Source organism: Gymnodraco acuticeps, unplaced genomic scaffold (assembly GCF_902827175.1).
Source record: "Gymnodraco acuticeps unplaced genomic scaffold, fGymAcu1.1, whole genome shotgun sequence".
Lineage (NCBI taxonomy): Eukaryota > Metazoa > Chordata > Actinopteri > Perciformes > Bathydraconidae > Gymnodraco > Gymnodraco acuticeps.
The window spans coordinates 202,646-273,498 of record NW_022992276.1 but is presented as its reverse complement, the minus strand read 5'-3'; the positions used below and the strand labels follow the sequence as shown (position 1 = coordinate 273,498).

Sequence of the window (70,853 nt, the reverse complement as noted above, 5' to 3'; positions counted from 1 at the left end):
AACTACTTTTGTTGACACTTATATCCGAGAAATAATTGAGATTTTATTAGGACTTTTAAGACAATGTTATTTGACTCATATGTAATGATAATAAAGTAACATAGGACATTAGCAATGTTATGTGAATGCAATATTAAATATCCTATACATAATTGCTCCGTAATGAAAATATATTGCCTTTTTTACAAGATTGTCAACGGCCTTACCTCACCTCCTCTTAGACAGTTTATTAACATACGCACAACTGTAATTATAGGGTAACAAGAAGTGCAGCGAGAGGAGATTGCATTATTCCACTCAGAAAAAGTTCTTTCAGTCAGTCTTCATTTTCTGTTAACACTAGAACCGCCAGAGGTCGCAGTATACCTAAAACCGCCAACGGGTAAAATGTACCCGCTATTGATTTTCAAGGTACAATGTTCTTTTATTTATCATACAGAACAGTGAGTTTTGATCGCACAGGGATGAAACTTATACCAATATAATCTGCGGACTCTCAGCTTTTCATATGATATAGTTTGTGCAGATAACATGAAGTATAAAATATCGCTAAGAGTGCTGATTTAAACGCTTGGTGTTAGACTTGTGTTTTGTTTAGGTACACATCTCTATCTCTCTATCTCTCTATCTATCTATCTATCTATCTATCTATCTATAACTATCTATAGATATATCTGTAATGTTCTGTTCTATGGACATATGAGGTAAATATTACCCGCTGGCGGATATAGGTATAAATGGCATTTCTTTTGGCGATTTATTCAATCTGACTTCATATTGACAAATGCTAACAACAGAGGGTGCTACATAACTCACTTTCAGGAAAAGTCACAGACTGGGAGACTTTAATATGTTATTGAAAAAAAGTTACATACAATCAAAAAACAGCTGCGGGTAAAATGTACCCGTTGGCGGTTCTAGTGTTAAAGCTGCTCAGCAATAGAACTCAATCCCATCTCCAATCAGAGACCAGACCACATTCACTTTATTTAAATCAAAACTCAAAATATGGTTAGTGAGGAATCAGCTCTGCCAACACTGACCCAATCTTCTGTGTTTTAACATGTTCTTTTGTTTTGTTTTATTTGTATTCTTTTAATGTTCTGTATTTTAAATTGTTTCATTTAAGTATCCCAGTAATGTCTGTTGCATGTTTTAAATGTATTGTATTTACTTGTTTAAAATGAAATGTGTTTTAGGTTGACTTTTAAAATCTGTCCAGGGACTACAGATGAAAAATAGCCTCTTGGCACATTTACAGAAATGTTCATTAATGTGCACTGTCCCTGTTAAACAAATGAATAAATATTATCATTTTAAATTGAGTTTTCTTTCAAATGTCGTCGTGTCCTAAATTATTGTTTTTTAAAATGTCTTTATAAGATTTATAAAGTATGGTTGCCGCCAGTAGTGTTGCTTACAAGGCTAATGATCCAGTAGCATAACAACATGGGCTCTCTGAGTCCTCACTATCGAGTTTCGTGGTAGTTGCCGGTTAGTTTGGAGGTAAGCGCCGCGCTCCACTCCGTTACCAATCTGAGAGTTGTCAGTAACAAGAAGGAGGAGCGAGAACAAGGTGAATATAGGTTGATATCTTTCCCGTTGTGCATCAAACTAGCAATCAGGAAGTTCGACCTGAACCCAATAGAGGAAGTGGGAGGGGGTCATCAAGTTTTATCAATGACACCTTACCTTCACATTTAGATGAACATTCCTATAACAAACAAGCACCAGGAAATATCCAGATCTCATCCATATCATACCATTCATCAATAAGGTAATTATTGTGACAGTTCTAGTGATCCAGAAAAACAAATAGTTCTCAAATTCCGACACCTATTTCTTTTATACTTTATACGTTTGGACGTATTATTATATTTAATTGCAATGCTTTAAGAGTTTCCAACAAATTCCAGAGTAGAAAGTCCAACTTGCAGTGTGTTTTCCTTAGCAAATTGTTTCGAAATACTCAGTAAACACCAAAAAAGAACGCACTGGAGAAACACTGGTGGTCGAAAGTCAAGAGATCATATTTTTGTACAAGAGTACCTTGCTGGAAGTCAGTCCGGAGCAAGTCTTGAAAACACTACAAACCCAGAGTATATCGAGCAAACATGAAAATATCTGCATTCCTCAGAGTCTCACTCGCTGCTACGGCTGGAGGCCGAGCCAATCAGCTCTGGAGTTGGAGAGCAAGACAATCCCCCTGTTATTCTACCTGTAAGATTGCATTAGACTCTTATAATCAATAACAACAGTTGACCTAATTGTAGCATGAAAGAGAAACACACCAATCCTACTAGTGACCGTTTTAGAGTCGCAGTAAAGTGACAGTTTAATTGTATAACTAACCATTTGTTATTGTTTTCTGTATCACCAGCATCTATCAGATATGGTGTTTTACTGAGAAAAACACAAGGAGGCTTTTGCTAGTTTGTTCTCTTGGTTGCAGTTTTGCAGAGTTGCACAACCGGCTCTGTACCCTCGCCTCTAACTACAGTCAGCCTGTTTGCCAGTCATATGACCAAAAGTGTGAGACAGAACAGGGAGGGAGAGTGAGGGAGGGAGGGAGAGTGATGCAGCAACAGGAAGCTCTTGATGCCAATATACTGTACAGTGAGCGAAGAAAAAAGAAGAGACATGACAGGAGTGAAATGACCTAAGAGTTAAAAGCAACATGAATACGGTAGAGCTCAGTCTCCATAAAGGGCCATTGTGCCTGGATATATCAGCCTGTCCAACTCTCCGGATCAGGCTTTAAGGGGGTTAACAGAATTACTGCGAAAACACTGTGCACAGGGCCTGGCTAACATATGAAGCATTGCTTAAGCTTGCATGAACACAGTGGTCGGTTCGAGCAGTTTATTTATTTATATGAACTATCAATGTGTGTGTGACCTAATGTCTTGACTGTTCGCACCACAGGTGATACTGATTGGTTGTGTTATATTATTTCATCAAATGGCTGGTTGGAAGTGAGAAGAAGACCATGCAGATAATAAGTGCTTCACTTATAGAAATGCCTCTTTGATTCATTTGTTAAATGATATCAGAATGTGGTTAAATAATCACTTTAAGCACATTATAAATAAGAAGAAATGGGAATTATAACAGAACTAAATATGTGTTGTTGTTGTTGGCATCAAGGCTGATTGTTATTCATAAATCACAGGCCTGGCTTAGTGCAGAATTTGAATACGAAAAAAAAGCCAGGCAGTTAACCATTTACAGACAGTCTCTGTTGGCAGATGGAGAACCACAGAGCACAGAAGTTTGGGAACACGTCAGCATGTGCAGTCAGCTTGGACCTAAATGTCCAACATGCAGGACTTTGTATAGGAGTGAAGACACTCTTACTTAACCTTTGAAAATATGTTTTCCAAAAAAGTGCTGAGCAGTTTCGTAACAGAAGTGATACGAGCTCTTCTGCCTTGTCATCTTTCAAATGGGGTCAAAGGTTTCTGATGACATGACACGTCGCTTTTACTCTGAAAAAAGCGCTTTTTTGATCAAACATATTTAAGGGATATTGAATGATATAGCAGTTGGTGTTTTGGGAATTAAATTATAAAAAGCCTCCTCTGAAGAACTCTGATGGTAAGAAACTTCAGTTAAGGGATGAGCACTAAAAACTGCAACGTAAAATAACCTGACCTAACCTGAAATAACCAGATGTATTGATATATTGACAATTGCAACGCAACACAAATCTATTGTTCAATGATTTATAAATAATTGTTCTATATATTTTTTTTTAAATACTGATAGGGTCAATTGAAAGCCCAAAGATATAAAGTTTACTCCAGGAGCAGCAATAATCAGTGAATTTCTAGCTATAGTTTAACTGACTTGTTTTTGAAATTATGATTATTTGTAGTCATATGATTTTCATCCTCTTAAATGTAGGCTATACTCATTTGAATCTGTTTGTGTTTCGGATTGGTGGTCGGACAAACCATTATGTCGCAATATGGCTCTATTGGAATTTATATTTACTTTTTGTATTTGTTAAAAGACCAAACAATAAATGTATCAAGGAAATATTCATAACATTTATGGATTTTAAAATACTAGTGCCAGCCGTAATTGCATCCTTCTAGGGCTGCAACTAACAATTATTTTTGTATAAATGTGTTAATTAATAAGTTTGTCTATAAAAAGCCAGAAGCTTGCTGGTTTCCTGAAAACAAATCTTCAATTGTTGCTTGTTTTGTTTCCAAAACATCCCAAAATTACATTTCCAGGGACATAAAGGAGGGAAAAGTAGATTGCCAAATGCGATTAGCTGAAACCAGGGAAAGCTTTAAACGACTAATCGATAATTTCATTGATGTCAGTATCCATTTTCTGTAATCGACTTATAGATCAAATGACTAGTTGTTTCAGCATTTTAGAGCGTTGTTTTCAATGAGGATTTTTCAGAAGCGTTAGACTCTCATTATATGAATGACAGACAAACCATGAACACAACACAACGAGCAGAAGTTTCAATTCCTCTTTACGAGTCTGCGCACTGCCGAGGAAACAAACCGAATGGTCGACAACAAAAGTATAAACTACCGGATATATTAGCGTGGGATATCGTGTACATAAACACTGCTGTTATCCACAGAAGTAGCACAACAACGCCACGAGTGCTGCGGAAAAACCCTACACACACGAAAACGATGTTAGCATTTTACAGTGATTTTCCCACAAAGGGCGCGTCCACACAGCACATGTAACCGACTTTAAAAACAGATTAACTCACCTAAAAAAGCACCAGTTTAGCAGCTGTTAAACTCCATATAATGAGAACAACACGGGAGTCACTTCGGGGAGTTTTCCGCGCGACAGCAGGAGGTTTTCCCGGGTGCTGGTTGAAGCTTCACGCGCTGTCAGGAAACCAGCAGATGTGCATCTCTTCACATTAAAAGTGTGAATGTGCGGAGCTGTGCGTGTCGCTGCTGTTCTGCGTCGCTGTGGGCTGACTTCCAGAGACTGCGGTGGAGATGGTGGTGCTGCTGGTGGGGAGGAATTTGTGCATCAACATGACTCTGCAACTCTGGAGTTACACTGCTGACACTGTGAGGGAGGGGAGGAGTACGCATGTACAGAAAACTACAGGGCAACAAGTCAGGGGCAGCATTCCTCAAACTGAAACTGAACCTCGGCCAGAGCAGGGCTGCTGCTGGTGATGAAGGAAATATTGTATAAGTGTTTGATCACACAACAGCAGGATAATTACAGGAAACACCCGCTTATTCATCCACTCAACACACCCACACACTCCAGAGGAAATCCACACCAGTTCCTGAGAAGTGTCATTGATGATTCATGGAGAAATAAAACAAAGTCTGCATATGCCCAGTGCATGTCTGCCCTGAGGAATATTGTTGGTTAAAATGAGTTTGTTATTTGATTGTATTCTTAACAAATAATTAAAAAAACTATTTTACATTCTGTTATTAGCTCACCTTATTCTATTTTACATGCACATATATATTCTGCATTGCTTGCACATTGGTCTTTCAACTTTCTCTTGCACTATTTTATTTCTATTCTGTATCTTCTTGCAATATTTGTAATGTTTTTGTATTTGTTTTATGTCTTACATATATTTTATGTTGCATTATTGATGGAGCCTGGGACTTTCATTGCCATAATTACACTGTAGCCTTTGAAAAGTGGACTATTAAAGCATATTAAAATAAATGATTTACATCATTTATATTTGATTAACATTAAGGTAAATAGTTGAACTGTACTGTATAATTAACATTACTGTCAATATTTAAGTTATAATAAAGGGGTAGGGTCATATAAACATGTGTTTCTGTGTATCTGTCTTCCAACTTCCTTTTGGACTTGTAATATTCATTTATTTAGCTTATAAGAATTCATTGTATATGTTTACAATTCATTTAATTTGTTAATCTATTGGTTAGCCAATTGGGACAGATAAAGGCAGACAAAAAAACAACCTCCCTGCTGATGAAGACCAATGCGATGGAGTTGAAGCAGTGAACAACTGGTGGGGCTTAAATCATTTCGTCAAACAAATATTTACAAGATCAATGGTCTTCCATTATCACTTTCAGATGGAAATCATGTATCAGCACATTTTAAGATTTTTAAGGATTATTTGTCCTTTTTATGGGCTGAGGAAAATACCCTAACTTAAAATGAATGATAAAGACCAGTTGATTGTTGTGGAAAAAATGAATCGCCTCAAAGCTAAAAACAAACAAAATGTATCTGTTTCTTAGTCAGTGAAAAGTTGCTGTCATGGAGACACATGGTTTCCACAGGATTAGACTTAATGATAAATTGTTCATCTCCATGGTCTATTGCCAAATCTAAATCAATAATCCCCTTTGTGTTGACTTTACTGATTAAATTAATGAGCGTGTTACACAGCCTGACATTCAACCTGCACAGAGAACTCCCTTTAGAAAAAACCTGAATTTTGAAAGATTAGTCTAAAGAAAACATAAAGCTCAGGGGCTTATTTCCATTGTGCTACACTATGTGATCATTTTGTACCAATACAAATAAACTCCTCAATGTGTTTGCCTCTCCCCCTTCAGCTGGTTTCTTCATGGGACCACAAACATACAGTGCCATACATTAAAGAGCTCCTCCCGACCACATCAAACACATCTATACTTTAGACGCTGCCTTAATATCCTGTCCATGGACAGGAGAGGTGACAAGCCACACCCTTGGCAGATGGCTGAACATGTTTGACTAAGTTTTAAAACAAACACAGCTTCAGCTCTGAACATACTGTGAATGAATGACTTGCAACAGCAACCGATAAACTCCCCTCCTCCTCAATATTTCGTGAAACAATAACAAGCAGTTATTCAAAACTCAGGCAATTGTGATCAACTGCTCTCTTGATAAGAGGAAGTTACATCCTTTAATTCCCACAAACAAATACAGACATTATTTTAGTGATAATGGGCCATGAATCCTATAGTCAGTGGACATTTTTAAACGACAGCGAAAGTCAGATTTAGTTTTTAATTAGCGAAATCCCCTTTTAATCTTTATTATTCGTATTATTTAGTCCTTTTTATATTACTTTATTTATTTATCTGATAGGTTTTATAGATTTCTATTGATATTATTTATTTTATAGTTTTATCCCCTTTTAATTTGTCATTTAATCTTCATTTTTCTTCTTTTTTTCTTACTGTTTTATTTATTTTATAGGTTTTAATATTTTATTGAATTTATTCCTTTTGTGTTATGTCTTTCTTTATTTTACTGAGGGTTATCCCGTGAGATATCATTACTTATTTTATTGTTCTTTTTTATTATCATACCTTTTACCTCCTTGTGTTCCTTAAAGTGTTATATTATGCTTCTATGTGTGCAAAAAGGATTTAACGTTTGACCTGAAGTGAACTTCAGTTTTCTGTTTTAATATGTGATGTGTGCCATGTTGTTGAAGGACTTTAAGCTGCAGCTGGTGTGTGACAAGTGCTATATAAATAAAGATGTATTGTTATTATATGTGATTTTCTCTCTGACATATATAGTGTGCTTAATTCATCTGGGACATGAATGCTTTCAAACTTGATTTAGATACTCCTCTGAACGTTCCCTAAATAGACCTTTATCTATCTCCCTGTGGCAGCTGCACTAAAGATGGGTGTTTTTTTCATTTTGCAAAGCAGCACATATCTGAAGGGGTCAACTAAGGTAAACGTAAGAAGGCAACCCTCTTTTCACACCACACCCACTAACACCAATACAAACTAAATTACTTGCAGATATGATGCAGGACGGGATGTATCATATTGAAAGTGACGCAGTAACACTCCAAGGTGCTTCTCTACAATCTCCTGCATATTTTAATGGCTGCAGGAAGATGCAATTTATATTGATGATTCAATTCACTCAGATATACGTGTCTACTGTTTAAGTGTCCCTAATCTTTTGGAATCAGATGTCTAAGGCATTTCACACAAGCCACAAACCCAATACACAAAGCTACTGTAGGCTGAATTCCTGGTGCAATAAATCTCTCAAATTACAAACAATAGACACCAGTCTCATTCACAGTAAGATGCTTTTGTTGCAGGCACACATCGGTGACTCAAATGTGATGAGTCATTCTGTAACAGAATAGTTGAAGGTGTGGTTAGCACACGTGCGGGAATAAGCCTGCACGTGTTTGCTGCTGTAAATGTTTCATATTTATTTCCTGTTGCATTGTGACTGCTTGCTTTAACTCAGGGTCGGCTCCAGAACAAATCGAATGGGGGGGCAAGCATTTACCAAGGGGGGGCACACACTGCCGTCAACAACCAACACACAAACACCAACGCAACTTCAATTTAAAAAAACATGCTGTAAAGTGTCTTTCACACACATTGCAGGGGTGTAGTGCTATTTTATAGCGCACCTATGAATTGTGCATACATGCACGGTTGTGGCACAACCACCAAAACAGAAACATATAAGGACATAGGCCACCATATAAAAGTGTGCAAATATATTTAGTATCCTATCCATGTGAACATGTTTTAGGTGGGGGTGGACCTAACCTCCTCTAGGAGGGTCTGGGGGCATGCTCCCCGGGAAGATTATTTTTCAAATCCATCCATCCATCCATCTTCTCCCGCTTATCCGTGGTCGGGTCGCGGGGGTAGCAGTTCCAGCAGAGCCCCAAACTTTCTTTTCCCTGGCGACATCAACCAGCTCTGACTGGGGGATCCCAAGGCGCTCCCAGGCCAGCGAAGAGATATAATCCCTCCACCTGGTCCTAGGTCTACCCCTTGGTCTCTTCCCAGCTGGACATGCCTGGAACACCTCCCTAGGGAGGCGCCCAGGTGGCATCCTAACTAGGTGCCCGAACCACCTCAACTGGCTCCTTTCGACACGAAGGAGGAGCGGCTCAACTCCGAGTCCCTCCCGGATGACTGAACTTCTCACCTTATCCCTAAGGGAGACACCAGCCACCCTGCGGAGAAAACCCATCTCGGCCGCTTGTATCCGCGATCTCGTTCTTTCGGTCATGACCCATCCTTCATGACTATAGGTGAGGGTAGGAACGAAAATGGCCCGGTAGACAGAGAGCTTTGCCTTCTGGCTCAGCTCCCTTTTCGTCACAACGGTGCGGTAAAGCGACTGCAGTACCGCTCCTGCTGCTCCGATTCTCCGGCCCATCTCACGCTCCATTGTTCCCTCACTCGAGAACAAGACCCCGAGATACTTGAACTCCTTCACTTGGGGGTAAGGACTCATTCCCTACTTGGAGTGGACAGTCCATCGGTTTCCTGCTGAAAACCATGGCCTCAGATTTGGAGGTGCTGATCCTCATCCCAGCCGCTTCACACTCGGTTGCGAACCGATCCAGTGAGTGCTGAATATTTTTAAAATATTGAAGTTAAATGCATCAATCTGGTGCACTTTGAGAGCAAAATGAAGAGATCTATGGATAGCCTACATCTCTCAGCATCCATATGAAACAGAACTGTACACAAATGTACTTTTTCTTTATGGATATTTTACTAATCACTCCCCTTTTAAACGGTATTCGTGTGTTACTGTCCTATAGTATTTCATACCCGTTTTTCATTTATTCTCTTATTCTTTAATAACTATAATGATCATATAAAGGTATTCCTCGCAAATACTTGTTTACATAAATGGTGACCAAACCGTTTGAGACCCACTGAGATAACCTACACTAAAGTTAACTAACACTGAGAGAGTCCTTAACTCACTGAGCTGAGGTTATACGATCCTCTCAGTCTGACAGGAGAGGACTCTCCTCCACCTTGGTGTAGAAACAGCTCTTTATATCCGTTAGCATAGCTAGCTAACCAGATGCTAACAACAACATTCCACGTTACCACTCGCGCACTCACAAAATGCGCTCGTGCCACACACACACAGAGCCGAGCTTGAATGAAACACAGAGACCCAGAAGTAGGCTACTTGTACTGTAGGCCTACTATATCATATTATTTTCGATGGCTTACTGTATAATCAGTGTAACAGATGAACAGATCGCCACTGGGCTTTCATCTAAACATACAGCCACGTAATGATAACAAAACAAAGGTCGGGGGTCATTGGTCAAGCAACACACCAATCAGAGAGCAGCAGTGAGCACACCTCAGGCTGTGTTTTATATTTGTATTATTTATTTCTGATGTATTTCACACAAAAAACCTTTAGTGGAAACGTTTTCACTGATATGATTTTTTTTTTTAAACCGGCAAAGTGGCAAGGCTTGCCCACCCTGCTTTGGGGGGGCACAGTGACTCATTTGGGAGGGCATGGCCCGCGAATGACCCCCCATGACGCCGACCCTGCTTTAACTAGATGAAACCACACCTATAACATATTTTCTCTGAACATTATATTTTGTTGTTCACTTAATAATATTAAATGAAAGAAATGCAAAGAGGATTAGTTACAAACTAGAGAATGCAATTCCTGAATAAATTGAAGCAGAAGCTGAACTGCTATGCTGAAATGTAATGTGTAAGAAGAAAGTGAAGAATTTAGATTGAAATGATACATGAACACTGGGGGCTTGAATGTGCGATAAGAGAAGAAAATAAAGTAAAAAGGCTTGGAAAAGCAGCAGAATATTTGAACTGCAAACTTTTCAACTAACTTGATGGTGAGTGATCTGTCGCCATGGCAACGGCATTTGATGAAATCCCATAATACGCTTAGATGTGTTAATGGCTGCATCGTTACCAAGCCTGTGAAGTTTTGGGCGTTTGGAGCATTTTCACTGAAGTTATGAGAAAACCGTGTTTCATGGCGAGCATTGTGTTGCTATGGCAATGGGATTTGAAGAAATCTCAAAACTGTCAGGTATGTCTTCACGGCTAGAATGTTAGCACACAAGTGAAGTTTGAGCACTTTTTGACAATTGTCATAGGAGTTATAGAGAGGCGAAGTCCCTCCCCTTCCGAAAGCCTCCATGGGACCCCGGAAGCGGAAAATTATACATTGAAGTCAATGGAGAGAGAAAGGTTATCTTTTGATCCCGTTTGAATTGTGCCACGAATGACACATATGATGTTTGTCAATTTAAAAGAACATTTTGCAAGTCAAAAAAATAAAAATGTGTCGTAAAACTGTGAAGTTACACATTTTTTCGTGTGAAACCGCTCAGTGAACTACAGGTCTCTCGTCTCGCACAATACGCGTCACCAACATAAAGATGGCCGTCACGTTAGCACATTTCACCACATTCTTTCAGAATGAGAATAAAAGTATTTTACGAGGTGAAAATCACTACAAGTCTGGGCACGTTGAGAGCTGTACCTATATGAAAGGGGAGTTAGTTGGTTCTGTAAGAGCCAGCATGCGGGACCGGCTTTACAAGGTTTCGGTGAGTAATATGAGTGCAATGTGTAACGTTAATGTCAGCTAGCTAACATTAGCTAACAAGGTACACTAACGTGTTTTGTTTTAGCAACTAGTTTTCTCCTTAAGAACTTCGTGGTCTCTGTGTATGCTGTGGATAACATTAGTGTTCACAAGAACAAGGTACACTCCCGTGTTTTGTTTTAGTTGCTCTTCAGATTGAAGCGGCCAGTTTTATATCGACTATACTGTATGTGTGATCTCCTTTTTCTCGTTGTGTCATTTGAGTTTATTTGCTGTGTGTCGATTCAAGGATTTTGGTTATCTAGTCACAGCTGTGTGTGACTCCCTCTGGTACACCGGTATGTGTTTTCCTAATGTAGAGAGCATTGATTAATTAATAAACTACACACTGAGTCTAGATCCTGACCAAATCCTTTTTTATTGTTGATCAAATGTTTTTCAAAAACGTATTCATACACATTTAGAAAAATACAATCACAACCAATACAACACAAATTACAAAAGATACAGAAAAAACAAACAATAACAACAGACAAGAGGACAAAACTATGGAAAAATAAACCCTCCCACCCCCAGATCCGGACCATCCTTGTATTATTGCTCATTCAATCTATTATAGCATGCTAACAAATGGTACTTACTTTATTTTTACAGATCTGCATGGGAGACGATGGCGCGATGCAGAGCGCTGTCTGTGATTGTGCACAGGAGATGTACAAATGCAGCCACGCTGCAGCATTGGCAATATTTGCCATGTGGCAGATCAGCTCCACAGATGTTGAGTGCCAGTGGAGGAAGCCTGGCACTTCCAAAGTAGTCCAGCCGGTGTCTCAACTTTACCATCAGCGAGAGGAGACATACAACCCACTGGCCAGAGACATCGCCAACTGTCAACTGGGGGGTTGTAAACGAGGCCGAAGGGGTGAAGGCTTTTGTGGAGGCCTATCAAGTGACAGTGTTCGAATCGAGTCTGGTCTCTTTGTGAGTGAGTCGGGTGTTCTGGGAGCATCACCCGATGGACTTGTGCAGCCATCTGCCCTGCTGGAGGTGAAGTGTCCACACAGCCAGAGGAACATGACCATCAAGGAGTCAGTCCAGTTACCATCCTTCTGTCTCCGTGAGGAGGGTGGGTCATATATTCTCAAGGAGAATCACCCATACTGGCACCAGGTCCAAGGGCAGCTGCACATCACAGACCGGAGTCTCTGCTACTTTGTTGTGTGGACCACGAAGGAGGCGATCATCATCCCCATCCCCAAAGACCCTGCATGGCATGGAAATCTCCTCCTCCTGGAACAATTCTACACCCAGCATATGCTCCCTGTGTTGGCCAGTAGAGAGGAGGACATTTCAATAAACATACTCTTAACACCCTCGGACTCTGCGTTGTGTTTCGTATGTGTGATGGGGTGTTATGCAGAGGGGAGGAAAACAGGACACAGCAGATTGGGATTGTGGTGGAGATGCTGAGCAGTTATTTAATTGTTGCATGTAATTATTATTATACTGCGTGCTTCTTAGTTATTCCATCTTTTGCTGTAACATGGATCTGTATGTAACTCTATATTTACTTGTTATCTACCACACTTCCTTCTACATCATACACCATCATTATACATGATGGTGTATATAGGATATATATATTTGTATACATATCTGTAAATTGTATAATTGTATTTAAACGTCTTTTTGATCTCTCAAACTGAGTAAGATTGACAATAAAGTTGACTTTGAAAAATATATATATTCTTTATGAAAATAGTTGACTGTTGTCAAATGAATCCAAATGAAACGTTGGACTGAACTACAACTACGCCTTTAAATCTCTACGGACTGTTTTTCAGTGGGATGGCAAGTTCCTATCTTTAAACATTTATTAGTTTTTTCTCAGAACAGATTTAATTTTCTGAAGTTAATTTAACTTTGCCGACCATGTAAGGTCATCATTAAAAGGTACAATCAATTTGTTTAGGGTTGACTAAAATAATGAAAAACATTCATTTGGATAATTTACTGACAGAATAAGAAACTCAATGATGCTCGACTCACCTGTTCCCTTTTTATAAAGTGAAACAGTTGAAACGATAGATTTTAGTAAACTTAAAAACAACCTTCTCCAAAAGCTATCAAGGAATATACCGAATACTTGTTTTAGAACTTTATTACATATTTTTATATAAATAGTTTGAATGATCCATAATTGACAGAAGCTTGTGTTTACACTGACCTGTTACTCATATATTCATGTCTTTGTAACTTCAGTAAACCACTACCTCACTAATTTCTTTCATTCATCACGGTTCAGTAAACTAAGTGATACATGAACCAGTTTAATCATTATAATAACGTAGGATTGCAACTCTTTGAAAATGTATGTGGCTCTTAAAAGAGCTGTTGTGTTTGGGTGTGCTGGTCTCAGGTCAGTCTAAGCCCTCTCTCCGCGGATGCGGCGGGCCAGCTGGATGTCCTTGGGCATGATGGGGACCCTCTTTGCTTGGTTCATCTTACTGGGGGGCAGCTACATGGATGTCGGTGCAGTCCACAATCATTGCGCAGTTGAAGGCAGAATGAATTTATTATTGACTCCGAATGAAGCACAACTTCATGTCATACAATACAATGACTTTATTTGTAATTGTGTAAAAAAATATGAGCATTGATTAGCAAGCAGGACCTGCAGGAACAGAGAATGGTGATGGAGCTGGGAAGAGAGAAGAATAAAGAAAACAGATCAACTTTATTATCGGATATTAAAAATTCAATTTCAAAACAAGTTGCCGCTCCTACAGTTTTCTAGTATGTAAAGATGATTTCACATGACCTATGCAAAATATCACACTCAATACATGTGTGTCTCTGGGGGGTGCATTGTGCCTTTGATGTATATAAATAATATATCATAACCAAATACTATTACGTACAGTGGAAATCAGGTTGCCAGAGCAGGTCAGTGTGCATGTTCCTCAACGTCTCAGCAGTTACAGGTGAGGTAAAGAAAATAAAAGAGAAAAAGGTCAGTAACAACACTTTAAAGTAACAACACTTTGAATAATTATCTCTTCTAACAATTTTCTCTCAATAAGCACACAACGACTGTCTTTCCAACAAACAGATTGTCATCACAATGAAACACGTCCAGAAGAATGTCATGCAAAGCTCCATGCCTGCCTTCGACTCTCCCTGAACTGCTTCCTTAGCACCCGGTGGATGGCGCAGTAGGCTACTCTTCAAAAGTTTCACGAAATACTTACCATCATGTTTGGTTACTGTTTAACATTTTGGTTTACTTCATGTAATAAAATAATAACTTCATGGTAAGGCTACTAAAAATGACAAGGCTAAGTAATGTAATGCTAACTAACGTGCTCGCTACTCGTCGCTACTAGCTAGGTAGCTAACTTGACTGTTCCATGCACAACATGTATATTACCTATGATATTACCTGATATGTCTGATCCAGCGACTCCTGGTCCTTTCATCAGACGGGAATCGATAGAAGGAGCAAGTGGTATGATCACTTTTATGACTACAACCTGGTACAAAGCACACAGGCATCTTGTAAAAGTGAATTTATTTTTAGCGATCTATAATTTATTGGAGGGAATAAATCAGTTATGAGATCTTCTTCTTCTTCGCTTTAATTACGAGTCTTATTATAAATCACCGAGCATGCCTGTGACATCACTTACGCGACCCAGAATGGGATTTGGGATTTGTAGTCTTTGTAGTAGCGTATTTTTCATAGTCTTATATTTCAGCAGTTTTACGACAAAATGTGACTTTTTTGACATGGAAATGATTGTTTAAGATTGACAAACATCATATGTGTAGTTCGTGGCACAATTCAAACGGGATCAAAAGATACGTGTTCTCTCTCCATTGAATTCAATGTAAATTTTTCGCTTCCGGGGTCCCATGGTCCGGAAGTAGATGGGCGTGACTTCGCCTCTCCATAGCAATATCGTATTTTATTGCAAGGGATGCGTTGCCATGGCACCAGCTTTTGAGGAAAACTCACTATTGGCACATAGACATGTTGATGGCTAGACCGTTAACCATTATCTGAAGTCTGGTGGTGTTTTGACCATTTGCATAGGAGTTACGACAACATCGTGTTTTTTGAAGAGGGATGCGTTTCCATGGGAACAGCCTATGTTGAGATCTCAGATCGTAGAGCTGTTGAGGAATGGACCAGTGATATACAAGCGAAGTTTGGGGGACGATCGGACCGTTGGAGTTACAGCGACATCGTGTTTTAAGGCGAGGGATGCGTTTCCATGGAAACAGCCTATGTGAGGTGTCAGATTTGTCGTAGAGCTGTTGAGGCATGGACCGGCGATATACAAGTGAAGTTTTTGGGAGGATCGGACCGTGTCCATTGGAGTTACAGCGACATCGTGTTTTAAGGCGAGGGATGCGTTTCCATGGAAACAGCCTATGTGAGGTGTCAGATTTGTCGTAGAGCTGTTGAGGCATGGACCGGCGATATACAAGTGAAGTTTTTGGGAGGATCGGACCGTGTCCATTGGAGTTATAGCGACATCGTGTTTTTATGGCGAGGGATGCGTTGCCATAGTAACACCACATTACGTAACATCAGATTTGATGTAGAGCAGTTCAGGGCCACATTTGTTAACCGTCATGGGATGCTTGGTGGCGTTCTGAGCTTGTCAGTTGGAGTTATGACATCATCATGTCATATCTCCAACACACAGGTGTTTATGTTTGAGGTAACAACGTTATGAAACACCTGTGCTTGAGCCCAGAGATCAAAGGTTTCCATGGTGATGTGCAGTAATCAGTGAGAGGGGAGCCTTTTCATTGATCTGAATGAGAGATAAACCTCTTACATGTGAACGTTTTGTTGAAGAACCGTCCGTAACAGATATCGGTGAAATTTCAACGCGTGAAGCATCTCAAGGACCCTGAGCGCCTGAAGTGTGCTTTTTGTGTACTTAGTTTCGGGTCAATAATGTGGCCTTTTTGGCAGATTAACTAAAGGTGTGCGGCTGCTGCTGTGAGAAAAAATCACGCTGAATTTACAATTGGCCTTAATGGAGACATGTTGAACGTTTTTGTCACTTCATGCCCTCAAGAGGCATTTTGTTTAATTTTTTTTAGATGTTTTCCTACGTTTTTCATGAACAATTATGTCTCAGGAGTGTAGGGTTTGGGAATTATGGCAGGTTTAAAAAAAAATATGAAGGCGAATTTCAAGCTGTCCCCCACTCTAGCTGTGACGTCACGCACTCTAGCCTTAACGAGCTGAACAATACACACTAATGTTACAATCTGAAGAAGGCCTCTTTACCAAGTTCTGAACAATGTTTAATATCTCTAAAAGTATGAATCTGATTTAAAGCTGTGGAACACGAATAATGTCAGAAAGATGTGTAACATTTAAAGTTGGAATGAGGTTTCTGAGTGAAGGAACAGTTAGCAGTTGAAGTCGCATGAAGATTTGTTGAAGTCTGAAGATTTCCTCCATTGACTTCAATGTTAAAAATGTGATGTATTATGGGATGTATCTCGGGAATTATGAAAGTTATGAATGAGAAAAGTAATAGCCATCGATTCCCGACCGAGCTGAACGTTTTGATGTTTGAACGGAGTTTCTGCGATGTTCAATGTGGGAGGAGAAGAGGGCCAAAATAAGTCGGCGGAATAATAATAAAGTTTTCGTCCGTAGAATAACAGTTAGTTGGAATGCTGTTAACAGCAATCCCACTAAATAAATACAATTAATAAATGCAGTGGTGAAAAAAACATTATTGCACAAAGTTCAAATATAAAAAGATTGTACTTGCACTTGTTTACAATCCACCACTGGAAACTGACTAGGATTTATCACTCAACAAAAACAGAAGGACATAATCTTTGTGACTTAATCTTTACTTGCAGATGACCACCTGTGTGAATATCTCTTGCAAAGTCATTGAGCCCAATTCCATGTACTGCTTCAAGGAAGTAGTAAAATAAAGTACAACTGCACGATGACACAGCAGAAATCTGGAAACATTGTTATGTCACAGCGATCACTCCTCACTTCTCCTTGCATCGACCTCCGTGCTTTCTCCTTTCCTCAGCTCCACAATAATCCCGCCACTTATTATTTTAAATACCCTCCTTCCACATGCGTAGAGTTGAGAAGATTATGTTATCTGCGTCAGATTTTCCTTAACTGCATAAAACAACTCATGCACGGGTTTCCAGAAAAAATACCTTGTTTTGTTGTGATCAAGAGAGGGTGAAGTTGACATGATGTTGTGTGATATGCTGCCCTCTGCTGTTTGAAAACAGCAGTACAAGCAAAGTACTGCAAAGCCTGGGAAAATAGTTTTATCATTTATTATGTGGCTTTGATGGGAAATGTACAAAGTCTGAAAAATAAATCTTTGCGTCACTTGGAGTCGAGACAACATTTGTTTCACTAGCAAAGGAAAAGCACAGCTCACACTAAAATAAAAATATATAATAAATAATTAAAAAAATAAAGTGTGAAATGTATTATTATTATTATCATTATTAATAATAATGTATTTGTATTTGTTATTCACACAGAATTGTGAACTTGAATGTTATTTCAAAGACTAAGGAAGAGAGGAATAACATTTTTGAATTTAACAAAGGATAATTATGAGGCTACTTTAAAATCTTATACTGCACAAAAAAAGAGTTTAAACTCACTCCTGTTATACTAATGTCAGATTTTCATAGGAGATCTAAGTATATAAAAAATATTTTTCATTCCATAACTTAAAATGGATGAAATATAAGAAAAACAAGATGCAGAGAAACAAAAATATACAGTAATGTTAATAATGTAGATTATTGAGTCCATTCCGGTTTATTCTTTATGCTGCAATTTCATGTAAATGATGAACCTAATTTTGCTTCAGACAAATACAGTTGGCTATGCCTGTAATTTGACCAGATCCACAGAAGTAAAACAAAAAAAGAGATGACCATGCCATCTTTTATAAACATCCACTGCCTGTAGAGTCACTGTTAAACCACCATAACGGGAGGATTCATCTGACGAACCGTAATCACCTCTTGTTCTTAGTTTTAAAGAGTTGTATGCCTTGATGCGTGATGCCCATCACCAACAACGCACATTGGGTCCAAATGAGAGGAGGTAGAAACAGAAGTAAAGAGAGACGGAGACAGGGAGATAGAGAGAGCTACCACGGTTGATGTACATCTGTCATGCATTATTGCAGCGAATGCCAGCGCTTCTATCCTGGCTTTAGAAACTATGTGAGGAGGGGGTTGATGGGGTCCTCCTTAAATCACAATCTGATTCCTCCTCCTCTTCTCCACCGCTCCTTTTTGGTGACTAAACCAACACACACACACACTCTCACAGACACACACATACACACAAAACATTGTCTCCTAAAAACATTGGCAGCTTTCTTTCTGTCTTCTGCACACACACACACACACACACACACACACACACACACACACACACACACACACACACACACACACACACACACACACACACACACACACACACACACACACACACACACACACACACACACACACACACACACACACACACACACACACACACACACACACACACACACCGCACACTATCCCCCTATGAATTCCTCAGGAAGGAGTCAGCCTTCTTCATTCCTCTGGACACAACTTTTCCTTAACAAGGTACTGATGGTCTTGACCTCCTCTTCAAACAAACCCTTCTTTCCAATCAGCGAGGATTGTGGAGCTGGGGCTCAGTTGAGGCCTGTGGGTATTACAGAGGAAATGTCCTGATTCTCCTTGATTACTCCCTCTCTCTTTCTGTATCCCCCCTCTTTCTGCCCCCGCTCCCACTCCAAATATCTCTGTCTCAGTGGCTTCTGGCTCTCCTGTTGTCTACAACCCAATCTCAAACATTTTCTTCCGCGTCTTCGTCTGTCTACCCACTGTATTTTATTTTCTATTCGTCTTGTCTGCATCCATCCCTCTGATTACTCCCTGGTTTGCTGTTCAGAGTGTTCCCAGTCTCCAGATGATGAGCTGTTTATCCACTTTGTTAGCAGACATTCAACAAATTATTTACATCAAGACATTAAGGAGACTGTAGGGATATGCTCTATATGTGTGTTCATTTTACACAAATTGCCCTATGACATGTAGAACTGGGTAAAGGCACACATTACATAAATTACTCTTTAAAACCCAATGTGACTTTTAAAGGGGCCCTATTATTCTTTTAGGGGTTTCACTTTCCAGAAGTGTGTTATACAGGTATTTGTGCATGTTAATGGTCTGCAAAGGCTAAACTCCCAAAGTTCCCTCCAGAGGGAGTTTCACACACTCCCCCCCCGCCCCTGCCTGAAATGTGTTAATTGGACTCCTCTGTTTATTTCCTTAACACAATGACATCACTATGCAACACTCACGCTTCTATAGTGCTCCAACACATTGTACGAGATAGGCTAAGGGGCGGTACACCTTTAAACGGTTGACCAATCATAACAGAGCCTGTCAGCTAACCAATCAGAGCAGACTGGTCTCTGGTTTCCGACAGAGGGTGAAAAGAAGTGTTATAATTAAAATAGCATTCTGGAGCATTCCTTAATTTTGATTTTACAGCAACATGCCAATTCACAATGCCCATGCTAACATGAGCTGATATTTATCTGGTATAGTTTAGCTTGTTAGCATGCTAACAACAGAGGTGAGACATAAGACCTAAAGAGTTATCATCTGTGAGCCATGCACAACATTTCAGGGCAATCCATCGAATAGTTGTTGATATAATGGATCGACTGAGTGAGTGACATTGCCCTCCCTCACTGCTTGCCTGGCAAAAATATGTATTCAACATGTGTCCGACATGTGCCATCGGCTAACACTGAGCCTGTTTTCTCATGTCGTGGTTCCAGCCAAAGAGATGTTGAGCCTTTTGTCCTCACATGACTGGCATTATTACAGAAAGCAGACTTCCTCATCTAACTTCAACCCCACTTTAACTGATCTCTTGATCATTCTGACTTTCCCTGTCTCATCTTTGTCACCATCTTTACTGCATTTCACTGCCTCTCAACACTTTGTCTTCTGCTTTTCCCTGTGGTGGTTTGCATTAAGGACTGTCTGGTTGGAAGATGTGGTATTTACAGTAAATGGCACTGTGCATGTGTGTGTTTGACTGCATGCATGTGTGCAAGTTTTCATGAATGTGAAAGATGTGTGTGTGTGTCTGGGCACACAAATGGAGGACAATAGCAGCATAAAACACACAAACTGAGGCAGTGACACAACATTTTCGCAGACAGTGGCGGCTGTCCGTCATAAATCAGCTATTCTAGCTAAGACACTGTGAATGCCGGATGACCGGAAAGTGACACGGCAGCCACAACAGTGTCATTAAATGCTTTTCACATTTCCTGGACGACATGCTGCAGGAGGGCACGAGCGGGAACTGCTCCTCAAACAAGAGTCCCCTCTGAGTGAGGAGAAAGGGGGACATTGGAGGCTGGGACCCGAAGGTCACCGTGTCTGTGAGGCTCACGCTCTGCCCGGGTCCTGCTGACTCACCACCGGACGACCAGGACTAATCTGTGTACGTCTGGGGCCACCATTACTCAAATATTAGTCACAGCGCCCATTTAGTTGATGGACTTGAAAAGAGTGTCTGTTCTCCTGACACACTCTGGGGCCCGAATGTGGTTTTCTCAATCCCATTTTGACCTGATGTGATAGTATTTCCTCTCCCTGCTCTTTGCCTGTCTCCAGAATCTGTTAAAGCTGGTATAGTGACACACATCCTGCGTCAAAAGACTCCCACTGAGATGCTGACTGGCTTTCACTCAGTGGATGCCTGAGGGCAACTTCCGTCTTCTGTTGAAAAAGAGTTGCCCTTCTTCCTTTGTTCTGCTTTGGAATATTATTTCATGATTTCTTGGATGACTGCTGATTGCCTGACAGATTATCTGATCTTTCATATTTCTGAGGAAAATGTGGTTGTTTTCTCCACCAAAGAGGTCAAGATTGTATGTTGGTTTGTCAGCAGGTTTACGGAAAATCTTTCGGCCTAATTTTTATGAAACTTTGTGGAAGGATATCACATGAGCAAAGAAAGAACCCATTAAAGTTAGCATCAAATCCAAATCAAAGGAAATGCACTTCTAGTTTCACGTGTAATAATATCACTCCTACAGTCAATGGGACTATTGGTATTATAGTTTTTTTAAGAAGGTAATTTAGACTGAACATTTGTGTTGAATAAATATAAAATAAATGTGCAGCGATTGAGCAAGGATGTGGGTGTTTGGGGGTTTCAAGTTTTGACATGCTTTTCAGTCAGTATTTAGCAATAGTGCCATTTTCATTTTACAATAGAACTCAAATTGTGACGCTGTTGTTTTCGTCAAAGCAGCCATAGATAGAAGTAGCAACCAGCTTTCCCTACTTCCTTAACATAGATTGGACTAATGTTATCTTAAACTGGTGCAAGTTAAACAGAAAACCACCATAGGACAAAAAAGAAGGGTAAAAAGTATTTTAATATGTGGTTTGCTAACACTGTTATGGAGCAAGTAATAAGAATGGAAAGCAGAAAAGCTTCATTTCGAACATTCATCAGATAACAGACCAAGTAAGAATATAGCGACAAAGCAATGGACTGTATATAATAGGCATCTGTAAAAGGAGGAATGTGTATACTATGTTCATGTTAAATAAGTTTGTAAATCATCCTACAGCTGACTGAATTCTACTGAATTGCAAAAACTAAAAGTTCAGAAGATAGTATATCAGAAGGGATGGTTGATAATATGATTAGTTTAAAAATAAATGTCCATCCTCCAGGAATTTGTGACACTGGGAGCACACAGAGAAGGCCACTAGATATTCAAAAACATGATTATAGGACATAGCAGCCTGTTTCTCATGATATTGAAGTATAATATGTCTGGGTCAAACCAATGGTCAAAACTGACCATTACAAGAGGAATCATCATAACTCAAGTGGGTACAAATACATTTCTTGTGTGGGAGAAATATGGTTTATGTCACTCTCTGCATAAACAGCAAAAAAAAAGATTAAGATTAAGCCACTCTAGGATTCCCTTTTCTGTAAAACTCAGTGGCTCAACAGCCTCCCATGGCGAAAAACTGAAGACCAGAGAGACCTGAGGCATGGAAAGTAACAGAGACAGAGTGATTCAGTGAAAGTGAATGGCTCTGACTCCCCTACCCATCACTGAAGAGGGAGGTAGAAAAAAAGGAGCAGGGAAAGGACGCACAGAGGGGGAAATGACTGGCGACTGTGTGGGAAGAGAGAGAGGAGGGGCTTAAAAAGTATGAACTTGTGTATGATTTAGCTGCAGGAAGCATTGAGAAGCGAAAAGACTGCAAACAGGACGCGGTAAACTCACGCTTTTAGCCTTTACCGAGGACGTGTTTTCCTCATGGCTTCTCAGCGGGGAACTTTTTCCACCGGGTCACACTTTTTCTAGTGCGCTCCTTCGCTCCTGAGAGTTATCTTGTTAATAATATCCGGAGCATTTAGCTTTTGAACCCGTGCTGTTTTTTCCTCACTGTGCGTAATTTCTACCCAGGATCGAGGAAAAAGGCGACATCACAACAACACGAGGACGAGGGATCAAGACAGAAATAAGACGAACTGGGGGAAAATGAAAGGCGTCTTGGATATCTGCTTGGTTTTCCTCATGCTGCACACTCCCGGCGTGCTTTCCTTGTCCACACGTAAGTTGCACACAGATGTCCATCGATGCGCAAACTCAGGGTCTTGCTGGGGAAGAGTTTTTTGATGGGTTGGGAACAGGCTGCCCTTTTTTTGGTCCACTAATACCAGTTTAATCCATGTGTCACTCAAACATCTGACTGTAAACAACTCTGTGGGACATTGTCTTGCTCTAGTACGGAGTAGCCTATTTTAAAAATAAAACAAATGCAAAAATTGATTTCCACAACAATACAAAACTAATGAGGGTAATAGTCTGTGCAAACAATAAATTACAACCATTGGCAGTAAAAATATAGCAAGAATAAATCTGGGATAAAGAAAACATACCGTTTTGAAAGGAGGTGAGTCAATGTAAACACTCCAAGGCCATATAGGACACCAAAGTAAAATCATATGGGATGGAATTAGTATTTGAGAAGGATAATATTCTGTGAACACCTTGAATAAAAACTACAAGCTCTTATAAACACAGTGTATGGATGTTATAGTGATATTAAACATTATTAAAAACAATAAAAATACCTTTTACCTCCACTAAGTGTACCAAAGATATAGGGTTCCCATAAGAGGATAACATATGTAAATCCTGTATAGAAACACATACTAATCACATTGATCCCTTCTTGGTAATACTATATTTAAATTAGGTATCCAATAAGAATAATGAATATAAAGAGTTCCCATAGGAGGATAACATATGTAAATCCTTTATGTAAATACAAAAGACTCACATTGACCCCTCTTTGGTAATGCTGTAAAATGCGTTTCCAATGTCAAATAACTCTTCTGATCCTGAAGAGCACTCCACTCTGGTTTATTTGTGGATACAACAAAAAAGACAAATGCCACTTTGTCCACTTGACACCTCCTGTTATTGATGTGCTCCTGGTGAAGTATATCGGTTGTGTCCCTGCAGAGAGAGCTGCCCTCCCAGGAGGCTGCATTTCAACAAGTCAAGGCCATAATTCGTTTAACACATGGGGGCTTTAGGAAGCGCAACAAAACAGTGACATCATTTGCCTGAGTTTTGAAGAATGTTAACCGGCAGCTTAATGCACGGTAACGTAAATAAATCAAAGTTATGTCCGCTTCCCCTGTTAAGTGGCTGGATTCGTTTTTATGGTGAGCTCACTGGCACAGAGCAGCTCCTCTGAGAGGATCTCCTGTTCTTCATCCTGTTTGAAAGGCGCTAATAAAAGAAAACATAGTTCCAGGGGCTTAGAGTCGACAATGGGCCTTGATCATAAACTGCCCTGCTGTTTATTACAGGGCCTAATTGGTCATTACTGTTTTATTCACTGTAATAATGGAGGGTGCTTTCCTTTCACTCAGCGTGCTGTGGTTAACAAATGCCACAGAAATTAAACGGTTTAAATGTGGAATTTTCTTAGCAACATATAATTAGTTTTATGCAGCTCATGATCCCATAAAATTCAGGTTCAGATCACTTTATTTGAACCTGTTGCTAGATCTAATTTGAGTTTATAGCATATAAAGAGGTATCGATGTTGGATTTGATAATGTAATAACAAATATTTGACTCTGAAAGACATACAATTATTAAAGTTTACCTTGAGTTAACTTATTCATGTCCCATCTCTCCTGCCTGTACTTGTACTAATGTGATTTATGCCAGACAAGATAATCTCTCCTCTTTCCATTAAGAGCAACAGTTAAATACCTAAAATGTTAGCTAAGGAGAATCAAACAACAGAAAAATATCCACCGTCTCCTCGATCTCCTTTCAGATAGTTATGCACGGCTCATTGTCATTAAATGTTGCGTGACTTCTTCCACTTGGCTCGTCCTCACTGGCCCCTCAAATTATTCCACATGTACGGCTATTGTACAGCAGACAGAGGAAAGAAAATACTTTGAACATGGATGAGTGAAGAGTATATAGTTCTCTAGAACTGAAAGGGACGTCACGTACCTTTGAAGACTGACAGCATAAAGAAAAGTGCCCAAAGACTCCACATAATTAGTCATACATGTCATCGGAGGCCTCTTGCTCGAAAAAAAACTTCCCTAGCTTTCAATTCAACTTATCTCCATCCTCCACTGTCACAGAGTTTAACGCTGAGCTTCAAGCACCCTCAGCTTCTTCAAACAAATACTATTTTACAAGCCATTTCCTCAAGTGAGTGTGTCAAGCAGAGACAATAAACAGTAGTAATTGTGTGCATCACTGTAGTGTTTAAGCTGTGTTGTAAAAGGGGGCTTCGCACCCAGCTCTGGGGCAACAGCCCATCCCCAGCGCCTGGAATACATAAACACTGATTGTTATTCAGCTGGATCAGCATATTATTAAGTCCGCCGTATCCAGTGACAAAGCCAATATGCATGTGTTTGTTTGTACTTGTGTGCGTGCATAAATGTGTTTTGTCACAGCTGGAGTTTTGATATTGATATTAGTGCAGTTCTTCAAAGGCGGCTCCTCCATAGAGGACCACACAGTGTCTGTCAGCGTCAGGTGGCGTGCAGCCCAACAGACGTGGCCCCCGGGTGCAGATTTGTAGTTGGTCTGACAAAGTGTTGACGCGCTCAGTCGTTAATGCATAGAAATCATCTCACTTACTTTGTTTTCATTGTGCCGTCTACTTAGGTGGGCTGCATTTTTTTTAAAAGCCTCCAATCCCAAGAAATAAACTCTCAAAATCTCCTCTCTTGTGAGCTGCTGTTGCATAAGAGACCGGAGAACAAATAACACACACCGCAACAACACAAAGTCCTACAAATCCACCATCCTACACAGGAATAGTAATTTAAAAAGTCATTCAAAACTCAAAAAAAATTAATAAATATATGAGTATCAGCGTGCTAAAACCCAAACTCAGGCCAGAGTTGACGAAAAAAAGCAGAAATTATCCAACACAATCACAAATAAACTTGCAAAGTGCACACAGTAGAGTAGAACACAATTAGTTCAGACTCATCAGAGAAAAACTTTGAATAAACCATCTTGGTTAGCCCACTTTATACCATTATAACAATAATCTCCTCTGGTTTTGTCGAAAAAAACCTTACTGCATTCCCAGAATCAAATGTGCAAATGTGCTGGCTCTACATGTGTTTTTCCCCTCTGTCTGCATGCTGGGCAGCAGCTCTCACTTGTTCCTCAGAGGAAGACCATTAAATTAGCACAAAAAAAACTCAGCAAATAACAAATAGGCGATATATCCTTCCAATCACCCAACCTTGAAACTGACCTTTTCGTGTAACCTTCCTGGAGTGCTCATCAACCGTCTTCATCCATCTCCTCCAGATGTAGCAGTTATCTATCCCCAGGACCCCGTCCTGCGCATGGGGTCCACGCTGACCGCCAGCTGCTGGGTCCACCCCGACCTCGGCGTCCACGCCAGCTCTCTGTTCTGGACGCTCAACGGTCAGCCGCTGCCCGGCTCCATGTACAGAGTCCTCAGCCCCACCAACCTCAGTGTGACGCTGGCCGGGCTCAACGCCTCCCGGCAAACATCCGGCGACAACCTGGTCTGTCACAACCACAAGGGACACATCCTGGCCGGATCCTGCCTCTATGTAGGAAGTAAGTTGAAGTTTATCAGTACGTTTAGATGATTATTGAGCCCTGTGTCATCAATGGAGAGCTCATTTTTTAGCTTACGTATTTGGCTAATGTACAGTATCTCTGAGGAATATCTGTCTGCATTTGTCTCTTCTCCACTGTTAGTCAACGTTAAAAAGGGAAAAGAAACAGCAGAATGAAATGTAAATCGGAAGCAACATGGAAGCAGTAGGCAGATTTTTCTTTTTTTAAGTGCTGTATTTTATGTTTTGTATTCCTGCCTCCAGTGAGAGGCCTCCCTCAGTGTGTCACTGTTTGATGCTTTGGCCACCTGTGTGGTCCATTACTCGCACACTAGCTCACAGGGCAGGGGTCCTTTCACAAAGACACATGTTACAATTTCTGTATATATGAGGACCATCATTTATATTTAGCATTTTCCAGATCTTACTCGTTTTATTAAAGTTAACTTTATTTGGTGTTCCTGTCAACAAAATGTCTTAAAATAACCAGATTTTTCCATGGGCAGTCCTTATCCTCAAGAAATATGGTTATTCGCTGAGAATGAGTTACTTAATACCAATGCTAAAAATGGCTTAAGACCCAAATAATAAATAAAACTGAAGGCATCCTTTAACATTTAAACAGCAGCCTCTCTGAAAATGTTTCCTACAGTACAAACGCCCTTTCTCTTCCCAGATACATAAAAATACAGGCCATTCCTAAGACTGTGAAAGGTGATGTGATGAAATACGACAAAAACGTAACCATGAAGAAACACACACACACACACACACACACACACACACACACACACACACACACACACACACACACACACACACACACACACACACACACACACACACACACACACACACACACACACACACACACACACAGATATACACACACAAATTAGGGAAAAAACAAACCAATTTGTGAAGAACATCACTAGTGGGTGAATTACACTCAGGAGGAGGAAGGAGCTGAAGTAATGGCTGGTCGTAACTTTGTACACTAATGACCCTACATCTTCCCTCCTTTTTTCTCTCCGCTCTACTCTCCCTTTTCCTCCTCACCCATTTCTGTCATCTCTATTTTCTTCCCCTTTCTCCCCATATGTCCCCCTTTCTGTCCCAGTGCCTCCAGAGAAGCCGGTCAATATGACCTGCTGGTCCAGGAACACCAAAGACCTGACATGCAGCTGGGCTCCAGGAGGGAAAGGAGAGACTAACATTAGCACACAGTACACACTCAAGTACAAGCTCAGGTACACTCACACAAAAACACACACTACAGCTACACTGTGGAAAACACTCATTGTGACAAATAATTATGTTCCTTATCTTAAAAAACAGCATTTTTTTGAAATGTCAAGACCTTTTTGATGGTTGAGCTAAAAAAACATTCCCCTTTTTCTCAGGCATAACTCCAACAAATAAGAGCATATACATATCACACTCATACATCTTGAATAAGTACCACATACTTTCTCTAATATATAGTATATGATTCTGCCATAGGCCTATAAATGAAAGGGGGTTAAGACTGAGTCAAAACCAAGCAAAACCAGGTTTATTCAAATTGGCTCAACTTGTTAACGTTCTCAGTTCAAATCAAAATTATCAGCAGGTTTTTATGATGCTGACATGCCTCAAAAAGGCCCCAGAAACAAGCTAAAGTGGAGCTGGAAACGGGACAAAATACCATATCTCTTTGGCAGATCGTATTTTAAGAAAAATAACATCATTGTTGCCAGAGGGTGAAAGCCTTTCGCCAGTAGAAAAGTCACATTTCATGAGATTTAGGGAAAACGGGTTTTCATCTGGGAACGATACATTTTGAAAAATTAGTTTCAGATGCGGTTGTAAGCTCTTTTCCAATTTATTATAGTTAAATCAGCAATTTGAAAGCACTAAAAGGGAAACAACCTGACATGCAGTGCCCACAGGCGCTTCAACCGCATTGAGATCTCTCGCTGCGGTCAGATTAGTGTAAATAAGGACTTAATAAAACCACTTGTGACAGATAAGCTCTTAACTGGTAACACATTATACAATAAATTACGTATTGCATGATATCGGTGCTGTACAGAGTTATTTGAGGTATTTTCTGTTTTGCTCCCAGGTGGTATGGCAAGGAGAAGGAGTGTGAGGATTACACTCATACGCAGCCTTACTCCTGCAGCATCACCCGGGACCTGCACCTCTTCACGCCCTACGAGATCTGGGTGGAGGCCTCCAACCAGCTGGGCAGGGCCGCCTCCGATGTCATCACACTCGACATCCTAGACGTGGGTGAGTGTGAGAAAAAGTGAACTTTGACCTGGTTTCTTTTACCGTTTCTTTACAGCTTAGATCCCAGTGTGAATGAGCCTCTAGGGTATAATATAGGACAGGGGATGCTAGGCTTTTAGGCTTGTAAAAAAACTGAGAAATGTCTACCTGCTTCTCCTTGTGACAGCTTAAACATGTCAACTTGTTAACAGTTCAACCAGAGAGGGATTTTGTGATCTTCCTTTAATTCAAAGAAATGGTTAGACATTTTGCTTTCATTAACTCTCTTGTCTCTGTGTTACTTTCGGAGCTACATCATAGCGCAGAGAGGCAATTATCTTAGCTTAGCATCGGGACTGTAATCAGGGTAGACAAAGCTAGACAAAACATTAAAAATAACGCCTTCAAGCGCCTCTGAAGATTATTGATCAACACGTTGTATCTTGCTTGTTGTTTAATCGGTTGGAAAAATGTAATGTAATAATAACAATTTGTGGTTATTCAGGGGTTAGGTGCTAGACATATTCTTGTCTAGTAGCAAGTTTGCACACAGCCAGGCTAGCTTTATCCCTGTTTTTTAAGGCTTTATCCTATGCTATTGAATAAAAAAACACTCAAATAGGATTGTGTGCATAATATTAACTCAGAACTTAATTTTAAATGATTGTGGAATAAAGGAGAAAACTTAAAGCAACAACACAAAACTCAAGTGGTGTATTCCTGCCTCTAATTCTCATCTTGTGACCCCTCAGATTTATTTTGTGACCCACTGGTTTGTAACCATGATTAACTTCAGCTTTAGCCTCATATTGCTGCTCTTAAAATGTTGAAGCTTGTCACTTCACTTTACAGTTTCATCTCCTTTATTCCTACAGACAGGAGATTGGCTTGTGTTCTGTTTTTTGGGAGAGAAGGTTGTTCACAAGTTCTCATCCAGCTTTACGCTGATATGAACTGAGCGGTGTTCCCTTTTAAAGCTTTGTTATGATGTCCGTGGCCTAGCTTAGTGCGGTTTAAGCAAATGGACCACAAGATCAAAATTCTTCTCTACGCTCATTATCTCATAAAACAGACACACACACACACACACTCTCACATGCTTGCACACACCTGGACAGGCGTAGGTGTGTGACAAATGGGAACGCCCTCTCCTTTGATGAGCTCATTTTCTCTTTACTCATGCTCACCGGACACACATTCAGAGACACACATAGAAAACACTTGCTAATCCCCTTTTTTTGTGGTGCTGGAATGTTCCACACTGATCCTTGAACATAATCCCGTCTCCAAGACCCCCGAGGCCTTAGGAGTTAGGGCTTTGAGGCTTTGAGGCTTTAAGACTTGGACCTGAAATAATACAACATGATTAGCTCGGAGATTTTCACCTGGTTCAACAGGCTCATAACAGTGCCGGGGAAATGTACAGAGAGCAAAACTATGTAGAGCTTTCGAGGTAAACACGTCACCGGTGAGGAAACAAGCGTCCATCAAACTGTAATCCTTTTTCCGTTCCCTAATGTATGCACGCACACCTGTTTACACGCCCCGAGGGCAGGGCAGGGCCTGGTAACGGTATAGAAACACAGTGTAGGCGGTTTCTGGACTTGTGTGTGTGTGCGGGGGATTTTGTTTCGCTCAGGTTGCCCTGGCCATTCTTCTCATGCAAGCAGTTTCCACAACAGTAGCAGGTCATAAAACAAAGCAGCCGCACCTGCGTGGAGGTGATGTGAGTCACTACGGTCATGTCCAATCAGTTATGAAGGCGAGGCGAAAACACCTCCAGTTTGCTCTGCATTCCTCAGTCACGGGGATACCTGTGCACCGAGAGACTAGAGGCAACTTGTATGGGTTTCTGACTCCGAGAGGATGAGCGATGACATAATGTATGTTAACAATGATTAATCTGTAATTTGCTATGTCTAATTGACTTGTATTGCTAAATGCACAAGATGTATAGGAACACCGCACTTCTACTGAACAGTGGACCAATTACTTAAAGGTGGGGTAGGTCATTTTGGAGGAACCAGCTCGAGTGCGCTAGAATTTGAAAATACACAGCCGGAAAAAATCTGCCACTTCCTTACAGAGCCCCTCCTCCAACACACACGAACGCGCACATGACCAATGAGGGCACGAGATAAGTTTGTGCACAGATGGAAGGCTGACAGGCAGGTAGGCCATCCAGTTATTTTAGCCGGGCCGGCTCAGATGATTGGTCGTGCTTTTCACAGTACTACGGCTTCCACTGATGACATTTTTTAATGGATTTTTTGTCAAAGCACTTCAGATATTCATTGCTATCAGGATGTTAAGAGCATTCCATGGAATATAACAAAAAGTGTATCTCGAGCCGGTTTCTCAAACTTACCTACCCCACTTTTAATTGCTCATTAAAATGATTCTTCAAAACAAATATATATATATTCTACAACTAAATGATCTTCTAAGTATTCCTCAGAAATCAAAAGCAGCCAAGGATGAGATCATTTTAAATAAGTCAATTATCTTATTATCTTCAAATATCTTGGCTTTTTACTTGTGATACATAAGTAATCATTAAAAAAACTATGTGAAAGACTATGTTGTCATCTCAAAATAAATATCTGAATGCTATCCATATTTACATTAGCAGATAAGGTATTATTATGCACTGTGCTATTATGATTCCCAAATGAATGACTGTCAAATAGAAACATTAGAAATGGTATTTGATCTTTACTACAAATAGCACTTTCATGTGTGGCTCATCTTTGAATGATGTTCAAGTCTAGGAAATGCAAAAATGTAGATTCAAGGTTTTTTGAAAAGAAGGCAGAATATTTAGTTATTTCTATAACAGAGTGTTGCAGGCAGTACTGGTTTGCGGCGTAGTCAATCAGAGGGCAGGGAAGGAGCCTCTTTGTAGCCTGAGAGACAGAATGTGGGGCAAAGACAGTCCAACAATGCTTGTGAAGCTCCATTCTGTGAGCACAGGAATAATTGAAACCATGTCTTCGGTTTTTTTAACAACTCTTTTATCTCTTCATCTGAAAAATGAACGGCTCTGTCAGATTGCATTTGTCCCTTACTTGTCATTGTTTTGGGCAATTAGTGTCCCCACTGTACTTAGATGTTTAAGTACTTAAAACTTTAGTTTTCTTAGTTTTACTCTCAACTTTTGTCTTTTTAAAAATAAGCTTTTTTCTAAGATGAAAGAAAATGCATGCCACCCGTCACCCCAAGAGTACAGACACGCCTGCAGTTACGCATTTTATTTCAGAGAGTCTCCCGTTCCTCCGAAAGCTGGGGACCAGAAACATCTAAAACTCTCTCGTGTCAACTCCCACTTTTCCACTGAATCTTTCCCATCTTCTATTTCCTCTGGGTTAGTCTTGTTTGTTTATGGTAAGGGATGACATTATAAAAAGGAACTGAAGTTGGTATTGAAACGATCTAAAAAACAAAACGTTAAAAATAATGGTCTGTCAGTACATGTTTGTTTGTCGAAACGATAATCGTTGTCAGATGAAAAAGCCTCTTCCAGCTCACAGAAGTCAACTCTTCTATAAGGAGACCACAAACCTCGGCCAACCCTGAACCCTTCAGTGAGCTGCGACACATTCCGATTTACATTTCTATTGAGCGGATTTTCTTGACCCTGCAAACACTGAAATGTAGAAAGAAGCCCCTAAGCTATGAATGTTTGGCTGAAAATAATAATCATGGCCATCTGTCCACCAGAAGTTTATCATTAAGGTCTTAACATAGAAATATACTTGTTAATGGATGTAATGAATTACAAAGTACTCCAGTTTGTGCCTCTCATGAAGTCATTGTTTGTACATTGGAGATTTTGCACTGGTTATGTCATTATAGTCACACACTGGTTTAACATTGTTTTACAAAATCCATCCAATCCAATTATATTGAACATTTTAAACTATTTTCGGACATTGTATAGACCCAGAGGGAGCTTCTCTCCCACACACTGACCTATGCAACCACTCAAAGCGCTTTACAGCAACGCATTCACGCCATGCTGTTGGTTCAGTATCTTGCCCAAGGACACTTTGACTTGTTGACTGCAAGAGCTTGGGATCAAACCATCAATCTTCCTATTGGTGGACAAACTATTTTGCCATTCTCCTCACTCAGCAATAGTGATCTTGAGGATGTCAGACTTCATTACAGCCCTTGCATAACCCTTTGGTTTAGGGAATGTTTTGTTGGAACCAAATTGATTTTAATCATATGTTCAGCTCTTTGGATCAACTTACTTAATAACCTCTTCCTCTCTTCTCCCTGCAGTGACCACGGACCCTCCATCAGGTGTGTCTGTCAGTCGCGTCGGGCAGCTCGAGGACCAGCTGAGCGTCCGCTGGGAGGCCCCACCTGCCCTCAAAGACTTCCTGTTTCAGGCCAAATACCAGATCCGCTACAGATTGGAGGACAGCCAAGACTGGAAGGTATAAGGACACACACTTATAAAGACATAAATCAGTTCTCCTTGTCTCGTACACACAAACACATATATCACTGCAGCTGTTTCTCATCCTAATGCTGTAATCACCTCTAATCTAGTTTGATTGATGCCTCCGCTGCCAGATGGGTTAATAGTTCAGAAACTTTCATCAGCCATAAATCTCAGTCAGGTTTTGATCATGAGAAAAACACGGGCCAGAGCCACTGTGTATACCTCTGTTCAGACTTTTAATGAATGCAAAATACAGTGTAAAACCTTCAGCCGTGCAGATGGCGCTTCCCAGGATTCATTTGAGTCCTCTGGGTACGAGTGAAGATTCTCCTGTAATTAAGGGGGAATTACACAGATGTAATATAAGCAAGTCTTTGCTCGCAAAGTGGAAAAAGAAAAGAAGAGGAGTGGAGAGACGCGGCGGAGAGATGAGACCGTTTCGAGGGAGGAGAGAGGGACTTAAATCCAAGTGGCTTTAAGGGTTTGGTGGTGAAAACAAAACGCCATTTTCCCTCCGAACCGGCCCTAATCATGAGGTCATGCTGAGGAATGGAGGGATACATCTCAGCTGTTAATGCCTTCAATATGGCTGTAAAGACGCTCAGCGGTAACGTCTGCCGATTTGGCTTCCCCACGTCACATCATTAGCCCTCTGATGCCAGTAATTTCCATGTTCTGTTTTCTGTTGTAGCCATTCTTAACAAGTGTTTACAGACTGAATGCCAGAGAGAAAGTGGGGACTATTAGACAAGATAATTAACTACAGTGCGTGGGCGTCTCTTTCTCTCTATCTATTCTCTTTTTGCTGTACTGTATGCATTGAGTACATGTACATGTACATGCTCTTCAGTGTTGTTCCTCTGCATATCCTGCTCTGTAACAAGTAACAGAGAGCAGATTTTTACCCAGCGGGCACGATTACATTAAAACATTTTCATAAACACACTGATCAGGAGTCACTAAACAATGTGGTGTGCATGCATGTTTAGGTCTGTACATGGTTTGTGGTTGTGTTTTCTACATCTTGACTCTGCACTGTGTTTAAGTTTGCGCACATTGGTATTTAATACTGCAGTCAGACCTCCAACTATTCTGTGTTTGGCTCTTTTTTCCAATAGGTGATGGACGACGTTGGGAATCAGACATCTTGTAGATTGGCTGGACTGAGACCTGGAACTGTGTATTTTGTCCAGGTACGATGTGGTCTGTGTGTGTGTGTGTGTGTGTGTGTGTGTGTGTGTGTGTGTGTGTGTGTGTGTGTGTGTGTGTGTGTGTGTGTGTGTGTGTGTGTGTGTGTGTGTGTGTGTGTGTGTGTGTGTGTGTGTGTGTGTGTGTGTGTGTGTGTGTGTGTGTGTGTGTGTGTGTGTGTGTGTGTGTGTGTGTGTGTGTGTGTGTGTACTTGAGATTTAGTCAGTTTTAATAATGTTGTATCTTCTCCAGGTTCGCTGTAATCCCGTGGGAATCTACGGTTCTCGCAAAGCTGGGATCTGGAGCGAGTGGAGCCATCCTACTGCTGCATCCACACCCCACAGCGGTAAGCACACACTGAAACACACACACTCACAGGTCTCACACTGTGTTTTCTTGTTCTTGATCTCAGTTTTTGTGAGAATTAAGTACATTTCAATTATGAAGATGGTGCTGTTTTATATTTCCTTACCTTTGTTCCAGCTTTTTTTGTTCTGTATTGGCAGATTTATTCGTGGCAGTAAAATCAGATTTAAAAGAAAAATCCTAACCAAAACAAATTACATTTTCACCAAACAAAACATTACAAAGTCAATCCAGACTTTGATTGTGTAACTTTGTAGTTGCAACAATAAAGTTATACAAATAACTAATTCAAAGATCAACCCCGAACACGATTTAAGTCCTGCTGTTCACCGTGGCTACCTGCTGCTGTTATCACAACTGTAAGGAACTAGGGCCATGACTATGAAAACAGAACATGGGTATTAAAGCACTTGGATTTACGAGAACTTCCCATGAACCTTGGCAAAAGTACCAGATTTAGATGAGAGGTCTTCTATGTTTGTGTGCAGTCGTTGCCTGAACTGTTCATGGCTCTTGGTGTACGTATCACCAGTACAAACAGAACATACAGAACTCTACACAGCTGGAGCTATTTCTCAATCATCTCCTTTGCTTTCTATCCTTTAATGTTCATGTTTGCCTGTCTTTTCTACGACTCTGCAGTAGTGGAATGTAGATCCGCAATATCAACCCTGCTGCTCTGTGAAAAATGTCATCACCGAACACCAAAGCCAATCGAACTAAAGTCTCTCCCTCTCTCTCCTTCCTTTGATTCCCTTCATGCAGAGCGGTTGATGTCGGGCTCATGTGACTCAAAGTCCAGCGGGGACTCAAACTCCACCCTGCGCCGGGAGCTGAAGCAGTTCTTCGGCTGGGTGCGGAAACACGCCTACGGCTGCAGCAGCATGTCCATGAAGCTGTACGACCAGTGGAGAGTGCTGATGCAGAAATCCCACAAAACTCGCAACCAGGTAGGTAAGCATCACTTAATGGATCCTCAGAAGTAAAAAACTGTTTTGTATTTTAAAAGGGCTGACTTGTAACAGATTGTGTCTTCTTAATTTAGGTTCTCCAAGGGGATAAATCCTAGCACAGGCTGCCTTTACGGGCAGAAAAACAAGAAACGAACTGAACGAGTGTGTTTTTGTCTATGTGTGTGAGGAAGAGAGATTGTATTCGTATATGGGAATTATAAGACATTTGCTCTGGACATGTTGTGCAAATAACGGCCAGGAGAGGACATCAAATGAAAAAAACTGGGATTTTCTTCTTTATTTCATCTTTTCCAGTCAACATGAGCACTTTTTTGTCTGAAAATGTGGACTTGTTATGGACATCTTGGTTGCATCATTAGCAAGACACCATGTGGACTACTCTGCTTTCTCAAAGGACCACGCAACAGGAAAACTCACACATCCCTAAAGATGTTTGCCGCATATCTGCTCTAAATGTGCACAAAGGTCATCAAAACAGATTACAAGTGTTGTCCAAACAACTACAAGTATTCTGACCTTTTTTGTTTTACTTCACCTGTGGATCCAAAGCACCATCTAGTGGCTGATCAGCGTCTGTGGATTCTGCAAATCAAGGCGTTCACCGTGGTCCTGTTGGAAAAAGCAAAAGCAACTAATTATCATTCAGTATTTCTAAACCATGCTTTATAAGTGCCAAACTGGTTCACTCAGCATTCATGTGAGCAACAGTGTGACTGATGGTGTTTTTGTATGGAGACGTTTTACTGCCTTTATTTTTGTACTGAATTGTACCAGCATATTTAAAACTGTATAAAGTTATGTTTTATGTCTTAAGTTATGCTTAGTTAGTAAAAAAAAATATCATTGACTGAAGTTGTTTTCGATTTCCTACTGTTCTATAAAAATGTTGACAGAAACACACGGTTTGGAAATGAGTTGTGTGCACACTAAAGCGACACAATGATAAACGCACCTCTGCTACTGCTGTATGGATATATATATTTAATACCCGTATGTTCCCATTGCTCCAAAAGGTACGCCATGCTGCTCGACATTTTTACTGCTGCAGGGATTTCAGTCAGATTTCTGAAATGAAATATTTCCGAACAGCGATCTAGAAGACAAAAGGAAGATGAATATGGCATAACATTTTCTCTTTATTCCACCCTCTAAATAAGCAAAATGCTAAAAGAACCTGGGACTTAGATCAGTTGCTCCTTAAAGAAAAATATGCAACATATAGTCAGTAATTTTCTACATTATTTTTGAATAACTCTTTATCTATGGATTCTACATCCACCATCTTAACCCCGAAGACAAAGGGACACCCTTTAATTTGTGACTTAAATGTTTAGAAGTATTTAAACTGTGACTGGAACCAGATCTACTTCAAAGCACATTATAAGGAAGTAGGGTGAGTTCTGTCAGAAATCCTTACTTACCTAAAATACCAAATTTTTTAGGGATATATTGTGCAATATTTCAAATGGGTCGGATTAATCAAATTGTGATCACATTGAATTAAAGGTCCTGTAGTATGAGCCATTTAAAAATGGTATCCGGTACCACATGTGTTAATGAATCATGTCCAAGCTTACCATTATTTAGCAAGCTTAGAACAATGGAAAAGGGGTTGAAATTGAATTTCTTAGACTTGCAAAAAGTGTGAACATGTGCGTAGGTGGAAATGGGTAAAACAGCTTCAACACCTTATTACCATAAAGGAGCACAAACATAAAACTGCTGACCACATGGTGGAGCTATCTGCTCCTAAATATATAGTTATTCTTTGATGCAAAACAAACTTTCCAAATATTTTCATTGGACTGTGAATGCTCTCCTGCTAACAACAAGAACAACAGACAACCAGGAATGAAAACCTTGGAGAGGGCAACAAAAAGCTGACATCCATGACAAATACCTCCCCTAATGAATCCAGGCTGCATCTCAAACCAGTCCCACAACAATGATGGGATGATGTTTGCTGCACAGTCTCACTGTTTACTGGGGAAACCTAAGACAGCGGTTGTGTTTCCTGTCAGTGTTCATCTCCTGCTGGTGACACAGAAGAGTCTTATTACCGAGCCTGTGAGAGTCACTGGTGCTGAATATTTAACCAGTGCAGGTTTAACTTGGGCACTGCTCTGCTCTAAAGGCTTTAGTTACCTCTGTGTTCAGGGGAAGAATTAGTAGTATGGGATAGCAAGTAGTCGTTTTTCTAACTGCGTTTCTCATGCCGGAAAGCAAACATCTCTGTATTTGCCGAAAGTTATTTCTTCGCAGGACTTTTCTGCCACAGTTGACACTTTTCAGATGCTGCTATTTGTCAATCATCTTCCTTTCTGCTGCAAAATCCTTTTTAGGTCCAAAACTCATAGCCACAGAAATGTAGGCTTTTGAATGAATGTCTTTTAGTTTGAACGTTAGATTTTTACTCTATTTTCAAGGGCCTGGCTGAGACCTTCAATGGATTTAAAAGAAGTAAGCAATGCATTATCAATCATATTCAACAGATCAAACACATATTCGTATTAGTCTAACAAGGTCCTGCAATTTAAATTATACTAAGTAAAACTACAGAAGAATGATCAGATAATATCATTAACATATCAAAAGTCAAACTTTGCAGACAAATGGCAGGCTCATACTTTCTCATAATAAAGTGTTATTTGTTTAGTTAGTCCATATCGTATTTCTGTTTTTGTATTAAAATACTTAAAGCAATAAAAAGGCTTTTATATTTTCCGCTTGTAATACATATATGAAAGTGCTTTTTGGCATTATGCAGCAGTCCTCTCTCTGTATTTCTCTGTATCTCTTAATGGTTGCCTATCCAGTGCCTCAAGAGTTGTTTAAATTATTTAATCACCTGAAAACCCTCTTTGCCTCTGAATTCAAGTCCTGGAATGTATATATTAAGTATTAGTCAATGTATTGAACATACAAAACATACAACAATAATAATAATATATATATTTTTTTTCTCACTCATAATAATAATTATAACACAAAAAAAAAAAAAGTAATAATAATTCTCAAATAGTCTCTGTCATGTTCAACAGGGTAGTAAGTAATATTGAAGAGAAAGGTAGATGTTAGTGCTGATAAATGTTGGATTTTAGCTCTGCCTGATTAATCAGCCAATAGAAGAGAATAGGCACAAACATCCCTGGAGATAATTCAATACTAAAAAGCTTGTTTGTTTTCCTCCCTGGAAAAAGCCATTTGGCATGCAGTGACTACATTTACCAGCTATACCAGGCAATACATCTTTTAGAGATTTTGCACTGATCTAAAATAAAAAGCTGTCCAAATCGTAATGAAATCATCAGTGCATGGTTTACATTACAGCAGCGTTGAGCCTGTTAAATATCCTCCTGAAACACAAGATCAGAACAAGTCCTTTCATTTTTAATAGCATGTGCAGGGAGATGCTATTAGTTCCAGCATATATATCGTAGCTGAGCGGTTCATCACACTTACTGCGGGTCAGCTAGTAACCTAATGCTCATAATGGGATGACAAATGAACTTCATTGCAAGTGGCTGACATGACTGTCGATGCAGTGCTGTAAGACTTTTAACGGAGCATTTTAACTCTGAATTGAGCTTTACATGAATTGTTAAAGATCTCTATTTCTCCTCTTTAGGCCTTGACAAAGTCCACTTTTGGCCCTGGTTGTAGAAACATTTTGTCCTGAGGGGAACGAGGGGAAAAGGAGGTGGAGAGCACTTTGGGTGTAACCAGGGCTTCGATCAAGGTAGGGTTTCTTTCACCTCACAGTCATGTTTAATTCAGCCCAGGAGGCCGCAAATCACCCGAAGAAGAGAGACAGGCAGAAAAGGAAGTGCCTGAAGTCAGTGACAGAGGAACCAACGAGGAAGACAAGGGGACAAAGAAGAACAGGAGAAGAAGAAGAAGAAGAAATAAAGAGGCTGTCAGAGCATGCAGGAAGTGAAGAAACGTCCGATAATCTCTGCAAGAGAAAGAAGTCAGTGTGTGTGTGTGTGTGTGTGTGTGTGTGTGTGTGTGTGTGTGTGTGTGTGTGTGTGTGGCCTAGCATTACCATCCTTGTGAGGACCTAAATCTGTTTACACAGTCACGTGTGGGGACTGGCTTCCCTTATGGGGACAACATTGAGGTCCCCATAAGGGGAATCATTAATTTTAGGGTGAAGACTTGGTTAGGGTTAGGGTTAGGCATGTGTTGGTTATGGTTAAGGTTAGGATAAGTCTCCAGGAAATGCATGTAAGTCAATGTAATGTCCCCTGAAGTGATGTATACATGGTATGTGTGTGTGTGTGTGTGTGTGAGTGTGTGTGTGTGTGTGTGTGTGTGTGTGTGTGTGTGTGTGTGTGTGTGTGTGTGTGTGTGTGTGTGTGTGTGTGTGTGTGCATCCACATGGATTACATTAAAGCTGAGCTGGTTTTTGCTCTGAATTCTCTCACAGCGTTATACAGCCGTTGCTCCATACTTGTTTGAGGTGTCTACTTTGTTTAGAAATCATTCCCAAACATGCGGAGGAAGAACTTTAAAAAGCATGACCATAGAAAATAAGAGAAAGAGCTCCATATGGAAATCATCAGAGACAATTCAGACCGAGCCAAAAGAGCGGTGGGGGTGCCATACTGCTGCACAGAGCTGGGTCTGTTGCATCATTTTCATCACGGTCCTCCTCCTCCTCCTCCTCCTCCTCCTCCTCCTCCTCCTCCTCCTCCTCCTCCTCCTCCTCCTCCTCCTCCTCCTCTAGGCCCGGGTCCTGGACGCTACGCTCTGCCCCCGACGGTGGGATACATCAACCATGACTTCACCAAGCCCAGCAGCCCTGCATACTCCTTTCACAGCCGCATGAGCAGCGCCAGTGAGTTTTTAGATATTCATTTTCTGTCATATTGCTCTGAAGTGCACTAGTTTTTACTCCCATGGATCCTTAATGTCTCTTTTCTTCTATGCTTAATACCTGTCTGGAATAGTTTTTTCTTAATTTGACGAGGACTAAATAAGACTTTGGATGACCTTAAGTGCTCTGTTTCCTGCAGTGGTCTCTGTGGACTCCAGCCCAGGACCGAGGTACCACATTGACGCCAAGTTAACCCGCTTTGGCCGGATGGAAACCCCGTCCTACTCCATGCTTGGCAGGGGAAGGAGCACAGGGGATAATAAAGGTGAGAGAAGAAAAAAAAATGTTTGTGTCTAGGTTGATGTTAGCTATTATTCAACTATTCATGACATTCCCACTAATCAAACGCACTTCAATTTGTCCAACTTTTCCTACCTAGAAATAAACAAGAAAGTAGAAAATATATATTCAACATGAATATTTTCTACATTCTTGTTTATTTCTTGTCTTGAATTTTTATTGCACAATGCCATGTATTTTTATGCTGCTGCAACGCAAACATTTCCCAAATTGGGATCAATAAAGTACTATCTTATCTTATCTCTTACCTGTTCATCATCTTCTTAAACATTTTAGCCAGTAAGTCAGTGTGGCATCACCTTTTCAACATCCAGAATTCACACAAACATTTCTCAAGAAAACTACCTTTTCCCATGAACAATGGTTTAGTCTGTATGGACTCCATATATCAAATCAAATCAAGTTTTATTTATATAGGCCTAGCACATTTTTTAAATGATTTTTGGTCGAGCCAACGTGCTGTACATACAATACAAATACTTTACAATAAGGACACTTTACAACAAATACAACAGCACAGTTTGTGCAGAATATCAGTATGAGAAAACGACACCCTCCAAATATATACATTTGAACACTGGGTAAATCGTCCAGAAAGTAGTTTCATTTGTTACGTGTGTAATCATGTAAATTAGGTGTTTTTCTTTCAAACATCATACCAGGATTATGGAATGCTGTGATTTCTATGGACACTATAATTAAAATAAACAAAGAGAGGAACTTTTTCCAAACTGACTTTTATTCCTGTTTAAAGGCGAGGTGTTTCAGACTCCGGGGCCGGGGGCCTACAGCCCAGAGAAGGCTCTCCCTCTCAACTCTCACCTCAGACCCCCCTCCTTCACCATCGGCTCTCGCACCAGATACCGCTCTGTGGATCCTGTCCCGGCACCCAACAGGTGAAGACAGCAGGCATTTGAGGAAAGGCTGGGGGTGGGACATGATTGTGGTTCTCTGTGCTAAAGAACTCATGGGCATGGTAGTTTATTTTGAGTCAATCTCACATATATTGTCCCTGTAAACTATGGTTTGAACTCTCCACAAGTCCCTCTAGCGCCTGTTGGTAGAAATGATGGTGGAAGTAAAGGGGAAGGTCAGGAGAAGTAGTTTAGCGTAACCCTCGTGATGAAGTCTGGGACTACCCTGTACGATGCAAAAAAAAGGTTGGAGAGGCTGGACAAGAATGTGGGAGGAAGCCCATAAACAAATGAAGATTATTGTGATGCGATATAAGTATTTGTATCGTATCGTATCGTATTTTATCGTACTGTATCGTACTGTATCACATTGTATTGTATCACATAATATAATTGTGTCATTGGGAAACTCTGAGAGGAAGTAGATGTTTTATTAAACATCAGATTTTATATAAGTTATAGGTTTTTTATTTTATAACAGACAAATGTAAACTAGATCATGTTCAACATCCACCAAAGCACAGAAGGAATAACCTTGTACCTTAAAACATTCTGCTAAAGAGTTTCCCAAAGTGATTAAGGAGCAAGTGAGAATGCGTCAACAACAAATGCCCCACTGTATGAGAAACATCTGCTCAGAATTACAATGCAAAGGTTGCCAAATATCTGTTGTTTTTAAAGACCGTCTTCAGAAGGAACGAACGAGCTTAGCTTTAGATTTTGAAGGTATTGAGATACAGAATATTGCAAGCCTTATCATTTAAATCAGAGATAGCTGAAATGAGAACTCTCTGAAGCACAACATTAATATGTGTCGTTTTTCCTTCACTCCAGCTACAGACTCCCTAATCTGCTCGGCAGCCAGGTCCCTAATAAACCATCGAGTGCCAGCTACAGCTTCTCAGGCCGGAGGAAGGTGGGAGCTCCGTCTGAAGACCTCTCCAAGAGCCCTGGACCGGCCAAATACGACACCACCAACCCCGACATCTACCACCAGCGCCAGCCCTCCTTCTCCATGCAGAAACGGACTAAGAGACCCAGTTATTTCTCGGCTATCCCCGGCCCCGGCACTTACAGCCCGGAAAAGTTTCATGTGCACCTCCCTAAACCCCCCTCCTTCTCTATGGGTGTCAGACACTCAGAGTTCGTCACCCCACTCGTGGTGCAAGTCATCGACTGACAGGATTCAATATGAATGCGTTGATTTTATTATATTTTTCATACAAATGTGGAGCTGTCATGTAAGGACTAAAATATATAAATAAATCATATTAAATAATGCATAAAAGTTGAATGTAAAAAACTTATTAACCAATTATCAGAAAGTGTTACAGTATCAGTTGTTCAAAGGGAAACATCTCAAACCAACAGTATTACAAATATATATAAAAAAATAACATTTCAAATGGAAAGTATGTCCATTTATTCATTTATAAATAAAACAAAATATAAATAACTTTTGAATTTGCATTGGATGCACCCTGTCTAGAGTTTGTCAGCTTAACTTCACTCATAGCTTGAAAGGAGAGTGTTTAACAGAACAGGAAGTGAGAAGGAGTCTCTATTATCTAGTTCTTGGTATGGCGATCTTTACAGGTGAGCTCCAGTCGCTGCACTCGCCCAGATTGAGCAGCTCTTTGGCACACACCTGGAACAGGTAGGCTCCAGGTTTCAGCTTCAGCACCACCCAGTTGCTCTCAATCGGACCCAGCTGGAGGAGGAAATTAAAGATATATTACTATAAAATAATCTGTGTTAAATGCATAGTGTTTTAAAAATACGACACAATGCCTCTTTTTAAATAAACTGGCTACGGTCTTGACATCTTTAAGATACAAAATAATTTGCTGAGAGTTATACATCGGGTAAGATAATACTCTGTCCTTTAAATAAGAAGCTACAGCCTTGGTTAGCTTAGCTTACGCATAAAGAAAAAAAACTTGGTTTTAACCATTGGACCATTTCTGAAAATCACTAGTTAACACGAACATGAATAAGTGTTTTTCCCAAATAGGGAAACTAATCCTTGACTATTTGAGTATACTACATCATTCTAACAAGGAGAAAAATGTATTTTAATCAGCATTTCTCATTCAAATGTAATTGATCAATCACAGTTCTTAACACTATTAAAATAATTACTTTATTTTAATGTCTACTGAAAAGCTATTACCTCACTATTAAACAGTTTACATTTAAACACATTACAGCTTAGTTGAAATGAGAAGGATTCACAGACGAAGGGACTTTCTGAAACCGTGTTGAGGTTACCTAAAAAAACCTTATTGAACTTCCTTGTGGTTGTGTGTGTAATAATGTAGAGTTTCACACTTCTGCTGTTACTGCTGATGATGGTTTTTCTTACATTGTACGACCGTGGGATGCCCCTGCTTTCCCGCTGGTACTTGATCTGGTATTTCAGAGGGAAGATGTCCAGGTGAGACCAGGTAGGGGGAGGAGACCACTGCACCAACAAGCGTTTGGAGTCACGAGGGGAAACCGTGACGTCTACAGGGGGGTCCGGTTTCACTGAGAGAACGAGACTTGAACATTAACCACAAGTGTCTTCACAATATGCACATCAAGCTATATTGAGTATCACACGACGGTGCACTCATCACTCTCCCTACTCTCTTTTAGATCGGATTATTAATCATGTCAGTTGTCACCTATATCCTCCAACATGAAGCTTGAAAGATGGAAGCTGCTGCTCCCAGAATACACTGCGGTGACGTTGATGATGTAGTCAGTGAGCAGCTTCAGGCTGGGCATGTGGCAGTGCCAGAGCTAAAACATATAAATAAAAAACACAAGATTATAAATCATGAGGTTATATATTATTTAGTTTTGTTATTTCTATGTTTCAATTTCAAAACGTTAGTCATTTTTGCACACTGACAGCTTATTTTTGTATCATTTAAAAATGTAATGGTAAAAACATACGATAACATTTACTGTAGATTCGTGCATGAAAGGATTTAGATATTGAAAATAATTCCCACAACAAAAAATGCGTGATTTCCAGAAACCACTACCAACTATTTCCCCCCTAATGACATCATTTTCACCTCAGACTCACAAGACAAACTTGAAACTAGTGAGTTACAGCTTCTGTGTAGCAGAAAGGTGAGAGGGGTTTTCCAAAAAACACTTTGACAAGTAAGGACATGGAAGTAAAAGTGTCTGGATCAACATTACAGTAACATTTCTACTATAAGCATTGATGGATGATTGTTTCACTCTGACTAAAATCAGGCTTTTGGAAACCCCCTTTTCAGTGTATCTGCTGCAAAGGTAAATAAATAAAGCTGGTACCCGATCAGATGAGGATGACGATGCTGAAATCACATCAGAGGACGAAGAGCCGGGTTGGACGAGATGGCAGTGCTTGGTGACCGACTGTCTGTGTCTCTCACTGGCAAACACATTAACACACATATTAATGAGCTCCTCAGCGACACTTAACGACAGGAGTCTGTTTTACTAAAAGGTGTCAGTGATGCAGGTCAGCACACAGGAGCAGAGCAGTGAGATCTACCTGTAGGTGGCAACGTAGTGAGTTGGTGGGTGATGGGGGGGTTCAGGCCAGGAGCAAAGAGTCACGTTGGGGTAGCTCGCACACCGGCAGCGCACTGTGGGAGTGGAGGGAGAATCTGAGAACAAAAGTCATAAAATGAGCAAACAATTATTTATTTATGTCCTTCTTAAGGTTGTGTTTTAAGAGCACACCTTTGCCCCCTTTTCTTTGTTAGTTTGTTAGTCATTTAAAAGGTTAAAGCAATTAAATGATAAATAAAATGTGTTGCAGGGTTGGAAATATGGTAATAAAAGGTAAACAAAAATCCCATTAAGGCTCACAAAATGACTATATCCATTCACTGCATGTAGAAAAATACATGTTCAGTGCAACATAGCAGCAACAAAGCTCTTAGTAAAAGTAACAACAAAAGGGTAATTATGCTTTCTGTTTTACGACTCCTGATTAAATGACATGTGTTGAAAGCACCACCAAGTAAATAACAAGAGGCATGTTACTGATACTCACTCCCTGATGTTGTAGTCCCCATCAGCAGGTCCAGTGCTTGGCCTCCAAGAACACACACGAGCAGAACCACAGTGACACACACTCTGCCAGCAATCGCAGCCATTAGTGCTTCCGGCGGAAAACAATATTACTGAGTGAAAAAGCTTTCTAAATGGAGCAGTGAACCCTCGTTTGCAAGATATCGCCGACGCCTACTCTCTTCTGTTATTTATTTGCTCTGCTCAGGTATATAATTCTGCACGTCAAAGTTCAGAGATAAAGAAGTGCTGCTGCTGCTGCCGACTCCCGTCTGTGTGTTTGAGCAGCGGCGTATCAGGACTATAAAGCCGTCGTAAAAGTGAAAGAGGAACATCGATTGTGGTGAATTGTAGGAAAAAGCAATTGGAGAAATAAGTGTTTCGTCTCTAATAATGACTCAGGTTTCCTTACGTCATACACAACACATTTCTTAAGTCATACCTGCTTTAATGTTGTTTTACAAAGAAGAACATAATTATGTACAAATAACTCACATGGCACATTTGGTTTACAAAGGAAAAAATGCACTAGTGTGTTCAGTAGTTGGAAAGTGTTCAACACATATAGAGAATGTCTTTGACAGCACCTGCATGTGCTTTCAGATACTCCTTCATGCTTTACACTGCCCTATAGTACTACACAACAGCAGCTACACACTGACCACATATTGCACATCACATTGTGAATAAATACTCTGAGGTCTGATCCTTCAATTGTTTCCAGTCTGCAAATTCACAGTCCAAGCTTTTAAAGATGTTCTTGTTTGTTTCTGTGAGGCCACGACAGCTTCTTGGCGCTCCACTCAGACAGGGAGCCTCTGCGGAGCTTCCACACCACTGAGGGAGCTCCTTCTCTGGGTAAGCTGATGCTTTGAAGCCCCCCTGCGCTGGGGGTCCGCAGGGAGGTGAAGGCCTTGCTGATCCAGCTGTTCTTCGCTTCCTGGAGATCGTTGGCCAGGATTCCCTTCTGGTGCTCCAGCTCCTGCACGAGGATGAAAGAGGAGAATGTGAGAAATGCAGCGCAAAAAAATAAATCACAAATACATTTTTGTGCAACAATACTGTTTAATTTCTTGTATTTCTCTCTATTTCTCTTAAGTTTTGAATACAAATTACACTTCATTGTAGGCTACTAAATTGATTGAATGTGTTCGATAATGGTACACTACTTTGTCTTGTCTTTAGTGCTTTTAATAAAATAAGTTAATTTCCAATGTATGTTTTAGTATTATATAATAAACCATTACTCAATGTTAAAATCTGTTTTAATTGTGCATTATTTAGACCGACCAAAAACATTTATTTGTATTTGGTGAAGGAACAACGACACACAACATGCAGTTTTAGTAATGTAAAACAGATGTTTTTATGTATTGAAATGGCCACAAGTAATAATGAGCAATTGTGCTGACCACTTCCCTTGCCCCAACATGGGATGAAAGTGCCCATCATATATTTGCAGGAATCTCTGCCTAACCCTATATTCTGTATTTATTTGGAAATGGGTATGCCTCACATTGATGTCCCATTGATGTCAGGCATACCAAAGTATTTTCTGTTGCAAACCTTAATGATGATGATCCCTATTTATTGAGCAATTTGTTTTTGTTGGTGTTTTTGTTTTGTTCAGACATTAAATATGTTCCTTGAAGTTTCATTCACAGTTTTTTAGATGCCAATGCATGGTAGACTGTAGTGATGTGACCTGGATTTGGCTTGCTTAGATTCACCAGATGTGTTTGTGTGTATTTATAGCTGCTGTGTGATGGTTTGATGGTCTGCTCTGACCTGGATCTTGCACTTGGACTCCACCATATGGACTTTGGTCTTGACCAACTCCTGCTCCAGCTCCTTGACTTCGGCCCCGAGGGACTCCTTCTCCTTTTCCACCCTCCTCTGCTCTTCCTTTTTAGGACTTGTGTCGTCCTCTTCCTGGCCTGGTTTAGTATTCCCGTGGCTTTCAATCGCTGCTTCAGTGGAAGATGCTGCTTCTGATTCTACGAGGTGTCGACAGCATGAGCAAGCCTTCACTGCACTCTGCAAAGATGGAGAAGAATAGGCATGATGTGAAGTGTCCAGACTTATCTACCACACATACGATGAAAACCAAATAAGAAAGTGAAGAAGAGGGTAGTAAAATGAATTCTTACAACATGTTTAAGTGGAAGCATGACAGAGGAAAAGGTGGTTTAAAAGTAGGAAGCATGACAGCAGTTTTATTCTCACCTTGAGTGAGTCTAACTCTTCTCTGTGGGCGGCCTGCTGCCTCTCCAGACGGCTTGTCAGCTGAGAGCAGATCTGAGCAGAAAAGAGGATCAACAACATTAGGCAGCACTCTTTATTAATATATCCTCTTGTGAGGTATCTCATAAACTTTGTTCCCTGAGTGTGCCTCTCCACCTATGTTTCTTACTCTCTTACTTGCTACCCTTTGCCCTCAACCTATTCTAAGGGAGTGCTTGTTCTTCCGTCCGTCTGTCTGTGTCTGTGTATTCTCTTGTTCCGATTAACCCAGCCACATTTGTTCTTGTTTTGTGTCTATATCTACGCCGGAATCCGGAGTCGAGGCTGATCTTCTTGCTGTGGTCCTGGATCCTCTATCCTGAGTTCTGGATTAAGTCGTGGACTTCGGGTCGTGGCTGAACCTGTCTCTGCGGTCCTGCCTTGGGTCTCGTCTTGCTGCCTCCCTGAAGGCTCCCACAGGATTGTAGCTGACATCCTCGTGGATTCATCTTCTTATTACAGACACATGCATTTCCTAACATTTGGACTACCTATGCTGTAAAATGTATTATCTCTTCGATTTACACACGGCATCTATTGCACGTCTGTCCGTCCTGGGAGAGGGATCCCTCCTCTGTTGCTCTCCCTGAGGTTTCTCCCATTTGTTCCCTCTAAACTGTGGGTTTTCTCCAGAAGTTTTTCCTTGTACGATGTGAGGGTCTAAGGATAGAGGGTGTCGTTTTTTCTCATACTGATATTCTGAACAATCTGTGCTGTTGTATTAGCTGTAAAGTGTCTCTACTGTAGGCTATTTTTATTATATGTACAGCACTTTGGCTCGACCAAAAATCGTTTATAAATGTGCTATATAAATAAAACTTGATTTGATTTGAACAGCCTCATTTTTCTGATTCTCTCTACCTGTTTGTAGTCCGCAATGACACCAGACGACCTTCTGACTTCCTGCTCAGTCTTCTGCAGCTCTCTTCTAAACACTTTCTTCGCCTGTAAGAAGAGAAGAAATCCTTTACTCATGCATGTCAAGCATAGCATCAACCTTGTAAGGACTCTGTGATGTTATAAAGAGGCGTACCACTTCAGCTTCCTCCTCTGTCCCTCTCTTCTCCTCTTCTGTCGCCTGCAGATGGCGTCTGGTCTGAAGAAGGTCTTTGGTGAGTTCGTCCACTCGGTCCTCCGCCTGCAAATTAACATTATTCTGGTCAGCAGCAAAGACTCTCTGTCGGAAATAACATCATTGTGTTGTATGAAATCATTTTCGATATAGAGTGTCAAAAGAGATGCAGGCTTCATCCATAATGCTTATCCTATGCAATTACGGAACGAAAATAGAAATGCAATTTAAAAACTACAGTACAATTAGATTATCAGGCCTTAAGGTTTTCAACAAAAACAATACATTTCTCTATTGAAAAGACTGCCCTTGCATGGTTCAGGTCCTACCTGACACACCGTAGCTTCTCAGTGCAGCTAGGTACCTTCTCCTCTGCTAAAGCCCCTCTTACCTGTGGGGTTCCCCAAGGCTCGATTCTGGGCCCCATCCTTTTTCTACTGTACATACTGCCCCTAGGTTCAATTCTCACAAAACACAACATCCCCTTCCATTGTTACGCCGATGATGTACAGATCTATCTGACTCTCAATTCAAATGTCAACTCATTACAGCTGTTGATGGACTGCTTAACAGAGATCAAATCCTGGCTGAGCCAAAATGTTCTCAACCTCAACGAGAGCAAGACCGAGGTCATCTTTTTTGGACCCCAACCTCCAGCCTCTCCGGTTGATATTCTGGGCTCTCTCAATGAAAACATCCTCCCCTCTGTCATGAACCTTGGAGTGACCTTCACTAGCACTTTTAAATTTGATAAGCAGGTCAGCACCGTAGTCAAGACCTGCTTTTTTTAAATACGACTATTGGCCAAGACCAAGTCGTGTTTATCTTTTAAAGACCTAGAAAGGGCTATTAAGGCCTTTGTTACCTCGAGACTGGATTACTGCAACGCTCTGTATGTGGGTATGGACCAGGCGTCAATTAGACGCCTGCAGCTAGTGCAGAACGCAGCTGCACGTCTTCTGACAGGTCACAAAAAGTGTGACCACATCACCCCAATTCTGGCCTCGCTGCACTGGCTTCCAATTCGGTTCCGAATTGATTTTAAACTCCTTTTATTTGTTTTTGAAGCACTAAATGGGCTGGCTCCGGGTCTATATAGCAGAACTCCTCCACCCAGCCAGAGCATTAAGGTTGGCTGACCAGCTGCTGCTGGTAGTGCCCAAGACCAGGCTCAAAACCAGAGGGCACCGAGCCTTCGCAGCAGCTGGCCCCAGGCTCTGGAACACTCTGCCCCTCCATGTGAGGTCGGCCCAGACCCCAGGGGTTTTTAAATCTACACTTAAGACTCACTTCTTCTCTCTGGCCTTCTAGTCAGAGCGGAGCACGACTCCTGACATTTCCCTGTGTGTGATTTTTATTTTTGCTGTTGTAATTTGTTGTCTTCTGTTTGCTATCGTAGTAACGTGTTTTTATTGCATGTACAGCACTTTGGCTCGACCAAAAATCGTTTTTAAAAATGTGTTATATAAATAAAACTTGATTCGATTTAAAAATGTAGCCGTCATTAAATCCTGTGCATATTCCACAAAGTCTGGAGATCACTGATGACAAAATAAAATGAAAGGATTAAAAGGACATTAAAAGGACAGCAGTTAAAATCCAAAGTCAAATCCATGGAACAGATATTCATGTTCAGAACATTTTCACAAGACAACTTACGAACCCTCCTTTACGATAATAAATATACGATAATTAAATAAATCGTCCATCTTGTACTTTTTCTCTCCAGGCTTTTGTGACATACTGTATTGAGAAGACTTAAGCAAATGAAACTAACATTGCAATTGTTAAATGTTCATATTAGACCATTTCAGGGTTTTAAAGAACCATTTCATGAAGAATAAGCAATAAGTAAACAATCTTGAAATCATATCTCTGGATAAAATGCCGGCATGCTTGGTACTGCTGGCCTGTTATTTGGAGACGGGTTAACATTTTGAGCATAAATACGACTGCAGACTGAATTGCTCCTAATGCAGGAATTTATTATTAAGGTAACATTCTGGCTGTCTCCTGAGAGGCTGAGCTGACTTTCAGGAGGTTATAATGCATTTTTAAAGTAAACCCTTTTACCCTTTTGGTGAAGGGAAATGTCTTATCGTACCTGGTCCAGAGCGTTCTTCAAGGCGATCTTGCTGGTGATCAGTCTGTGAGCGAGGCTGTCATTCTCCTGCTCCAGACGGAGGCTCGTTTGCTGCAACACATAGTTCTCCTTCTGCAAAAACACAGGAAAATCCATCGGGGATAAACAGAATGTCAACATTTTTATCACTGGAATGACTTTAATGTATCTGTTTGTGGTGAGAGTGAAGGATTTCTGACCAGGTATTTGTCGAAAGGCTCTTCATCATCCATCAGTTGAAGCCGGCTCTCTTTCGGTTTGGCTTTCTTTGAGGGAACCTGAGGGGAGAGAGAATGAAGGCTGATGAAACACAGCAAAGTCATATTTGAGTGAGCTGGAGAAAGCTATCTCCTTCAAACAGATCTGCTGTCGGATGCTGAGCGTGACAAATCGTGGAACAGGCCCCCAAAACAAAAATAGATCAAGATAGGGATAAGTGCGAGTTAAGATAGAGCACATGGGGGAGGGATCATTTAGGAACATAAAGGAGTATTAGGAGGGGGAGATTTATTATGAGCCTGACAATTGACAATTTCCATATCTCAAATATCAAAAATGAACAGTCAGGCTTCATTTCCTTCTATCTACAATAACACATCTGTCATGCAGTGAAATGGGTTTTGTGTTACAGTGTATTGGATCTGTAAGAAATGTTATAAATGGTGGAGCAGCAGGGTGCATCATTTAAAAATTAGTCTTACTCTCATTTTGACTTTGAAAGTTCTTCATAGTTCCAAAAAGCAAATAAGTCTGCATTTTTTTTTGGTGAATTGCCTTAATGCCAAAGAGTGTCATTTGCCAATACATTTGCCAATTGCTTAACGGTTAGATGTGGTGATCTCAAAAGTGACTGTAAGTAAGTCTTACTGTGAATGTTGGTCCAGTTTCTTCCACCAGGCAGGCCAGGATCTCCTCTTCACTCAGCTGCTCCATAGTGTCTGCATCGTATGCCATCGTCATGGACACCTCTTCCATCATGTTGCCTCAATGTGCAGGCGCCGCTAACACTCAGTGACAATCACAGCCTTCACAGGTAAAGGGCTTTCAATCACAATTTAAAAACAAATTGAAAATCCAGCTTTATCTCATGTGTGAATCAGAGATGTAGAGTGAGTTCAGGAACATGGAGTTGTGTTGTTTTTGCTCGCTGTGATGCAGGCCATCCAGCATGTGAGCATGACCAGGAAATAATCAGGATAAAGTCCAAGTCTTCCAGACACAAATAAACTCTGTTAACAGTCCAAAGGTGAAGAATGGTGACAGAGATACTCCCACAGGTAAAGTGTAGCTACAGACAAGCACCTAATACTGAGCAGTCAGAGCCACCTACAGCAGGTGAAGAAGTGTGTGTTACAGGTGTATGGGCAGTAACAGGTTAAACAGGGTTTATATAAGACCTGTGTGTGTGTGTGTGTGTGTGTGTGTGTGTGTGTGTGTGTGTGTGTGTGTGTGTGTGTGTGTGTGTGTGTGAATGAAGGACACACCCACAGTGCTCACCTTTCTTATTATACCTCTCCCTCTTTCTCACACACACACACACACATGATCCTGACCTCTCAAATGATTTATTTGGCAATGATGAGCTCCCACAATACAAATATTTTGTCATAGTCCACACTCTTCATACTAGCTGGCTCAGAGGCTGTATGAAACTGCCGGGTAAACACTTCTGGAGTTTAATGACGGAGTTAATCATGTGGTATTTGTGACATTTCACCCTGAGGTGTTGGCACGACACAAAGCTGACGGTCTATTATTATCATGAGCTGAGCAGCAGAACAAACGGGTCCAGCAGGTAAAGTGATGAAATACCAGCACATGAATGCAGAATAACTAAGAGGATCCCCTCCATATCTTAGTTTTACTTTCACAGGTTCTTCTTATTTCTCCCTGAAATCTCCCACTAATTCCCCCTGATGACAGATCAGTTTCACTTCTTTCCAAGTTATACACTTCCCTTTCTTCGAGCGTGTAGCTACTTTTCACTTCCGTCTTAGAATTTTACTCAAGTGTTGTTCCCTTGTGGTTTTTCAACACTTCCTGCTACATCTGAGGTGTTTTTTCTTTCTTATTTCTAACCAGAAACTGGGATTTCAACATCCCGTGCATCTATTGTCTGAGTCACTGTGGGCAAAGACCAAACAGAAAAAAAGTCCAGGCAGATATAAACATTTATTCCCCATTAAAAAAAAGGAACATCTTGTGAAACGTGGTGGATTTTGTATCAGGGAATACCAAAACTTGTTCTAGTTTCATAGAGAAAAATCTGAAAAATACAATTTTCAACAGTCAGACAAAGAAAAGGGAAAATCTAAATAACACTTTAGTTCTGATACAGCAACGGTGGTCTCAGTGGTAGTCACACAACTAAACCCCCTTTATCAAGATATGGGGACCACATTTGTTGAGTGAGTATATTTGTTAAGTGGCAGTGAACACCAATGCTGGGTGGACGTCTAAATTAACAGAAAAGTATTTTTACATATACTTTATATCTATATAATTTCGCACAAACCTCTGAATAACAAGGTAAAGTGAGGTGAGGAAAGTAAGGAGATGTGGTAACAAAGCTCGCAGCTCAGTGAAACAATGTGGTGTTAGAAAATACAGATTAAATATATTTTATACATTTCTAACTAATAATCTGTTAAATACCATTGTATTTTTTTAAACAATTCACCACATTTTAATTAATTTGAAGTCCATTCTCTTCTCGTGTAATTTCTGTCTTGTACTGAGACATTAATAGAGAAAAATCAAGATGGCAGAATAACTAAAAAGCATGGAAAACTCACATTTGGTACGAACTCACTAAAACACACTCGAGCCCTGACGTTGCTCACAAACACTACAACACTCCTTAAAAATATATAGATTCAGGCATATACTGTGGAATAACACTGCATATTGTTACTGTACGGTATAGCAGATATAATGGCTTATAAGATACAAAACTTAAGCTTCAAGATCAACAAAGCATAGTACACGATCCTCTCTGCCTACAACACCTCTAACATCTGATCCTTTTGTTTGTCTCAATGTAAACATGAAAAAGGTTAAATACATCGACTTTAATGGAAGACACTGCAGAACCCTTTTAGCAGTCTGGTTTCATTAACCAGGAGTGAAAACACAAGCTAACTGAATTCATACTTTTCTAGTTTCTCCTTCACTTTCCATGTGTTTCCTCTGGAGATAAACAACACTTAGGCTCCATGAGTAGTTTCTGTGGTTGGCAAACAACAACACCCAATAGAAAAACTCTTAGCCCTCATGTACAGTAGGGAGGGGGTTCTCATATTAGCATTGACCCTCTCGGTTAACACCGGCACGGGGAGAGGGGAACAATGCAGGGGAGAATAACAGAAACTAACAAGGCAGGGGTCCTTCTCTGTGTAATGTTATCACATGTAGTTAGACTGTGAAGACCCAGCAGACTGCAGCTAACTCCTATAAATCTCCATTTATATTAAAAACTATGGCTGGCTCTAAACAATAACAAATACAAATGACAGTCTGTGGCTAATTCAAGCCACCTTGGCTATTGACTTATAATGCTATCAGTGTGTGAGAAGTTTGTCATTCTGTTAACTGATAATCAATCAATGATTGAGACAGTTTGATGTCAGGGGAACAGGGTCACCTTTTCTATGTTCCTACCTGATGAAGGTATTTGTAAGCTTTTTAACAGACATGGGCTAAACTATCTTTTGAAATGTTTAAAAGTTTATCAAAATAAAATCAGGCCTTAAGCAGCATGCTTCTGAATCATTTGTTAATAATAGCAATTAGAGCAGGAGCAGTAAATTCCACTTCCTTAATAAGGATTTCCTGTCTAAGTATCCCAAAAGATCCATATTATTTGGTGTTGATTTTTTGTTAAATTGTTTGGTTGTTGTTAGTCACCGTGTTCAACTTCACTTTTTACACAAATTAATTGATCATAATTTATAACGAGCATAAATGAGAAGTTTTTTTAGTAGTAAAACAGCTGAACATGAATAAAAGTGTGAACAGGCATCAACAAATGTATCATACTCTGTATTAAGAATGAAGTTACTAATAATAAATAGACAATTTATATTTACTTGCATTTTCACTTTCAAGGTTATTCCCTCCGTTTTCTTTGATAACTACTAAATTAGATCCAGAAACATTTACTTTGGACATCATTGATTTGTTCATCCCAATCATATGGTGCAAAAGTGCAAATTAATTTACATGTTTTTTTGTGTGGAGAGTGTGCAATTTTGAAATGTTAAAATTGTAATCATAAGTCAGTAACATGGCTTAGGGGAATTGCATCCATAGCACCTACATATGAACATTGACTTGCCTGTGGGGCCCATTGTGTGTTCCCACTAAACTCTATGCATGGTCACACATGTCCCTGACCAGCTTCAAAAGCGTCTTAAATGACGCATCAATCCATGTACCTTTACACTTACATTGACATTTTATTAATGCGTGTAATTTGGCCTTGTGTGAAACAAAATGAGGTTTTACTAAAGTAATGTACCACTTCCCTGCTGACCTATCTCTGGTTTATACTGCTTACTGAAACTCCCCATGGGCGTTTTACCTCTCTGTCAGTGGACTCAGTTTATGGGTCACCCCCATGGAGGAAATCTGTGGCAGAAGTGAGCATGTGAAGTAATGTTTGTCATTGTGCTGCATCAAAACCCTCCACAATCCATCCGAGAAAGGGTTTCTATGTAAGTGTACGTTTATAAAGCAGCAGAGGTCAGACATCGGTGCTGTAGGAGCGTGGAGGTGGTGGGGGGGGAGGAAACTCGTCCGTGGGACTGTAATAGCTCACAGGCGAGGAGCCCTGTGGGTGGGCGGTCAGCGGCAGAGAAACAGACGGGTTCTCGTAGTACGTGTGGAAGCCCAGACGCTCCCCGCCGTTACGCAGGCTGTTAGAGAGTCCAGAGCGCAGGGTGTAGGGGGAACAGGTGGGGCAGTGGTTGTGGTGAGTTCCCGTCTCCAGCTGATCCAGAGACACCGGGGTGATGGCGGCCCCGTCCATGGCGAGGGCGTTGCAGGCATTGCAGGGGAAATGAGAGAGAGGGTCCGCTCCCACCACAGAGCCCACGTCCACCTCAGAACCATTCTTCTTACAGCAGTAATACTGCAGAGGAGAGAGGAGGATTAAGGCTGGAATCCCTGCTGTGTTCCTCAACACATTTCTCATGACAAAATGCTGACCACATTATTTAAAGGTCATCTGTGGATAAAGATTTATACTGAACAGTCCTGCTTTTAAATGACTAAAGCACACACACACGCAGGGATACCTGGAGTCTACAGTAACAGAGCACTGCTACGATGCACAGCAGTATCACTCCGGCGAGAATTCCTCCGGATATAACGATAGTTCCCGCTGACATTCGACCAGCTCTCCATCAAACCCTTCAGAGGAAAGCAGTACAAGGTGGGAGATGTTAGGGGGGAAATAAATGTGAATCAGCTTATTAGACTTCAGGATTTTGATGGTGCAGGTAGAGATTCAACTCAATTTTACTGCAGAATAATCTACAAACAACAGGTTTCTATAATGCCCACAAAGATATACCCATGTAGGCGGAATAAGTCTGATGTAACCTCCTCTGATGAAACATGTTGGAAGTACAGTAGATGGTTATCATGCAGCAGTTATCAGCCGGCTCAAGGCCTCGGGATGGATGATAAATGAAAGTGGAAAACAACCGTGAACCTACAAAACAGCTTCAGTGATCTCTGACACAGTCTGTGAAACTCTCCCCCACCCATCCATGATGTGGTGTTTTCATGATGACAGAGTGATATGATGGGGTGGCGCAACCATTTCTATTATCATATCATCCAATCATGATTATGCAAGATTGCTGATAGACGGCTTGGCTCAGCGTTTGAGAAATCCTAGAACAATAAACGTAGCATCCTGCAAGCAAATCAGCTCAAGATACAAAAATGTATATTAAAGAGAACATGTTAGGCTCATATTTGTATGTTGTGACTCTGCTATGATATTTCTACATGCTTTATTTTTCTCATACCTCTGTCTGAAACCAGAGCCAAGTCTGCTCTGATTGGTTAGCTGGCCGGTGGTTTCTTTAAACCACACCCTTATTCTTATCCTTATGGCTAACATATGTTGTTTGTATTACATGAGCTTAGTGTAAGAGCCATTTGACACATAGTAGTATCAGTAACAGCTGATCTCGATGATATAAGACGCACACTTACATTAGAAGACAGCGGGAGGTGCAGAGACGGAGGAGTGTGAGAAGATAGGAAACCATGTCAGCCTGAGCGGTGTTCCTCTCATAACATCCTCTCACTGGAACTCCTGCAGGAAAAGAAGAAGCTTCTGTCAAGAGAGAAGTAAAGAAGTAAAGTCAACTTCATTGTCAACCTTTCAGTTTGTGTGTACAGGCAGAGAGATCAAAATACTGTTTCCCACAATCCTGAATACAAAAATACAAATATGTATACAAATATGTATATCCTATAGATACACAATAAGCAGACACATGTATCCATATGCACACATTAAGACATACATACAAGCACAACAATTAATATATACAAAATAACAGTCACTTCAATATCTTTGGTTTAAAGGGCTGCTGATTATTTTCATACACACAAATCATTCCTTTACAGAAACGGTACTATCCCTTGTATTTGATTGATTGATTGATTTATTGATCTGATTTTCATTTCAGCTAAAACACTCATATAAAAAGTGAAGAATAACCAGTGATTCAATCCATTGACTGTCAGCTTTAATGAAGAGACATACTTCAAACTGCTTTTGATCAATGGTCTTAAATCCCAGAAGCATTCCATTTGCTAGGATATATGAAAGAGCTGAGCAGGATTCTCACGCTTAAGAAGCTGGAACCATACTAATAACCTCATAAAATGTTACATCCACAGTTTCATACGGTATGGAATCTGGTAATACAACTAAATCGATCCATATAGGCATCAATTATACATCGTAAATTCACTACAAGAATCTTAAAAGCAGCTGCAAAGTGTGACTAAATTCCATTTTGGATGGCAAACAGACTGTCAGGACGTGGATGGATTAACATGCTGAATGCAGCAGCAGCAGCTACTGTGCACACTCGCCATATGGCCGGTATAATGTGTGCATATGTGCAGCGCATATTCAGCATACTGAATCTGGTTAGTACGTGCATCTGCTGCCGGTTGACTGTGACAGTTTCAAAAGCAGCTTTCAAAGTTAAATGGATAATTATCATCACTTGATCTCTTGGATTCGATACGGATAGGGCAATTAAACAAAACAGTAAAGATGGGTTTACTCAAAACGTACATGCAACTTGTGATGAGTAGTGAGAACATAATGTGCTCCCTATCTCTGTTTCTTAACCTATATCTAATAGAACTGCTCGGGTCTTGATAGATTGAGTGGGGAAGTTCATGAGATCTTTCTAGAGGGTTATCAAGAATAACTTTTATCCAGTGACCTTTTCCCTCTCTGTCTGTGTCTGTGTATTCTCTTGTTCCGATTAACCCAGCCAAATCTTTTTTCTTGTTTTCTATCTATATCTACGCCGGGATCCGGAGTCGAGGCTGATCCTCTTGCTGTAGTCCTGTGTCCTGGATCCTCCATCCTGAGTTCTGGATTAAGTCGTGGACTTCGGGTCGTGGCTGAACCTGTCTCTGCGGTCCTGCCTTGGGTCTCGTCATGCTGCTTCCCTGATGGCTTCCACAGGATTGTAGCTGACATCCTCGTGGATTCATCTTCTTATTACAGACACATGCATTTCCTAACATTCGGTCTATATGCTGTAAAATGTATTATCTCTTCGATTTACACACAGCATCTATTGCACGCCTGTCCGTCCTGGGAGAGGGATCCCTCCTCTGTTGCTCTCCCTGAGGTTTCTCCCATTTTCCCCTTAAACTGTGGGTTTTCTCTGGAAGTTTTTCCTTGTACGATGTGAGGGTCTAAGGATAGAGGGTGTCGTTTTTCTCATACTGATATTCTGAACAATCTGTGCTGTTGTATTTGCTGTAAAGTGTCTCTACTGTAGGCTATTTTTATTATATGTACAGCACTTTGGCTCGACCAAAAATCGTTTATAAATGTGCTATATAAATAAAACTTGATTTGATTTGATAAGATGTCTGACAGACTTAGCTTGGATACTAAGCCAGAGTAAATACAAGAAAAGATGCCTGCAGAAACAATGTTTAGGATCCTTTCATTCTGCCAGTGTTTGCTGTGCATCACAGGTAAATAGCTCTTATTGGCAGAGTCACACAGGAGCAGAAACGGTGTAAATGAAACAAAGTCAACCGTCTGCAAACATAATTATCTCTATTGCACTCAGCAAATGTAGCCTCAAATCGACCCTATCAACAGGTCTATCTCACAGAAAGCAATACATTAGCAGTGTGACAGAAAATACGTGTGCCTTGAATAAACCCTCCACAAGAATATGAATGCACCAGGAGAGAAATACTACATATATCAGTATAAAATACATGATTCTGACCTTAATTTAGACACATTTATATGGTTGAGCTCAGGCAGAATTATTCATTTTAAGCACTGCCATTATAGTAATTACAACTCTCGACGCCTGTGTTTATCTACTGTTCAAGTTGATTAACTAAAACATCCAGTTATTTCTCAAGAACAACATTTTAATCACCTCAATTAAAATGATACAAAAAAAAATCTCATTACTAGTGTATCAATGTAATTTCCCAAAAGCTGCGAGGTTCCTTAGGCTGTAATCTGCAGTTCATTTGAGTCTTACTGTCTAATGAAATTGTTTAAATATAGTGGCACATTTTTTGTTTTGACGTAATTGCAAACTCTCAGCCTGAAGGTTGAAACAAATGCTGCTTCCGGGATGAATGGTTTGTTCTGGTTTTGTTCCCCAGCTTGGCTACAGTCAAAACCAACCAGAGGTATCTTTGTTGTGTGTCTCTTTCGTTTCTCAATAAAACTAAAACACAACGTAAGTGGGGCGTACCACTTACCTTGTGGTAAGGTCGGTGTAATGTTTTCCAGTGAATGCACATGAATCTCAGACAGAGTTATCACAGAGAGAAGTGTGTGTGTTGAAACGAGCCACTCTCTCTCGGTGCAGTATCTTCCATTACGTCACCGTACTAAATTATATACACCACCACGGGCCACGATAACGTCGTTAAAAGCGATGTGAAGTCACTCTTGCCCCCCATTTCATCTCTAGCTCACTATCTTCTCTTCAGTCCTCTTATTGCCTCGTCTCTCCTTTACTCTGCCAATATCCCTTTCACTCTTTTTGCCATATCCTCTTCTTTCACTGCACTGATCATCATTTCAATTCCCTTTCATGACATGCAAACATGAAGCCACTTTGGCAAATGTATGCAGAACAACGCTGATCCTTATCAACACAGACAAAGCAATCTCAATCTCTTCTCTAGGACCAGAAATAAAGGTGATTTTGAATAACATGGAACCAAGTGAAGCTGCAAAGGGAACGTTGGGGTAAAGCTACGGGTTATAGAGAGTTACCAACAGACTGGAAAGACCGAAACGCCAAGCGACAGAGGTCTGGAGACGAAACTCTAACGCTGTCAGAGTATCTTAACCAACCCAGCTCATATCTGACCCAGTGGGTTCAGAGCTGTCCGAAAACAAACGCATGCACAACTCTTCAACCACAAAACCACACTGTGGCCTGAGAGGAGTTAGAGCATCTGCCGTAAATCGCTGTCAGATGCCGACTTGGAAAAGCGACGGGTTGAAGGCAGTCTCAGAGGAGGGATCTGATTTCTACTACACAACAACTCCTCCAAGTGATTAAGAGTTCTCCTCCCAGGTGGCCAGCAGACTCTGGTTAGAGAGCGTCTGACAGTGAGCTCTAGCAACAGTGAGTAAAGGACATGTACAAGAGAAAAGGCTGAAGGAAATGTGCATCCATGAGCTTTGCAGGAATTTTCATTCAAGCACTAAAGCAATGCTCACTGGTTTGTTGAAAGAGAGAGTGGCTCTGTGGGTGGAGGTAATTGGTGCCATTACAGAAGATGAACATGTGCATTGGAAAACATTTTGTTCTTTCATAAAAGCTTAAGAGGATTATTAAACTACAACTCTTGAATGGTGAACATCGTCCAATAACCAAGCTTAGATTTCTGCTGCATGGACTTAGTAGTTTTGGTTACATCATTCCTCTTTATAGCAATGGTAGCTGAAGCATTTGTGTCACAGTAGATGAAATGAATGAATCATTTAGTCAAAAGCAACTATTTAGATAGCTAAATAATAATAATAATAATAATAATAAATCATTTAATTTCAAAGCGCTTTTCCAGGTGCTCAAAGACAAGTGGTTTGATAAAACATGATAAAATAAAAATAATTTTAAAAAAACATTAAAACAGCAACACAGCATAATTCACAGATTAAAAGCCAGTCTGAAGAGGTGTGTTTTGGTCAGTGTACTGTTTTGAAAGTGGAGGGGTCGGTGATTACTGATTGAGCTATTACTGAGCTACTGATTCCAACTCTTGAATGGTGAAAATCAGCCAATCAGTAGTTTTGGTTACATCATTCCTCTCCATAGCAATGGTAGCTGAAGCGTTTTTGTTACAGTAGCCCACACACTGAATGAAATTAATGAATCATTTAGTCAAACTACAAGTGAATTGGAAACTATTTAGAAAGCTACCGATTCATTTTAGAATGTTTTTCATGGCAACATTGGCAAACATCCTCTGGTTCCAGCTTCTCAAAAGTAAATCTTTGATGCGTTTCCTACTCGAATGAAAGCAAATTGAATACCTTTGAGGTTTGTACCTTTGAACATAAAAGAAGCAACATGAATGTCATCTCGGGCTTTTAGAAACGTAAGAAAAGGAGAAACATCATTGACATAAGTAATCACTAGTTGCAGCCCTTGTTGTTGTGTTTAGAGCTATTTGCCATTTTGACAAACTGAGAAATGGGTCTGAGAATAATAATATCTTGTGGCATGAACACAATGACGTACAGGAGACTTCTGTGTTTCTATCTTGAAGAATATTAAGGACATTTTTGGGAGGAGATTTTGAAATGAGAATATATTTCCATTTTATTCTTAAAATGAAGACACTACTCTAGAAACTGAACTGAACATAAGTATGAGGGATCTTTTTAAAATCTCGATGTGATTAATATTGCGATCATATCCACCCGGACACAACTCAAATATAAACAGTTGTGCTTTTTCTTGGTGCTCTCTCTTTCATACACAAAACTTACTACAAAGTGGTGTCATGATTCCATTGTTCGAGCTACCACAACATCATTCAGTTCCAACCTTTATCATGTTGGAACTGTTGAGAGAGGTGGAGAGGATTCACACTCCACTCGCAGAACTATACTTAGCATTTCTGTCATCTCTTGACACGGTGAAAGCAGGAGATGAGAGGCAGCTGAGAGAGGTGTCATATTTTAATTAGTTTTCTCTGTGGGAAATGAAACAATTCTAGCAGTCAGCTAAATGCGAGCGCACAGAAACAGACAAAGGCGTGTGTGGGTGAACAACGGGCTCGAACACACCCACACATCCAACATTCACAATTACACATACAAAATATCCCTAATCAAAGGTAAAACAAAACTTCAGTTAAAAGGTTCACGTGGGATGATGTGGGGTGATGATTTCGTTTTTTTTAAATTCAGAGCTTTTTTCTCCCATGCTAGGAAAAAGGAGGAGGCTTTGAAAATAAAACTTAATCAAAAAGGTATGAAAAATAAGGAATAATTCAACTTTTTGGGGAAATATGCTTAATTGCTTTATTGTTGAGGGTTAGATGATAAGATTGATACCATTCATATATTTCCGTTTGATATAAAGCTGAATCTAGCACTTGGTTAGCTTAGCTTTGCATACAGACTGAAAACGTCTGTGTCAAAGTTAACTCAATATTGCTGCTACCATCATCATTATTCACCTTTCTTAGTTTAGGTATATGGACATCTCAGACTTTTCATCGCTCTGAGGCTCCCTGCATGGACAAAAGATCACACCCCAAAACACCAGATTGACTAAACTTTTTGTTTCCAATCTTTATTCTGAGCTAATAATAATAATAATGCATTTTATTTATATAGGTCTTTCAATGCTCTCAATGTTTTCTTTGACTCCAGCGTTGTCCTAAAATAATGAAACATGGCCATCATAAGTGGCGTTTTAAAGTGTTTTGTTTGTCTTCGCTACCGTTTCCATTGACAACGCTATAAAACAGAGAAATAAAAAAACAAATATTTGGCATTTTCTTGATAAAGGCCTTTAAAGATGAACTGGCAACTATTCTGTCAATCCGCTAATTATCTTATCCATTCGGCAATTGTATTCCCATTATATTGTAATTTGTTATATTAGAAGGTCTCCGGGAAATCCCTCTGGCGTGTTAATAGCGCTAACAAATAAATGTTTTAAGTGTAACTGCAGATAAATAGAATACAAATAACTTTGTGAGTGTGCAGTAAGATGTATTTAGAAAATCATCTAGGAAGCTGGAACTCATTATAAGCTGCAAAAAGACATTAGGTAGAGACAGAGTCATTATGCGGATGAGTTTTAATCCGTTTTCATAGGGAAGAAATAGAGAAGCTGGGAGCTGATTTTACAACAGGAGATGGATGGGAAACAGGGAGATAACAGTGGGAGAGGGGGAGATGGGGGAGAGGGTGGCAGTGCCTGAGCGGCTCCTGGATGTGTCTCCATTCTTAAATAATGATATGAATATTTCGTTGGAGTGGCCCTAACTTTGAGCTGGAAATCACAGTGTGTCCCTGCAATTTTAAAGCCTTGGCTCTTCAATTATTCAAGTATCATTCCTTTAACAATATTTTTCCATCACAGGGCAATTTAGCCAGGTAGTAAAAATGAGACTTTTCTGCCTCGTCTGCCTCTGAAAGCACTCATCTCAGCGTGTGAGGAGAGGAACACATCCACATCTAGGACAGAAACACCCGCTACCGGAGCAGGAGGGAACAAAGACAGCAAGGAGTGAGAGGAAAAAGGGGGGAGGAGAAGTGGATGATTTCATTTTCAAATAGTATAAACGGGATTCAGTCATCCGTTTCTTCTTTATGACTGACAACGCACACACATGCACCGCCTCCTCTTGTGTTTGGAGTGTCATAATCACCTGCTTTATTCTGGATGATTTATGGTCGGATACGAGAGAAACTCGATTTGTGGAGCGAGCAGGGGTTAAATTCGGTGCAGATAATGCCAAAAAGAAGGGAGAAACCACTGAAATGTAAATGAGCTGCAGAGATCCCAGTGGAGAATATAAGAGCTGAGACTAAAGTGAATACTTTCAGCTACACAGTTTGCCCAGAGCAATATCCCTGAGGTGCACAGATCAGAGACACGATGAGCAACCTGTCTGGCAAACAGTGTGGGAGAATAGAGAGAGATAATACAAATAAGCAAGCGCAACACTTACCTGTAGAAGTCACCATCTGGGGGATAACATCCTCGAATGTGCTGCAAAGCCCCCTGGGAAAACGAAAAAAAAAGACATGACATCAGTTGTAACCATGATGCCTGGAGACGCCTCTGAACCCAGAGGGGATGTGGTCAGCTGCAGCTGCAGTCAATTAGCCTTTATTTTGTAATCATAAACTCATTCATTCAGTCATTCAGTAAAGCTGAACTCATTACTCCTTACTTTTCAGTCAGTGACCATTAAAAAAAGGTTATCCTAGTTGCATTTAACACAATACAGCAAATCCAATTCTAAAATCAGCCATACAAATAATGCAAGATAGTACAGATATTATATGAATCCTCACAAACTCTAAAATGTTATTTTTAAAACATTTTACTTATTCTATTTTTCTCTTTAAGCATCATGAAAACCTTACTGTGAATTTGATTCTCATGAATAGGAATAAAGTACTGTAGAAGATAAAACCATCTCAAGTCGATTTACTCACCTGTCCAGATTGTGTAACCAATTCAGGATCGGTGCAAGCAATGTGAAACTATGATCGACCGATTACAATTAGAGTGGATACTTTGTCATATAAACATAGTTAATGTTTAAACTGTATTGGTGGCTTGAGGTCAATCCAGCATCTGTTGCATCACTGATTAGCATCATTCACACTCAATTAAAGCGGACCAATTGATACGCAGAGCCGTGAAGTGTCGCTCAGATTGTAAAAAGCCTTACCTTTCTGGTTGAAGGAAATCTTAGGAACCTGTTAGGGAACCTTTTTTTCTACAAGTGCGGTTGGTTCCGCACACAATGAAGTCCGGTGGTATCCTCTCCAGCACCGGTCATTAAAGACGATCGGAGCCCCCCTGCGCTCGCTCTACAACCGGAACCATCGCGTCATTATTCGCCGTCAGTTATCCCCTCTTTCCCCCCGGTTCACTCCCAACCAGGTGCCAGTGAGGGCCTATGGGAAATCTCATGGCATCCTCCTCCTCTCCTGTGAAGCGCTGGGGACGGATGAGTCAAGGCGGCAGTCCGGCTGCAGAGTGGCACGGCTCGGCATGGCTGGCTCCCGGGGGGCGGTGTGGCCCCCGCTGCCGCCGGTCCCGGTGGGGCGGGGTGGGAAAAGCAGCGGTGTGAGCGACAGTGACAGCCTAACACCGTGTGATATCACTTTACCAGGAGGGTGGGAGGGGATGTTGCTGGTGTGGATGGTGTGGAAACGGGGGGTCGTCACCATCCGGAGATGAAAGCGTAAAGCTGATGGAATAACACACTCGGTAGTTTGAATAGTTGTGCCTTTGTTGAAGGAATTTGTCCACATTTACATCCAAAGCCTTGATCTCTTTCAAGTTAAACTATTCCTTGACTCTGCAATCCTTACGTGGAACGAGCAACCTGTCTCAGTACATTTTATAAGTCTTAGAGAGGACAGAGGAGGTAATTCTCAGTCTGCCAACCAAATTCATGCAAATCACTTTATTTCATGCGTTTTTTATCTTTACAGAAAAAATACCAGTAAAGGTAAGAACTAGTGGATAATGGAGAAGTTTAAGGAGGCTAAAAACTCATATTAAGAAGCTTTTTAAAAATACGAAGTTAATTAAAGATACGACTGTAATCCAAATCCCAATGTATACTTCAAGTTACCAACTCTAATACAAGTTAAAAGTTCATATTAGAAAAAAATCTAAGCAAAGTCAAAGCCACTGAAAACCAGGCTCTCTGTTGAATCATCTCACACTTCAAGGTATTGCAAAAAACAAATATGCCTTTCTCTGCTTATTTAAAAACATAACTCTTTAGATTAGTAATACGTCCTATTTATTGATGTTCGTTTGTTTTCAGATGCTCTTTAGATCAGTTTTCAGCCATGGTTTAGGTTGCCATGTTTACATTTCTCCGACAGATGTTTATCGTGCACATCTTTTAGGGTTTTGAGCTAACCTCTGACCTTTTAAGAAAAAGGTTGAGGGGCATTTATCTTAACATTTACTACTGCAGACTTTAAAGACAGTAAGCCCTTTTTCCACTATAGTATTAAAGATAGACAATTCTAGATGACACTTTAGCTGATGAAAGTCCTGACCCATTAAAGGGGCCCTATTGTGCTCATTTGCAGGTTCATATTTGTATATTGTGCCTCTACTGTGACATGTTTACATGCTTTAATGTTTAAAAAAAGTGCTTTATTTTTCGATGGCATACTGTGATTGGTTAGCCACAAAGATATGTACCGCCCCTTAGCCTATCATTTACAATGTGTTGGAGATAAGCCAATAGATGGGCAAGTTTTGCATAGTGATGTCACTCTAAAACACACAGATCTGTGGCCGTTTCTCAATTGTGAGGATGCTTGCTTGGTAGCACATGTCTTCCGAGTCACTTCCTTCAGAAGCTAGGCAAGAATCCTTCCTGGCATTTGGAAAACGAAGAGTGGAACAGGCTAGCAAGTGTGCAGGTGTGCGTCATATGAGAGGCCCCGCCTTACATTTTCCGCCACAGATTTGGGGAAATTGCTCCGTGCGCAAAGCATTGTGGGGATTTGAAGGACGCAAAGTCTACCCATGTGCAGCCTCGAAATTACCCCCAAACCAAGGACGCGGCCTCGGTGGAATTCCAAGTATGCTGGAGATTGGAACAGTCCTTCTGCGGCACTCGATGACGTAGTATCCTTGAAATATTGTCTTGGAAGCCAGATTCCTCGCGATTGAGAAACGGCCTGTGTCTCTATAAGATAAGGTTAAGGCAGGGGTGTCAAACTCAAATACACAGTGGGCCAAAATTAAAAAATCGGTACTGGTCGAGGGCCGGACTGGTTAAATGTTTATTGCAAAACTTATTGCACATATTAAACCTGGGACTAACAAAGCTTAAATGATTGCCTATAAAAACAACATTAAATAATCAGTTGCATTCATTTCTTATGGCTCTATCTGCAGCTTTTCCGGAGTCATTTCTCATGATCACATTTTTCCACAGGCCAACAACAGCTTCAACAAAACTATTTCCCTCAAAGAAAAAACCAAACATGCCCTGTTGTCGTGAGAGAAAAAGTGCAAAAGGAAACATCCATTAAACTCAGTGTGCTGCTCTGTGATGCTAGCTCAAGCCAGATACTTGGCATCTCATCTTGGGTACAAGTTCATCAATGTTTGGGGTCTGAGCTGAGGAGACCCTCAGGATTGAGTGAAGGTGTGCGTGCAATATACCGGCGGGCCAGATCTAATAATAATAAAAAATTATCCTGCGGGACTAAATTAAATCCACCAAGGGCCTGATTTGGCCCCCGGGCCTTGAGTTTGACACGTGATCTACGGCATAAGGTCTGAAATGAAAGTGATTGCAGCTGCTGTCCATGGTGCTGAAGCACACTTCAGAAAAGGGCAAACACAAGAGCACTCATCACCTTACCTCAGATTCATGTAACTAAAAGATTATTTCCCCAATCATTGCCACATTATATCTTCATCTTTCTAATTCCCTCGAGCAGCTGGAGCCAACCTTCTCAAACGGCTCATGCAAACAAGATCCATCTTGACCCTAATACCTATATAATGAGGAGATTAATCCTGGCTACATTTGTTTAAGTATAATCTTGATCCAGAAAAAAGGGCTCATCTGTTTCGCATGTCTCCGCCTCTGAGTGTCTCCGGCTAAGTTAGGCTAGCTTTGTAGCAGGGGGCTGATGAAGGCAGGCCTGTGGGGAGTTCTGAGATTACCGCTCAAATTAAATAAAGGAGTCGACACATTACAGCAGCTTAGAGGATACACCCCACTGCACTGGTTCATTTTAAACCAGTACGATGTAACACACACCAAGCACACAAACAACATCCGTAAATCTGGCAAGCCCCTCTCTTTAACGCTGTCTTTTCCTTTACCTTTCCTCTGGGCTACACATAAACACAAGCACACACATGCATGTGCACACACAACGACTCACAAGCACTCAGCATGGCTCCCGTGTCTCATGACTCGAGTTCATTATTGCCTTGGCAGGGTTCCTCAGATGAAATTAAGATGACAACAGGAATGACACAGAGTGCAGCAGTGGAAAGTTTACACAGGGTGAAGTTGAGAGCCTGTGTGTGTGCGCTGAACAAATCTAATCTGCTCTGATTCATGGCCAGGCTTGTCTACATGCATTTGTGATACACTTCCTCTTTGCGTATGTACTTAGTCTAAGATATGGAGACGGAGAGCGAATGAGAGAATGGCTTCTGACAGCTTGAGCACTCGTTCCTGGGACAAAGTCACTGTGCCCCTCCTTTAGCAGAACCACCAGCCAGTGTTGGCAGCGCATGCTTAGCTCATTTACTCGCAAAACTACTTGTGACAGAGTTAAATACTCCAAAGGCTGAATTATGAACTCCAGAGCCAAACAAGTGCCAAGACACTGCTGCTTTGTCACACAGGGAGACAATGGGGGAAGGAAAACATCTAATTATCCTCAAAAGAACAGATACCAGCAGGATGAGCCATGCATTGTTTTTTTTTATTTTTTTTATAAATGGAGAACGTTTTTATTAGACCAATATATCTCATAAAGTATTGGATGGATTGCCATGACATTTTGTACCTATAATTCGTGTTCCCAGGAGGATAGATCGTACCAACTTTGATAATCCCCTGAAGTTGGATGCAAGTAAATGTTTCTCAATTTAACATTTTATTTTTCCAATGCCAAAACATTAACTAATCACCAATCATTTACAACTGTACTTCAGTACTGCTACAACGTTAACATCCAAGTATTACCATTGTCAATGTGAGCATGTTAGCCTGCTGACTTTAGCATTTTGTTTAAAGTATTAATTTAAGTACAGCCTCAGACTGTAGCATGGCCCCATAGTTTATTTGTAAATGCAGAAAGGGCAATCAAATATATAATGCAGGTTATTAATGATTGGGGGCTAGAGTTTTATAAAGGAAATCTATTTACTTAAAATAACTATTGCTGAAACAGAAGGAGGTCAAAATAGCTCCAGATATTTGATTGCCAGCAACAGACAAACTTAACTGCTGCAGTATGGCAGGAAGGAGAATATAGCTACAGTAAATCTGGGTATACTAGTAAAAACACAAGCTGATTTATTCCTCAATAAACCCTTTGTTGTATACAGCGCTTCTACAGAAGGAGGATTAAAATCATGGAAATATCACATAAAGAAAGGCTTCAACTCTGAAGTAACAAACTGAAGATGAATGTCAGATTTGCATCAAGTTTGAAAGCTCTTTAACAGCCACTCAAAAAGGCAAAAATAATCATTAAAAAGTATGTGACTTTATATATAAAGTCACTAAAATAGCTTAGTGCCTTATGGCCCTACAGCTCACCAGATTGAAACATCAAAAAAACTCTTAGGGATATTCTGAAGTGAAGAAATGTTCTTAGACCTTCAAAGAAATGCACGTTTCCTCTTTGACGATGTTTGTAGTACACACAGGAGAAATGAACAGGCAGTGCAAGGAGGGCTAAACGTGTCTCTATTCCTTCACAGAATCCATTTTGTCAATCAAAACTGCAGTATTTTGTTTTGTTTTGGGTGTACTGCAGGCCAAGTGTCCTCTCTTTAATATCCTGTATTCTCCACAGAGGAGATTAAGGCAGCCGATCAACCATTGAGGCACCGCAGCTCAGATCACAATAAACTGAAAGCTAATTAAATTGGGTTGTCATCACCAGGAAAGCTCTGTGGGCCTTTACACTACTGCAAATTGCTATCATATACCCAGAACTTGTCAAGTGAATTCCTCCTTGTATCATTAAGAAGAGTAATACCGCCATTCATCCCACCACAGGTTTTACTTCTTTCTAGCTGGGCTCCCTTTAATGTTTCTCTTAATTTTTTACTGTGTCATTAAGGCCCGAAAAGCACATTTCTATA

General features: G+C 40.5%; 6 protein-coding genes across 8 annotated transcripts in view; 2 read left to right on the top strand and 4 right to left on the bottom strand.

The window, feature by feature from the left end:
• The window catches only part of keap1a (kelch-like ECH-associated protein 1a), an 18,629-nt gene extending 13,555 nt beyond the window's left edge, over positions 1-5,074 (bottom strand). Inside the window, exon 1 of the mRNA XM_034207395.1 lies at positions 4,751-5,074. The gene's annotated coding sequence lies outside the window, so the exon portion shown is untranslated. The remainder of the gene's footprint in view (positions 1-4,750) is intronic.
• A 17,610-nt stretch (positions 5,075-22,684) lies between these two features.
• On the top strand, positions 22,685-36,759 carry crlf1a (cytokine receptor-like factor 1a). 2 transcript variants are annotated; one of them, XM_034207381.1, is made up of 10 exons: positions 22,685-22,744; positions 22,938-23,085; positions 26,352-26,630; positions 27,753-27,882; positions 28,740-28,909; positions 33,176-33,333; positions 34,460-34,534; positions 34,782-34,875; positions 35,661-35,845; positions 35,941-36,759. In XM_034207381.1, the coding sequence occupies exons 2-10, from the start codon at positions 23,013-23,015 to the stop codon at positions 35,962-35,964; spliced, it is 1,188 nt and encodes a 395-aa protein (XP_034063272.1). In that variant the 5' UTR covers positions 22,685-22,744; positions 22,938-23,012; the 3' UTR covers positions 35,965-36,759. The 2 variants fall into 2 exon arrangements, with proteins under 2 accessions (XP_034063272.1, XP_034063273.1); XM_034207382.1 differs by having other exon boundaries at positions 22,691-23,085; positions 35,661-35,849.
• A 2,896-nt stretch (positions 36,760-39,655) lies between these two features.
• Positions 39,656-43,238, top strand: odf3l2a (outer dense fiber of sperm tails 3-like 2a). Its single transcript, XM_034207406.1, has 5 exons — positions 39,656-39,839; positions 40,599-40,709; positions 40,888-41,013; positions 41,803-41,944; positions 42,797-43,238. The coding sequence occupies exons 1-5, from the start codon at positions 39,794-39,796 to the stop codon at positions 43,140-43,142; spliced, it is 771 nt and encodes a 256-aa protein (XP_034063297.1). The 5' UTR covers positions 39,656-39,793; the 3' UTR covers positions 43,143-43,238.
• Positions 43,239-43,368: 130 nt separating this feature from the next.
• ebi3 (Epstein-Barr virus induced 3) lies at positions 43,369-46,387 on the bottom strand. Its single transcript, XM_034207407.1, has 6 exons — positions 46,008-46,387; positions 45,501-45,615; positions 45,278-45,377; positions 44,632-44,749; positions 44,328-44,491; positions 43,369-43,673 (listed from the first exon to the last, which is right to left on the bottom strand). The coding sequence occupies exons 1-6, from the start codon at positions 46,108-46,110 to the stop codon at positions 43,527-43,529; spliced, it is 747 nt and encodes a 248-aa protein (XP_034063298.1). The 5' UTR covers positions 46,111-46,387; the 3' UTR covers positions 43,369-43,526.
• Positions 46,388-46,455: 68 nt separating this feature from the next.
• Positions 46,456-52,845, bottom strand: LOC117540624 (rab GTPase-activating protein 1-like). The gene is made up of 8 exons (XM_034207405.1): positions 52,369-52,845; positions 51,702-51,779; positions 51,484-51,594; positions 49,341-49,445; positions 49,169-49,252; positions 48,251-48,322; positions 47,813-48,061; positions 46,456-47,006 (listed from the first exon to the last, which is right to left on the bottom strand). The coding sequence occupies exons 1-8, from the start codon at positions 52,477-52,479 to the stop codon at positions 46,773-46,775; spliced, it is 1,044 nt and encodes a 347-aa protein (XP_034063296.1). The 5' UTR covers positions 52,480-52,845; the 3' UTR covers positions 46,456-46,772.
• Positions 52,846-53,090: 245 nt separating this feature from the next.
• On the bottom strand, positions 53,091-66,214 carry LOC117540588 (protein FAM163A-like). 2 transcript variants are annotated; one of them, XM_034207358.1, is made up of 5 exons: positions 65,698-66,214; positions 64,966-65,018; positions 57,730-57,853; positions 56,799-56,913; positions 53,091-56,632 (listed from the first exon to the last, which is right to left on the bottom strand). In XM_034207358.1, the coding sequence occupies exons 4-5, from the start codon at positions 56,889-56,891 to the stop codon at positions 56,246-56,248; spliced, it is 480 nt and encodes a 159-aa protein (XP_034063249.1). In that variant the 5' UTR covers positions 56,892-56,913; positions 57,730-57,853; positions 64,966-65,018; positions 65,698-66,214; the 3' UTR covers positions 53,091-56,245. The 2 variants fall into 2 exon arrangements, with proteins under 2 accessions (XP_034063249.1, XP_034063248.1); XM_034207357.1 differs by having other exon boundaries at positions 57,730-57,832.
• Positions 66,215-70,853: the final 4,639 nt, after the last annotated feature.

What these genes read in the sequence shown, in the direction of transcription:
- crlf1a (XM_034207381.1), top strand. Translation starts at nt 23,013, where the DNA reads ATGAAAGGCGTCTTGGATATCTGCTTGGTTTTCCTCATGCTGCACACT. An exon ending in ATCCTGCCTCTATGTAGGAA is followed by an intron (nt 26,631 to 27,752) that starts GTAAGTTGAAGT and finishes TTTCTGTCCCAG; the next exon opens with TGCCTCCAGAGAAGCCGGTC. An exon ending in ACTCGACATCCTAGACGTGG is followed by an intron (nt 28,910 to 33,175) that starts GTGAGTGTGAGA and finishes TTCTCCCTGCAG; the next exon opens with TGACCACGGACCCTCCATCA.
- odf3l2a (XM_034207406.1), top strand. Translation starts at nt 39,794, where the DNA reads ATGCAGGAAGTGAAGAAACGTCCGATAATCTCTGCAAGAGAAAGAA. An exon ending in AATCTCTGCAAGAGAAAGAA is followed by an intron (nt 39,840 to 40,598) that starts GTCAGTGTGTGT and finishes CTCCTCCTCTAG; the next exon opens with GCCCGGGTCCTGGACGCTAC. An exon ending in GAGCACAGGGGATAATAAAG is followed by an intron (nt 41,014 to 41,802) that starts GTGAGAGAAGAA and finishes TCCTGTTTAAAG; the next exon opens with GCGAGGTGTTTCAGACTCCG.
- ebi3 (XM_034207407.1), bottom strand. Translation starts at nt 46,110, where the DNA reads ATGGCTGCGATTGCTGGCAGAGTGTGTGTCACTGTGGTTCTGCTCGTG. An exon ending in CACTACGTTGCCACCTACAG is followed by an intron (nt 45,378 to 45,500) that starts GTAGATCTCACT and finishes TGTGTTTGCCAG; the next exon opens with TGAGAGACACAGACAGTCGG. An exon ending in CGTCATCCTCATCTGATCGG is followed by an intron (nt 44,750 to 45,277) that starts GTACCAGCTTTA and finishes TATATGTTTTAG; the next exon opens with CTCTGGCACTGCCACATGCC.
- LOC117540624 (XM_034207405.1), bottom strand. Translation starts at nt 52,479, where the DNA reads ATGATGGAAGAGGTGTCCATGACGATGGCATACGATGCAGACACTATG. An exon ending in TCATTGCGGACTACAAACAG is followed by an intron (nt 48,323 to 49,168) that starts GTAGAGAGAATC and finishes TTTTCTGCTCAG; the next exon opens with ATCTGCTCTCAGCTGACAAG. An exon ending in AAGAGTTAGACTCACTCAAG is followed by an intron (nt 48,062 to 48,250) that starts GTGAGAATAAAA and finishes CCATCTTTGCAG; the next exon opens with AGTGCAGTGAAGGCTTGCTC.
- LOC117540588 (XM_034207358.1), bottom strand. Translation starts at nt 56,891, where the DNA reads ATGTCAGCGGGAACTATCGTTATATCCGGAGGAATTCTCGCCGGAGTG. An exon ending in TCTGTTACTGTAGACTCCAG is followed by an intron (nt 56,633 to 56,798) that starts GTATCCCTGCGT and finishes TCTCCTCTGCAG; the next exon opens with TATTACTGCTGTAAGAAGAA.